We start from the raw sequence: 55,517 nt of genomic DNA on the forward strand, positions 1-55,517 counted from the left end.
GCGAATTTGATGAGAAGGATGCTGTGTGTTTGTGTACCTCTATTGATTTTTGGTCATGATAATTGGAAATAATTACTTCTGCATGATTCAAACCAGAAGTTGTTCTGGAACGTCTGTCCAGTGATTTGACCAATGTTGCTTATTTCCATGATCAGAGCAGAACCCAGCACTTATTGCACCACTGTTGAGATTGTCCTTCCAAGAGGGCAGTGCCCAACTCCAGGACCAAGCAGGCTGACAGAGGTACTAGGTCAAAGCCTACACTCCATCAGGTTCATAAACACAATTTAGTGCTGGTCCAAGGCATTGAACAGCAGAGTTGGAGAGACCAGGAATGTAAAATAGTATACAGGAATTGCAGGAAAATTTGGTACGTGCTTCTCCGTCTGCTCTTTCAGTGCCGTCAGTGATGTGCAGAGCTGTGGATCTCAGCTTGTGGTCCCTTAACTGAGGACTGTAAAAAAAAAAAAAAGGGTTTTGACAAGGTGAGATGTGACTTTGACTTCTCCTTCCTGATGTTTGCCCTCTTGTAGGTCCTGGTCACCATGCTGATTCACACTTGTTTCTTCTTTGCCTGCCTGCCTGTGGCGAGCCATGTCTGGGGACGAGTGGGCCAAGGTAAGGAGCCCGTCTGCCCTTGCCCTGGGCAACTCCCCGTGGATTGACCATCCCCTGGGTTAGCCCAGCCCTTGCCCGAGCCCTTCCTGTTGGCAGTGGCACTGCATGTGAGGGACGTTCCCAGTCACACGCAGGATTTCAGGGGGCTGCTGTGCTCCAGTGTCTGTTGGTGAAGCTCCAAAGAGCCCATTCCCACACACTAAGAGCAATGGGAGCTCGAGGGCCCCTTCAGGGAGAGGATCTCGATCCCTCCCCACCCTGCAAAGCCTGTCCTCATCGCTGGCAGCAGTTCAGCGTGCCTCTCCCTTGCCCTGGGGATGCATTTCCCCTGTATAAGCGATGAAGGGTGCTTATGTGATCTACAAATGAAGCCTGAGAAATAGGAAGAAAAAGGATGTTGCTTCTGTCAGTCACCACACCTGTCCTGTGCTCTGAAACTATTGTGTTGGATGTATACGGTGATGCGTGGTGCAACATCTGGATAAGAAAGCGCACGAGGTGCGTTCCTCCTGTAACATACAGTGCTCCCATAGTACCATAAATGACCAGAAAATACCTATAGCAGCTCACAGTAGCCTTTCTGTTTTGCAAGAATCACCTTTATATTATGTTTGGACCTTCTGTGGAAGTGGTCAGCACGAAGGTTTCTAGAGAGGTGATGGCACTTCAGAGTTTGGACAGACGTGTTTCCATGCTGTTTCAGACCAGTCTCTGCAGTAAAGTCTGGGCTTAAGTCATCATCAGCTGGAGAGCAAGGTTACAGCATCAAATAGCACACGTCCAGCACAGGGCAAGGAAACAGTGGAGCTTTCATGGCACTGGGGTTCATTTGCATTCAGCACATAATGGTGCTTTAGAAGATGCTGTCCTTTCTGATCCGTCTGGGGACATTCTTGCCTTTTTAGCTTCTGGGCTCCTAGAGTGATGGCCGAGGAGTTGGACCACACTTGGCCAAAAGAAGACAGCTCCATGTTCAATCTAACGATGAATTCCCCTCATTGTTCCACAATCTTTTACCATTTCTCTTAGGCATGATTCTGGGATTTGATTTTGCCCCTCACCCCTCTTCCCCATGTTTTCTTCCTTCCCCTTCAGATTTGCTTGGGGTGAGATGTGAATCTGGGCTTTGTTTCTCCAAAACAGTTATCTGTTGTCGGGCAGCCTGCAGGAAGTCTCTGCAAGGAAAGGTTAAGGCACAGATGTTGGGCTGAGACAAGCAAGTCCTGACTGCCAGCTCTCTCTGCTTTCCTGGGCTGTGACTTCATGGCAAAGATGTCAGGAGATGCCTGGATGTCACACAAAACCAGATTAGGGACTTGAGGAGTCCAACACACACAGTTTGCCAGCACTGAGCTGGACACTCCAGGTCACCCTGAGCTTTCCTTATGAGCAATGGTGAGGGAAAGAGACTGGTCACAACTGCAGATGAAGGTGGGTGGTCGAGTGCCAACGCTGATAGTGTGCAGGCAAAGGACACGCTCACCCCTTGCAGATGAGGGCAGCCTGCTGGAAAGGCAGCTGGAGGTGCCTTGTCAGGAAGGAGGGGAGAGAAATCTGCTGAGTTGCCATCCTCTATGCAGTCAAGTGAAAAAGTCTCATATGGTGACATTTTTATGACAGTACAGCTATATTTTACCAAGCAATCGTCTATTTAGAGTGACACATGAGTTCAGACATCTATGTAGGGTTTAAAGGATATCTGTGAAATCTGGCCATGATAAGGGAATGTGCTCTTTCTTCTTTTCATCTCCTTGTCTGATAGTGCTTTTTTTCCTCAGGATTTGTCATTTAGTTTGCTGCTCCCTGCAGCAAACTGATACAAGCTGGTGTCCATGAGTTATGGTCCTGCCAGGAACTGTTATTCACACTTTATCAGGTTTTCTTTCTTTTTTTTTTTCCTCCTTTTTTTTTTTTTTTTTTTTTTTTTCTTTCTTTGTAAACCCAGCTGGTCCTTGGAGCTGCCTCTGAAGTGATCTTTCTGCAAAAGTATGGGATCCATCACCTGTGGAATTTCTGTATTTCTCAGCAGCCCAACCCTATTGAAGAGCCTCCTTAAGCCCTTTTATCTATTTCCTGCCCTCCCATTTCAGATGCTTGCACTAACACACCTGCTGAAACAAAACGTCCTGCATGAAAGCTCCTGGGAGAGTCCTCCAAGATGCAAAGGGTGCAGAGAAAACCTTCACTTCTATGGCAAACTGTTTTCCCTGTTAGCAGCAATACATATTGAGGTCTCACTTGAGCACCTGAGAGACTCCTCTTTGCATAGGGTAGAGATACAGATCTGCTGTGACTTGCAGTAGGTCTCCTGGCAGAGGTCTGGGGGACTGCAGGAGCTGCTGTGCAGCATCAGGGGATGCTGAGGACTTGCACGGGATGGTGAAGGTTTCTTCTGCATTGTAACTGTTCCCGTGTCTGCAGAGGAGATGGGATATCTGGTGGTTTGTGTGTGCATGTGCAGAGGGAGGAATTGCACCCGTAACAGCACAGACACATCTCCTCTTCCCCAGGGTCAGGCCGGCTGAAACTCACTGTCCTTTCAGAAGACAGGCTCCAAATGAAATGGAAGGAGGCTGAAGGGAACATCAATGGCTACAAGGTTCGGGTAAAGCCCATGGCAGGTATGTGCTAACGCGGTGGACATCAGACCCAGCAGAGATCTGTGCATGAGCGAGGGACTGAGCTCCAGCTTTTGACTGGTGGGCAGCCGGACTTAGGAGCATTATTTAGATCTTAAGGTGATAGAGATAAGGCAGAGGGAATTATCTGCTGGTGGTTCTGGTTTCAAGCATTGAGTACCTAGATCAAAACTTTCCGCTGGGCTGTACATGCTGTACGGAGAAGAAGCCTTTCTGGCCACCGTGAGAGCTGCCTGTAGTGCCACATCTGTGCAGGCTCAGTCCCTCTGTCCCTCATTTACAAGAGAACGACAAAATTCATCCCTCTTCATCCTAAGGGAAAGCCTTAGCCAGGAAGCATTGCTCTTTGGGACTGTGTGAGAAAACAGACAAGGAAAGGTTCATTTTCTGGTTCTTCTGTGGGAGCTCCCAGCTCTCCCCACACCTGCAGGGACATGGGATGGGACGTCCTGGACCATGTGTGTGTGGGGCTGAGCTGCTTCCCTTCCCTGACTGAGCTCCCTGACTTTGGACACTGAACTTGGTGGAGTTGGAAGGACACAAGGTCCCTCAGCAGGGAGAAATCATTGGAGGCAACCTTAGTCCTGGCTGGCATCGGGGTTTGAGTCACTGCCGCTCTCCCAGCGAGCCGGAGCAGGGAGCTGCCATGCAGGAGAGCGTGCGGCAGAGCTCTTGTGATCGCCCACCCGCTTTTAGCTCAGCCCCCACCTGTTTCCCAAGCTGGAACAGGAGGTTTCTCATTTCTTCTCTGTGGAGAGCAATGAGCACCCAGGGAATGCAGGGAATCCCCGCCGGCGCTCCGGCACATGCCTGAGGCTTTCCCTCTGCATAGGCTGGGGAGCTCCGTCTCCAGCCCCAGGCATGAGCACCGGGATGGCGGGGTCAGAAGCACATCCAACTCCATAATTTAAAGCTTGTAGACCTTTCTTAATCAGAGGATTTTAGGGGCCTGGTTTGCCCCTCTCCCTTTGTTTTGTGTAGCGCAGAGACCATGGTGCAGCACTGGCTTTGCAGAGCTGCCTTGCTCCACCTGCTCGATGCCCCAGTTCCTGGCTGGTTGAGGCATCACAGCCCCAGGACGGGTCCCAAAGTCCCAGGACAGGTCCCACAGCCCCACGATGCAGCTGGAGGGGTCTGGAGGTAGTGCTGGCCCCAGAAATGAGCTGTCTCCCCGCAGAGAGCAGCTGCTCTCGGGAGAGATGGGGCTTGCGGAGACAGTGCAGTGAGAGTGGCTGGGATAGGTAAGAGGAATCCCAAGTGGCAGTGATGACCTCCAAAACCACCAGGCCACGTCGTCCCTTTGTCACATATGACCTCAAGCACATCAATTGGTTGGATGTCTCCATAAGCAGTATTTACTTGCCCAGTCGCTGCCCACTGAAGAGTGACTTGTCACTCCGCAACAGCTTGAGAAGTTGGTGAGAGTTGGACTAACACTGGTTGGGAACTGGTTTTCCATTTTGGACATGTATGAGGGATTTAAAAAAAAAAAAAACAATAAAACCAAACAAACCCAAATGTTCTCAACTCTGGATTTAGAAAAGAGTGAAAATCAGAGATCCACAGAATTAGAAAAGAAATAGGAGTTGTCTGAGGTCCCTAGGCAGACATTCCCTGCATTTCACTGATGCTTTTGCTACTGTCAGGTTAAATTTAAGTTCTAACAGTCTGAATTGTGGTTTCATCCCACCTCAGGGGACTCAGAGCAAGAAGTCATGCTGAAAACCAAGACTCCCAAAGCCACAGTGGGGGGGCTGAGCCCTACCAAGGAATACACGCTGCAGGTCTACGTGCTCAATGGCTCCCAGGAAGCCCTGTTTGCCAAGAGGAAATTTGTGAGTAAGTAAAGCACGCTATATTTTACCATTCAGAGAGCTCCTGAGGCTCTTGGAGATGTGGCTCCTGAGAGCTCATCCTCCAGAGTATGACCTGCAGACTATGCTGCAAAACCAGAACCTGTTACTATTTTGGTTGCAAGGTTAGAAAGGGAGATGGAGAAGACCCAGGGGGTGAGGGTTGGACTGTGACTCTCAGACCTATCTAGATTGACACTTTCTCTCTGTTTGTGGTCTTCCTACAGTAGAGGAGCTAAAAAATGCATCCCAGGCTAGAAATAACCGAAGAAAATCAGGAGCTGTGTCAGGAAAGAATCTCACCTCTTCGGGCAGCTCAGCAGCTGAGCACAGCGGGGTGGCAGAGGCCACCCCACCACCCCTGAACACTGTCTTGACACAGCCAGGTGAGTGCATGGCTGTCCCTAAAACCACCCCCTGCAACCCCTGCTTCATCAGGGACATTCATTCAGTGAGACATTCTAGCCCAGTTGCATCTCTTGTGTGCCTCTCTGAACTACAAGAACACAGTAAGCAACCTGAAAATTCTTGCCCCTCATGCCAGCCAAACTGTGCAGCCTGACAAAGCACATCCATGTGTTCCTGGGGCTGGCAGGTATTCCAATTAACCAGATACAGTCAAATCCTTCAACTGAGAGCGGATCCTTTGAGAACAAGCTGCTCCCAAAGTGCTGGGGCTAATGATGCCTGATTTCCTAAGCTGCAGGTGGTCTACAAGAAGGTGTGACCTCTTCCCTATGGCTGAGGACTGCATATAACCACACAGATTCTCATTTGTTTAGCAACAAGGTTTGCGTGGGTTCAAAAAAGCATTTACATATGTTGATGGAAGAAAGATCCATCAGAGCCATATTACAAAAAGACTGGCACAACACAGGATGTTTTTGAGTCACAGATTGCTGAGGTCTGGAGAATACACTGGGTATCAGGTGCTGTGGTATATTTTTCCTGGTTTATGTTTTATAAATGTTCATTACTTTTCATTGTCAAAGATAACAGGAGGTGTTGTTCAGCCTGGAGAAGAGAAGAGAAGGCTCCAGGGAGACCTTCTAGCAGCCTTCCAATTCTTAAAGGAGGCCTACAGAAAGCTGGAGAGAGACTTTTGACAAGGGCATGTAGTGACAGGACAAGGGGCAATGACTTTAAACTGAAAGAGGGGAGATTTAGATTAGAGATAAGGAAGAAATTCTTCACTGTGAGGGTGCTGAGGCACTGGCACAGGTTGCCCAGAGAAGTTGTGGCTGCCCTGGAAGTGTTCAAGGCCAGATTGGACAAGGCTTTGAGAAACCTGATTTAATGGAAGGTGTCCCTGCTTGTGGCAGGGGGGTTGGAACTAGATGATCTTGAAGGTCCCTTCCAACCCAAACCATTCTATGATTCTATAACAAACTTTTGATGTGGTCTGTTACTGATGTTATTAACTCATGAGCCCACTTGCTGCCCTCTCCGAGAGGTATGAACGAAGATGGTCTCCTCTGTCTAACTACCTATTTGCAAAAGGTTGTAGGACTTTCATACTCTCTGAGTCCCCTACACCTCTGTCAAAAGTGGCTGAAATCAGCTGATGACTGCAGCAGGGTGCATGGGGATAACACAGCTAGGGACAACGAATTCATTTTCTCTTCGGAGCACAGCAAAGGACAAAGCTGAAAAGAAAAGGCAGAAGGGGACTCAGCCAAAGGGCTCAGGAGAAACCACAAGAAACCAGGTCAGTGTGGAGGTCAGTGTGACAGAAGCAACAGCAACGACCACGAGATCATCCCAGCGAATTCCTGCAAACTCAGAGCAAGAGTCTCCAGGAAAAGAAAAGCCCACGAAGGATTCATTGAGGCGAGGTGAGAGGGGTTTCAAACACGTCTTGCTCCTTCTTCCCCGCTGCTTCCCCTAAAGCTCATTGAATACAAGCCTTCCCTCTCACTCTCTGACACCAAGGTTTTCAAGAGTACAAATGCTGCTGATAGTGGTTTTAATTGCTAGGTCACACTTTGGGGAACTGTCAGGAATCACTGGAGAAATCTGGAGTTCTGCAGAACATCACAGATTTGAAGGCAAACTGGAGCTGGGCCAAAAATTCCTTCCAGATGGTTTAATTTATTGATTTGCTACTATTCTCTCTATTTGGGTTGCCAAATCCCCCTGCTTCTGACAGATCCATGTAAGAGTTTGTGTTCGTCAACAGTCCCTAGCTATGGACCTTCCCAAGCCTTCAGAAGGGGAGGAGCACATCAGTGACGTTTTTTACCAACCTGCTCCACCTCCTGGAATTGTTCTTCATGCTTCACAGATAACTGATCCAGGATGATCCTTGTCATTCCTCAGTTGAGATTATGGCTACAGCACTGTTGAAGTGGTCGGAATGGGATTGGCCAGAGCGTCCTCATTTGGTCCCTTGAAACCAGTAGGAATCCATGGCTGTGAAAAGAGATAGCAGAGTAGCCCCTTTGCAGCCCACTGGATCTTGATGGGATCATCTATTTCCCTCCACAAAAGATGGAAAATCCCCCAACCGAAAAATATTCGGGGAAGATGCATTTGATCAGCAACATGCCCTGTCTTATCCTCTGCTGAGCTGCAGGCCTGGGGTGGGGAGGAAGGCAGGGCTTGAGTATCTGTGATGCCAGCAGGGTTTTACAGAGAGATTTGATTTAATATAAAGCCACGAAACAGTTAGAGCCCACGGGGGATCTCGTGATGGAATGGGATGGAATGGAATTGAACTGCAATCACCTGCAATTCTTGGAGACTCAGGCTAGATAAAAGGGAAGCACTGGGCTGGGGCTGGGATGTAAGGGGGCTGACAGCCTGCAGGGAGCAGTGCTTGGGTTAGGCTCACGCTTCCTGACAGCTTTAACCCATTCGTTGCAGAAACGCAGCTGAGCACCACTCAGTTTCTTGGCTCTGAGATGGGTTACCCTTAGCCACATGGTTTTCCCAAGATACTGCGACGTGTCAGGCTGACAGATGGTCCAATCCACCATCCAGACAAGGCCTGACACTGCAGATTTTCTTTTTATTTTAAAACTGAAGCTTTTTTTCCTCCTTTACAATCGCTTCTCTCAATATCAAACCTTATACCCTGCAGGTTCCCAGTTTCAGTGTGACTCATCTGCAATGACTGATGTTGTCCTGCTTGTGGATGGATCTTGGAGCATTGGACGCAGCAATTTCAAGCTCATCAAGGAGTTTCTGAGCAATTTGATTTCCCCATTCAGTATTGCCCAAGACAAGATAAGAGTAGGTAGGACACTTTCTTGTTTCCTGATCTTGAGAAGTCAATATTTGAAGGAGCCTTGATCTCTCTTCCTGTGGCTATGTGCTCTTCTGTGGAGTTTTTATTCCTTTAGAGTGGGGTCCTGCTTGCTGCTCTTGACAGCTTTTCCCACCTGGGAGCAAGGTCTGGCCTCTAGCAACTGTAAGCGATAGCTGCCCAGTGAGCAGAAGCAACGTCTTCTGGGCAGGACCAGGTTGGGCGTTGGTGCTGAGACACATTTGAGGTTTGCTACCCACCTCTGACAAGGTGCTCAGCCTCCCCAGCACTGCACAGACAGATGTGGTGGCCATGCTGCAGTGGAGCTGCTTTGAGTTCTGCTAAGAACGGTGCTGCTTCCAGTTCTGAGTGTTGCTGACTTCAGCAGACGGCACTGGCCAGGCTGTGCGTGAAATTAGGACGGTGTAAATCCTTCCTACTCCTTGCAGCTGACTAGTTGGACCCTGATTAACACTGAGATCTTATCAAACACTTCAGGGCACCACCGCAGGGGTCAGTACCGCTGTACTCAGTGGGATCTGAAGCATCACCTCGCTGCCTGCATGACAAGGACCATGCAGAGAAGCGGAGCTAGAAACCAAACCTGCTCACCTCCGCTCCCTTTCATTATTTTGTGGCATCCTCCCATGGCAAGCCTGACACTACCTCCCCAAAACGGGCCTCCTCTTGCAGCCTACCTTGGTTTGCATGATGTCGATAGCTCTTTCCCTCCCCAGGACTGTCCCAGTACAGCAGCGATCCCCGCACGGAGTGGGATCTGAGCACTTACTCTACGAGGGACCAGGTGCTGGAGGCCATGAGGAATTTGCGGTACAAGGGTGGCAACACCTTTACAGGTAACTCCATCTTGCAGGTCTCTGCTAGATCACCTGTGCGGCTGCAGTGGGGGAAGCTGTTCCCATGGGATGACCTCCATGGGGACCAAAGCCATTGGGGGGCAGAGAAAAGAGTAAAGGTGGGGGGGTTGTCTGCAAGGCTGTAAACACCATCCACCTCTGCTCTTCCTCAGGTCTAGCGCTGACCCATGTCCTGGAGCAGAATTTGAAGCCAGATGCTGGTGCCCGGCTGGAGGCTGAGAAGCTGGTAATCCTCCTGACTGATGGGAAGTCCCAGGATGATGCCAACCTGGCTGCTCAGACCTTGAAAAACCTGGGTATAGAGATATTTGCCATTGGTAAGATCACAGCCATCAATAAGCTGTAGGACAAAACCAACCTACTTTTTGATCTTCTTCAAATTGAACCTTATGTTCCCTCAACTTTGTTAGGAGCATCCTGATGCTTTAAGACTAAAGTAATGGGTAAGACCTCATTATATTGTGGCTAAGTATTCAGCACAGGCAGTGTCTTCAAAGAGAATTTTGTTTGTTTAGAAATAACACTCATTCACACAAGATATTTCACATCTTCCATCCATAAAGACCTTTGTGAGCCTCAGAAACCTGTGCCATGAGAACAATATCCTCGGCTGTGGAATTAGGCAAAAGAACATTGTATTGGGGAGGGCAGGAAACCTACTTGATAATTACTGCCTCTCACAACTTTCCATTTCTCTGAATAATAACATTACCTGCTCCTTGCTATCCAGCAGCAATAATGAGACATAAAATGGCCTTGAGCAGCTCTGTCCTTGATGACTAAGCAAGTCTGCTAGACTTATACATAAGCAATAAAGTTACATACAAAATTCACCTAAAATTGCAATCTCCAAAACTTTAAATGCAAATTTATGTTGGAAAGACACAAGCAAGGGTTGATTGTGTAGCGTTATGTAGCGAAGAGGCTGGCACTGTGATTGCTTTCCTGGACTCAGTGGAGCTGCTGAGCCTCAGCTGGATGTTGAGCAGCTCAACAGACTAACATCTGTGTACCTGAAATCACCCGGAGATCTGTCCCCAGCTGGGATCTTTGCCTTTCCTCTCCGGTTAGAGGAATATCACGTTGTTTGGTCCTTAGACATCAGGACCTGAGTATTAATCTCAATGGAGCCTTGGTTCTCGCTGCAAGAGCAAGGAGGAAGGAGGCTAGCAAAGTTGTTAAAGTCATGGTCTTGGACTTGAGAAACCAGGTGGGATCTCTGTCAGGTAATGCTACTGCTTGGGCAATGCTAGGGTGACCTCGAGCCTGGCACTGGGAAGCAAAGTAAGTTGTATGCTGTGGGGCTTGGTCTGCAGAGGGTTAATGAGGATGCGGAGCAGAAGGATAGGGATGGAGGATGCTCTGTGATGGTGAAGTTCTGCTAAATAAATGGTCCGCTTTTTGCTCATCCCTGGCACCCTTGAAATGCAATGTGATGTTCTGATGAACAACAGACTCTCTTTTGGGAGTGCTGGCACCCCATAAATATGAAATTGTTGTTTATTCATTCACTCATTCCCTCATTCCCCCGTTTATGCCAACTGCCTCTTAGGGTCAAAAATATCTGCCTTCCTAGTAGGAAAGCCTGCAAGTGATGAGGAGGCAGGAACACAAGAGAAGGATTCAGTAGACGATCTCCAGGCCACAAAAGACCTTCTGAGCCCACAAAGTGGAAACCCCTTCCCAGGCTGGGCTGAGGCTGTTGCTGCAGGAAAGCCAGCACCCTACTGGAATGACTGGGAGGCTCTGCCTGGAGAGCAGGATGAGAGTGGACCCTGTTTGTTGAACAAACAACACAGAAGCAGGAGGCAGAAGGTGCGCCTCTCTGGGGGGCTTTCTCAATCCTGTTCTCTGCTCTGGTTGCAGGGGTGAAGAACGCGGACGAGGCAGAGCTGAAGCAGGTGGCCTCGGAGCCACTGGAGCTCACGGTGTACAACGTGCTGGATTTCCCACTGCTGAGCTCTCTGGTTGGCAGGCTCACCCAGGTCCTGTGCTCCAGGATCAAAGAGAAGAGCAACAAGGAAAACTCAGGTGAAGTGAAACTTCCTTAGTGAGGACTGAGCTTCCTTCTGCTCACCATTGACCTTCCTTGCCATCAGGATTGACCCCTCATACCTTTCCCTCCATCAACCTGCCAGCACCACCTAACTCTTCTCCAGTGCTGATCTCCTTGCTCAACACTCTTGCTGCCCAACAATGCTCCTTGCCACGTCAATGTGTTGGCCAGTTTCTCCTGTGATTGTTGTCTTCTACAAGACCCTCTAGATGCATTTCTTCCACTTTCGCTCCACTGCAAACTCCCTGCTGTCTCTAAGAAGTCACAGAGAGATGTTACCTGTAGATGTTTCCATTTTGATGCCCTTGGTTTAGATACCTGCTTGTGGCCTGTGAGCCAATACAGGTAACAGCCATTTTTACCAACAGTTTGGATAACTCTTGGTAGATACAATCACCTAATGACACTAACTACCATTATAGGGAAGAGGGGACTTCTTTTCCTTCTTCCATTGTCATATGGTGTGATAAATGTGTTGTAATCATCTCCTTTGGTGAGTTTCTCCCAAAGAAGAGGAGGCAGAAAAAACAAAAACGCTATTTTGAGAATATACATATGGAGTGTAAGGAGGAAATGTGGAGGTAGGAAGAAGAAATGGAAAAACATCTAAACACTTTTATTTTTTTTTCCTGACACTTTACTTTCAGTGATGGATCTCCAACGCATTTTCAAGTTAAAAATAAACAGCTTATTTCTTTCCTGTGCTGGAGAGCAGCTTGTGTGATGAACAAGAGAGTGAAGAACCACTCCAGATGTTAGCTTAGGTCCTCAGGAGAGATATCGTGTACATATTTTCATCTCACTCTGCTCTAAGATTGGCCTAAGGAGAATGGGAAAGTCTAACTTTCAAGCATACTTTTATTTTAATGCTCTGGAGATTCATATAAATAAATGGATTCATGCTTATCAATTCATACTTGTTTGATATAATCAGACATTTTTCAAAGGTGCAGATCAGGCTAAAGAAAGATGAGCCACTCAAAAATAAACCAAAATAACTTCTACTTGTTCATTTTGACAAATTTTCATGATTGAGGAAAGCTGGATCATCTTTTGGATACACACAAAAACATGGACTTGTGTTGAAAAAGTATTCCCAGCACCCAGCAAATTACATAACCTGTTCTCTATGGATTATTTATGTTCTCTGTATGCCCAGTTTTAAAATATTTATTTCAGAGCAGTTTGGAACAGTTTCTATACTCTACAGGGAAGGAGACTGTAACTTGATTGGAAAAATGTCACTCATGTTTATGAGCTGGCAAGTACATTTGGCATGAGAAGTCTGAATACGAGAAAATAACTGTGTTTTTAATTTCTAGGCAGCACTGTGAAAGATATCCCAGTGAACACAGGTCCCCAGCTGAGCCCAACTGACCTTAAAATATCATCTGTGACCTCTAAAAGCATGCACTTGACCTGGAGTCCTCCTCTGAGACCACCAAAGAAATATCGGATTGTGTATTATCCATCTAAGGGTGGTATCACCAAAGAGGTGAGAGACCTTCCTCTGGACGTCTGAGATTTCAGCATCTTCCAGAGGGTGGATGGGAATTTAAGTAGACTTGAGTAGAAAAAAAGATGATGGTAGAGGTACAGTTCTTGTGGGCTATCAGCTAAAGCCAGGGATGAAATTAAATGCACAATGAGTGTAAGTGTGATCAGCTGATAGGATGACAAGATAGAAGAGGAAATGAGTTAAATATTAGCTTGCTAGAAGTACTGCAAGCCATGCTGACACCGATGCTGCTCTTATGCAGTGTTATCCCCTTCCTAAAGCATCTGTTTTGGAGGATGCACAGGTACACAGAGCAGCCCAAGGATGCTCCTCGGTGATTGATATGACTTAGAAAGGAAATCCAAATTGTTGATGGATTTCTATGGATTTCAATGAGAGCATGATTCGAGTCTTGTGCTTGATGTTTGCACAGATCCCTGCCTTAGAGGACAGGAATGCTCACTGCCTCTTACCTCTCTATTTTGGGGAGATGCTAACTGGCACAAAATTCAGAGGGCAACTGGACTTCGTGCCTCTGGTCACAGCTCTGCCACAAAGAAGCCACGTTTGCTAGGGGAGGCCAGTTCAGGCATTCCTTTGCTGGCACCTCCCCATCTTGACAGCCCTCCTTTGTGCTTTCAGGTGGTTTTAGATGGAGCAGTCTCCTCTTTGTGGCTTTCCAATTTGACCTCGCACACGGAGTATCTGGTGTCGGTGTTTCCTGTTTATGACACAGTCGTTGGGGATGGGCTGAGAGGTGTCACCTCCACATGTAGGTCGTGAGTAGAGAGAATTGTGCTGATATGATAGGTGAAAAATGCTCTTTCTTTGCAACCATCTCGAACTGGAGCCCGATGTTGTATTTTTCCACTTTCCTCAAGTTCATTCTGCCCACAGCTATCTCCATCTGTGCAGATGTTCAGAACTTGACCAGACAAGACTCTGAGCAACCTGCTTTTTGAGCAACAGGTTGGATTGGAGACCTTCAGAGGTCCTTTTCCACCTACATCATCCTGCAAAGGAGACCACTGACGTGGCAGTGACACACCATACTAGAAACATCTTGCAATCCCTTGTAATTTTTTTTAACCGTGGGCTCCGAGCGAATTAAGCCTATTCTCTGTCAAGTGGCAGCTCTGCTGTGTTAGATGTGGGGTAGATGTCCACCAGCTTGCAGCAGCTGTTGCAAAGCCAGGTCTCCTCTATGGTTTGAGCTGTTGCAGACCTCATATGCTGAAGATATTTTTCTGCCTTGTTTTTCCCTTCAGTGCCTTTGTCTTCCCCTCGCTCCCTGCGCGTCTCTGAGCTGAGCCACAACAGCATGAGGCTGAGCTGGAAGGCAGCCCAGGGAGCCACGCAGTACCTGGTGCTCTGCTCCGCAGCCCCTGATGGAGCAGAGGACTATACAACAGAGGTAGAGTTCATGAGAATAATGAGAATAATGACAGTATCGTTTATTCTCTGTCTGGGTGGAGTTTAGTTCCAGCTCTAACCTTTGTGAATTGCTATCACGTGTTTTAAAAAAAAAAAAAAAAAGAAAAAGTCAGTATTAATGCCAGCAACATCGTTCATGGAAGATTTTGGTTTTTTTGTTGTGTATCTCAAAGCGATTCCTAACTGTGAGGGTTTCAGCTGGGAAATCAAGGCATAGGGAGAGAACTGACTGTCTCATGGGGCCATGGAAACCCAGGCACTGAATCGCATCTCGGCAGCCCCAAGTGTAGTTGCTGTATCCTTAAGGCTGTGAATAAATGTCTTTACTGTGTTTATCTCAAAACATTAATTGAAAATTTGTTAGGGCAGTTTTGGCTGACCTCTACAAAGAGACCTACAACACAAAACAACGCCAGATGAATGCAAAAATCCTTAAAAACCCCTAAGAATCGTTTATCATGTGTGCATTTTAATGAGTTATCTGGAGCACCTGTGGGCTGAGGATATGAATAAAAAAAGTAAAAATAAAAAAAAAGAGGATTGGAGGGGAACATGTATTGCCTCTTTCACTCAGATTCCCCACCCCCCAACCACACAGCTATAAGAGCAATGGCAGGATGGTTTTCGAAACAGAGCAATTAATTCTTGTGCTCTGCTTTCCGTGCGTAATTGTGTTTTCTTTTTTTTTAAGTTCCAGAATATTTGAAGAGAGACCAACGTTTAAAATTGTATTTTAGCATATTGGAACATTTCTGCAGTTACCTGACCTATGCTCTGTAAGAGTGCAATGCTCTAAGGCTATGGGATGTCTGCAAAACCAGCACTAAAATATTCCCAGCCTTTCATAAGACCGTGCTCCATCGCGTGCAGGCTGCTGGAAGTCTCCGGAGCGCGTTTCTGCGGCGAGGAGAGCTGTGGCCGTGCCGTGCTAGCGGCAGATGGCAGCAACCCGGCTGCCAGGGGTCTGCTTGCAGCAGGCAGCACTTCTGCAAGAGCATTCCACATGCCTGAGCAAAGTGGGATCACGTCTCTCGCGTGCCCCCTTATCCAACCCAGAACAACAGCAGCAGCATCTTTGTATGAGACACTTACACCTCTGCAGATTGGGGTAGGAGAAGGTGATAGGACAAGGGGCAAAGGCTTTAAACTGAAAGAGGGAAGATTTTGATTAGATCTAAGGAGGAATTTTTTTACAGTGAAGGTGGTGAAACAATGGAACACGTTGCCCAGAAAAGCTGTGGATGCCCCATCCCTGGAAGTGTTCAAGGCCAGATTGGATGAGGCTTTGAGCAACCTGGTGTAGTGGAGGGTGTCCCTGCCCATGGCAGGGGAGTTGGAACTAGATGATCTTTGAGGTCCCTTCCAACCCAAACCATTCTATGTTTCTATGATTCTATGTGTACCCTCAACACGCTTGGTGTCCCTTGGGAAGAGAGACAGAGCACTGTAGAGCACCTACCCAAGTGGTAAAGTCCCAAAGTGGTGAAGTCCCCTTAGTGTAACCAAAGGGAACTTAACCTGTGTCTCTGTAAGGTCTTGCTCTGTTGAGGACATTAGTGGGTACCCCAGAACCAAAGGGTACCCCAAAACATCTCTCTGTTGACAGGTGAAGGTGGCCCAGCCTGAGGTCGTGCTGGATGGGCTGTCACCCAGCACGGAGTACTCTGTCGCAGTGTACGCCATGTATGGGGAAGATGCGAGTGATCCAGCCAGCATCCAGGAAACCACCCGTAAGTGCTGCTGCTGCCTACTGAGTCGTTATTAAACACTTAAGGCAGGAGAGATGTGTTAAATGAGGTGCTTCCCGTATGGTGCATGTGGCTTGTAAACACGCTGCCTCTTCCCTGCCTGATCTTAAGTGAATATTAGTCCCCAAGGGGATCTCCAATTACATGGTGAACTGTGAAAAAGAGTGATTTTCCCTTGGAAAAAAAAAGTCCTGAAAGAGCTATTCCCTGAGGTCTTTGTTGTTTGGGAAGAAAAAGGGAATTATTTGGCTGTTTCTTCATCTAGAGCCCAGGCAGCTTTTCATGACACCCCAAAGACATGTATGGTAGTGACATAAAGAGAGGATTTTCCCGCACGGTGAATGAGTCTCTTAGTTCAAGGTGGGGTCATTCAGAGCAACAGGAGGTAGCCAGTGGCATTGCTGTTGTGAAGCCCACGAAACCTCGGATTGCTGTCACGAACTGTTGTTGCAGTGGCCTTGAGTCCTCCCAGATACCTGAGCTTCTCCGAGCTCAGCCACGCGTCCGTACGAGTCAGCTGGGAGGCTGCGTCTCCGGCCGTGAAAGCTCACCGTGTCACCTATGTCTCTAGCAGAGGGAGCAACGCTGGGGAGGTGAGTCCTCAAGGGGTTAGTAGAAGGGAAAGAAACTTGGGATGTCAGATACTGCCCTGTTGTCCTTCAGCTGCATGGTTCAGAGAGGGCTTAAGGGCTCTTTGGATGCTGTTGCCACCCTCTCTTAATGTCCCCATGCTCCTCTCCTAATTCTCATACAACTCCCCCACTGCAGGTAGAGGTTCCTGGAACTGCGACATCCACTGTCCTGAGACCTTTGTCTTCCCTCACCCAATATTTCATCAGTGTCCGATCTATGTATGATGAAGGGGACTCCTTTCCAATTACTGGCAATGTTACCACCTGTAAGTAGGGAATGGAAATGGTTTTGGTCCCAATTAACAGGTGACAAAACTGGTTTGTATGTGTCTGAACTGGGATGTTTTAAAGACCGGACCCAACGCTCATGGCCAAAGCCCTTGCACAAACCACAGAGGACTTATTCTTTGTGTGAGGAATGCATCCAACTGTGTTGTGTTTAAAACAAGGTGGAAGGAATAAAGGAAAGGAGCAAACGAAGAAAAAGCACCATGTATTGCTGACCTTTGTGTCCTTGAGAGCCCTCCTAGCCTTCTCCCCTTTACAATACCAGCGTGATGCATGTCCTCTCCACAAATGAAATAATCCTCCTTAATTAGAGTTTTAAAATCATTTACCCCTCTCTGTCCTGATGGTTGTTGTCATATGGGTCTGACGAAGTGAAAGACAGGTTAGTCTCAGACATCTGCCTGGTTGATGTTTTGCTCCCCAACCATCTGCTTCCCACCTTGGCTGTGACAAGGTGCTGTCAGTGCCTGCGCTTCAGCTGGTTTTCCTTCTGCATCCCTCAGTAAAGGTCCCCCCGCCGCGTGCACTGAAGGTTACCGAGCTCTCCGGGAACAGCCTCCGACTGCAGTGGGAAGCTGTGGCTGCCTCCGACGTGGTTGTCTATCAGATCAAATGGAGCACGGTCGGTGGAGAGAAGCCTCAGGAGGTATGGACGCATGCACAGCTCTGGGGATGCTGGGTTGGATTTGTGCCTGCTTGATGGTTCTGAACTCACCTGCAAGCGACACAGGGAGGTGCCAGACTGTTGAGGTTAATGCACTCAAGAAATTAAACAGTTCAGCACCCAGCTGAAGGAGCCTATGGAGTAAGACAGGGTCTGCCCTGGATCTAGCTCTGTTCAATGGAGCTGTCACCTTGAGTGCTGGAAGCAGGAAAAACAGTAGGACAGCAGGGCTGAAGTCCCACAGGCTCTGGGAAGATTGTAGAAGTGTTCTGGAAAATCTCAAGGATGAAATTCAATAGGGACAAGCAGAAAGTATTAAGCTTAGGCAGGAATAATTAAGTACAGGTATACAGGATGTAGAACAAAGAGCTAAGAAGCAATTCAGTAGAAAAAGATCTGGGGTTGCAGAGAATCACCAGCCCACAATGTCAAGTCGTTGTGGAAAAGACAAAGGTAATACTTGAGTATTTATAGCTATAGGTATCACCTCTAAGACAGGTGAAGCAACTTATGCTTTCCCCAGCGCTGGTAAGCACTGGCTACTTTTGGGATACTGCTCTTCAAGAAGGATGAGGTCCTACTGAGGAGCATACAGAGGAGAATGACCACCAGAGCTGGTGCAGGAGGGGCAGGGATGAACCATCTCAAGCCTCTGTTTTCAAGATGAGCACAACCAGCAGTTGAAGTGGGTTAAATACACAAGTCTCTAGTACAACACTTCACGTTTGGGCTGGAACAGGGGGCTGTAGTGGGGCTTCTGTCCTCAACACATCTAAAGCTGGAAAGCAAGCAAAGACATTTCATGCTCCAGGCAGACTGAGTGCCTCGTGCCAGAGCACTGCACTGAGACACTGAAGTAGTTGCTGAATGTAACTGGGGAGCAGTACCTGGGCATCTACTCTGTGTTAATCAGGGATGGAATTTTGCCTTTGCTTAGATGTGTGCAACCCACCACAGTAGACTTCATCCCCAAAGCCCAGTGTTAACTCATTTGTGCCTACGGGCAATCTGTGAGACAGACACTTGGATGGTGTCAACTAGCCTGGGGATGCCTGGGGACCTGACTGACTCATTTCTTCCCCTGCTGCAGCTCTCCATCACTGGAAACGCGGCAACTGCTGTCCTGCCAGGCTTGCAGAAGAACACCGACTATAAAATATCCATCTGGGCCTATTACAAAGACGGTGCTCGAAGTGACACGGTTTCTGTTCAGCACAGGACCAGTAAGTGATCAGTGCTGGGTATCCACAGCCTGGGGATAATAAACAGGACACGGGATGCCTTGAAACCCATCATGGAGCAGCAGCTCATATCTGGTCATCTCCAGCTCTGAAAAACCAAACCTGAATGTCTGAAAGTGGTTGGAGACATTGAACCTTCTGTCTTAAAGCGTTCTGAATTTGTTCTGAGAAATACAGGCTGGGCAAGCACAAGCGGGTTGGTGCATCTTACAGGCATCCGATACCCTTGCAATGTGTTTCACGTAGAATACATTGCTTTTCCCCCTTTCTTCTGTGCACTGTATTGATGCAAACAAGTTGGCTTTCTGTAGAGTGTTCAGCTGAACACGTCACTGTGCTGCCTAATGAGCGTTTCCTGCTCATTGTTCCTCTGTTAAGGAGGGTGAGGATTTCTTCAGCCACGTCATTGCTGAGCTGTGCTTCATCTGAGGGCACTTAAAAAATGAGAGAGAATCCTGCAGGCAGACTCTGCCTGGAAGCATTATCTAAATCTCACTTTGCCCAGGCAGGATATGAGGTTAAAAAGTGGCTCTCCCAGCCGTCCTCTTAATTAATATTGCCTGTATGATGGTTTTGTTGGCAGTGAATGGGACACAATTCATTCACTGCAGCAGTCCTCTCCTCCATCTCTCGGCTCTTGACCTCCTTTGCAGAATGAACTCATTTAGGCTGGTGTTGAGCTGATGAAGCTCAGAGCAAATGGCAATCTTGGAATAAGAAGGTCAGGTTTTATTAATAATGAATAATAATTACGTACGTTTGTATAAAGCTACCTCGGACAAGCACCTAGGAGCTGCATGCTGGCAAGTAAAAAAGATAAATGAAAGCATCCTATAGGTATATAATGATAAAAGGACAGTGAGAGCTGGTTAGAGGCTTTGGAAAATGAGTGGCTACGTTTTAAGCCATGAATTATAAAATGTCAGAGTTGCTCCCTCAGCCCACCGCAAACGGCACGTGATGGTGCCCTTGTAGGCGTGTTTGAACAAGCCAGTCCTTGCTGGTGTTGGCACCCCAGTGAGACGTGGAAGGCAATTTGACTTCTGCCTGTCAGCCCCAGTCCTTGCTCAGGAGCAAGGATGCCTTAGGGGTGCCAGGCTTTGCCTTGCTGCGTGAAGGAAGTGAAGCGCTCAAAGAATTTGGGTGTGCAGCTGGGCAGCCAAACCTGGGGGCTGCTGCTTGGCTTGCATGAGCAGTCGAGAGAGTGCCACAAACTTCTCAGGGCCAATATTTGCATGTGTAATCAATGCTTTTGATGGACATTCTTTCTTTTTAATGTTTAAAGTAAGAAGTGCCCGCATAGGAGAAGTGGCACAGGAGAAGGGGTGGATGATGATTGCCAGGAGGCAGTGCTGGTCTTGGGCAGTTCGGAGGAAACTTGTGGAAGCCAGCAAATAAAATAAGGCTTGTGCAATGGATGTATGGGAAGATGTGGCATTAGGCATAACTCTAGGAAATTCTGGGTTATGGTTATACTTCAAATTTTTACTGTTTCAGGCAAAAGCTACCATCTTGTACTGTGGTTAGGATGTCCAACAAGGTCAATCCACATGTCAGAGCTGGTGAATGGTAACCCATTCAGCTAGAGCATGGTGATATCTTATGTTATCTGAAAAACCTCAAACCCTTGGTTTGATTTTTATGAGTCCTCTCCACCCTAATTTTCATCATAAAATGAAATTCTGGGGGCTGAAACACCAATGAAAGCTACCTAATTCTCCTCAGGATGGCAGACTTCGGGGTGCAGCCTGGTGAATAACTGTCATCAGGCTGTGCTGAGCAAAACCAAAAGCACAAACAAAACTAAAAGCATGTGTTAGAGGATGTTGAGAAACCACTCTTACCTTCATCACCTTACCTTTTCTCTTTTCCTCTCTTGGCAGCATCCCCTTATATAGGAGTAGGTCAAGTCATTAAGTTTCTCTTAAAAATGCTATCTGCTATCACCTTACTTTTACATGAACCTGAAACCCAGCCAAAACCTGGTGCCAAAGGAGTGCTTTAGTTGTTGCAGAATGCATGGAGCAAGTGGAATTTTTTCAATTCTTAGTCTTGAGTAGGGAAAAAAAGGAAAAAGTTTAGGATCATTTTTCAGTTGCCCAGTTAAGCAAACCTTTCTCTGCAGACTTCCCAAGAGGCAGAGCAGCAACAAAAGCAGTCTGATGCATTTCCTACGGATAACGAAATTGTTGCCGTGTGCTTATCCACAGTTCTGATGTTTCTTCTTGTCTTTCTGCTATGTTTAGACTGAAGTCTTGTTTGGGTTAAGAGCTCTCCTTTCAGTACATGACTATAAATTGTCGAGTGTAACAAAGTCCTCATCCTTGACCAAAGGCTCGGTGCAGCCATCACTTGTCATATTAATAAACAGCCTTAGTGGTACTTCAAACATATCTAAACCTTTCATGCAAGCTGGTGGGAGTGCAGGAGATGCTCTTTGGCAGAGGAAGCTGCTGAGACACAGAGGTGTTGCTGAGCAGTGATCCTTGGAAGATGCTGGAAGGGGTGGCTTTTGATCCTGCTGAGAAGCAAACAGGGACCTCTCTTTTGTAGTGAGAGGAAGTTCTTTCATGCAGGCTGAGAAAAAGGAGCTTGAACAAAACAAAACAGTCACCTGTTTGTTCTGAAGGACAAGGATATTAAGGTCTCTCTCTGCCAGAGTTTCAAGATTGAAGCTCCGAGGCAGCGGGTGATGTGAATGAGCATTGGAGGACGTGTTAGCAGTCCGTGGTGGCACAGGGACTCTCCCCACAGCAAAAGGGCTGTGACATGACCCAGCAATCTGGATGCAAGAGCAGCACTTTAAGGTCTGTTGTATATGTAACTGAATTTCAGCAGAATAACAACTTATTCAGCCTGTCAGGTTAATTATGCTGTCACCATAAATGCTCAGGTGCTGCTCACCATCCTGGCCCAGCTTAGCTCAAATCCTACCCAGAAGTTTAAAGTGAGGTTGCGTTGTGTCCCAGGCTCAGTAGAGGAATGGTGACATGTTAAGCCACCATGTCCCAACTGTGTTTCCAAATCTTAGTTGTTTGCTAACATGGGCTTTTCCAGGCAGAGGGACAAATGGACCAGACTGCAATAGGGCAGCCCACGTAGTACGTTGGTCCATCAGATTAAGAACCACAGAGGTGAGGCCGTGAAAGGAGTCCCTCAGGTTAGGCAAGATGGGACAAGAATTAGTAAATGTGGACTCAGGAGGATCTTCTTCACAAATTTGGCAATGTTACCCCTCCCCATCCTTCCCATCTGTTCAGAAAGTGTCTCTTGGAAGCTTCTGCCACTGGGGCAGTGGCAGAAGAAGTGATGAGAAGTGCCTCATCCTCTTCGTGTGAAGAATGAAAGAGCAGTTTGGGTCGGAGCTGCTGCTGAAGCTGGGCTGAGCCACCCTGGCTGGCTTTGCACTGAAGTGGACCACGAAGTGGTTGTGTGCCTCGTTTCTCTAGCTAAGCTGTGCCAGAAGCATCTCCAGCCCGGGGCTCATAAATGTCTTCAAGTTCTTTATCCAGCTCTTCAATGAGCTCTTCCCACCAGAGCATACGTTGCAAACAAAAGGGATTGAAATGTGGGGAAGAAGCTTCAACCCATGGCAGTGAGGGGAAAAACATGGCTTATATAATCATTGCAGATTAATATTGTGATGGAGCAGAATCCAGGGTTTTACTCTTATTTGAAAAAATGCCTGTGATTCTGGTTAGACCCGAGAGCAAGCAGCCTGGGATTCCTCCTGCAGAGGAGCAGAGGTTCCAGAGGTAGTCGAAGGCACAGATGGTGTCCTCTGCGTCAGGGATGCTTCCTTCCTCCCGGACAGCTTCGGGAGGTGACCTTTCCCCTGGCTGTCAGATCCATGCCATCAAATCCTGCCGGGCCTGGGGGCTTTCCACTGTAAACCTGACTCAGAAGACTTTCCCTAACTTTCCCTTTGTTTGCTTAAACAGCATCTCCACTTCCCTCGGCTGAAGGAAATAGCCAATGTAGTCGGCAAATACGCAGACGTACAGCACAGCACTAATAAAGTGCTGTTCAAGTGACTTCACCTCCCACACTTGTTTTCTTCTCCGCTTTACCTGGCGGTGATGCACAGCAACAGCCTCCAGCCTGGTTCAGCTGCCAGCAAACTTGGTTCAGCTTCAGTAAAAGTAAGCTCCTTTTGTACGGAGAAGGGAAGGAGGATCAATGAAGATGCAAATGATCTTCGTTCAACCTGTGCTCTAAGGTCACCCGAGACTTTGCTGGGTGGGCAGAAGAGCCTTACAGGTGAAACTGCAGAATAGAAATCTCACAGCCTGGGTGTGTGTCCTTGACTGTCTCACCCACAATTTTTAGTCTGTTCTGACTAAAATGCATCCTTTTCTCTGTCCAAGACCTCTGTGTTTTCACACCAGCACGGGTTCAAGACCAGACACATGCACTTATGCAGAGCAAGATGCTGGTTGGAAACAAACTCCAGGAGCAGATGACCCCATGCTCTTGAGCCCCTTGTTTGAAGAGCAGATGGATTTATCCCACTCTGCCTTTATCTTGCTGACTCTGAGCCACTGCTCGGAGGAATCACTCCAGCATAACAGCCTCTGTTACCAGGTCCAGTTTGCTGCACAGCAGGACCCCAGGGAAAGAAATGCATTTAAATAATTAAAATTGGTCTCTGGCAAACCCTTTTCTGCCTGACAGCAGCTCAGCCCATCGGCTATTTGGGATACATCCATCCATCACAGTGCAGGGCCAGAAAAGGGAGAGCAGCTCAGGCACCGTACCTGCTCCCCTCCTCGAGGCCGTGGTGTTGGTGTAAGAAGTGCTAGACAAAGCTGTTGTGTGCTGGATGCTCTGGGGATTTTTAGAATAATTTTAAAACAGAAAGAAAAAGCTGGAAAATATTAAAAATGATGATGGATTTGCTTTGAAGTGTGATCCAGATTTGACCAGCAATCAAGATGTTTGTCCAGCCTGACCTCAGATCTTTGATGAAATTCAGTTGCAGTTTGGGTCTTTATGAAGGGTATCCTTTGGTGTTAGTCTGTGATGCATACAAAGGATCTCTTCTCCTTGTGCTTCCAGGACTCTTCCCTCCTTCCAGTATTTTTTTCCAGGTCCTAGGATTTGAATTGTTGAACGTTTGAGTCGTACTGTGCTGTACTTGGGCAATCCTCATCCCTCTGGGGTCTGTTTTCTCTCTTGCCTGGTTCCCAGGGTGACTACTTCTGCTCTGAGCATGGGCTAACAGTACAGCAGAGCACTGAAGCCTTCAGAAACGGGCTTGGAAGCGAGTGCTGCTGGCCCTGTTTGTAGACATCCCTACCTGCCTTTTACGCCGGTCACTTTTCATCCCTGCCGCAGATTCACGGAGCCCACCCACCAACCTCTTCATCGACTCCGAGACCCCCACCAGCCTCCAGGTCCACTGGACCCCCCCCGAGGGCCGCATACAGCACTACAAAATCACCTACAGCCCTGTTTCTGATGCCAGTGCTCAGCAAACAGTAAGTGTCCAGCTCATTTGTAGGTGGCAGACACTGGACCAGAGGGGCGTGGGGACAATTCCGTGCCCAGGGGAACTCTGCTCACTCCAGTATGGCTCACCGTAAGGTGAGCTGGTTTGCAGGAGTACAAAACCAAATCTCTTCCCCTGAGTTGCTGGATGTTGCTTTGTGAAAAGGACCTCCAGGCTTCTTTGTCATTAAGATATTTTTGTCCATCAAAGCCACTAATGATTCATCTTTCTCCCCTCCCTGAACTGGGGTGGGGAATTCTTGGAGGCAGAGAGGTAGAGGATAAACATACGGTCCCTCTGACTTAGGGACATTGAGCATTAACTTTTTAAAATGCAGATTTTCTGCTCAAACCCAGACTGGTTGCTGTGTTATGAGGCACTTTGGCTGCATTTGCATGGGGGATGTTGGGGGTCTTTACACAGAGAAATGCCCTTCCCCATGGCACAGCTAATCCGATGGCAATGCGTAGCCAGGCTTCCTTGGCTTGCTTTCACCGTTGCCTGGACTAAGCAGGGATATACCCTGAGTCCTGCCGTCCCAGGTCTCACCACTAAATCCCCTCTGTGTAGCCCCAGAGTACAAGAGCTGTTAACAGGAAACCTGCCCAAATGTTGGGCTTTTTTTTGCACCCCGCTGTAGATCATGGCTTCTGGCAAAAGCAGCAGCGTCACCCTGCAGTCGCTGCTGCCTGACCGAGCCTACAAGGTGATCCTTTCTGCCGTCCATTACACAGGAGAGAGCGAGAGCACGTCCACGACGGGACGGACGGGTAAGTGTTCCAGTCAGCACGAGCGTGTTCTCCATAACCTTCCATGCAACAGTCTTGAGGTGATCTCCACTGGGGCAGCGATGTCCTTGCTTGCACTGGGCTGTGGCCAAGGTCAGGGTTTTGGTCAGCAGGGTAGGCTACCAGCCTTGAAAAGGGGAAATCCTGCCCCAATTTCTGCACATTTCTGTGCATTATTTCAATTCCAGGATGACCGGGAAGCCAGCTGACCATCCGGGTCTTGAGCAAGGCATCGCTGTCCTGAAAACAGAGCTCATGTGTGCATTGTTTTCTCTTTCAGCTCCTGTGTTGTCTAAATTCCCTTCAATACGAGGATTCATTCCATCTAAAACAGAGGGTAAATCACCTCCTATGAAGTCTTGCTTTGTTTTTCGTTTTCTCTAACAAAGGGCACAGTGTGGGCTCTGCAGGACAGGCAGGAGTGGGTATGTCACGTCTTGACAGATGCCTCTGGGGACTGTCCAAGGAGAGCCAGAAACCACGTAACTTCTTAAAATCAGACTTGATTAGTAAAGAGACTGATAGTATTTTTAGAGGATTTCTGCACAACTCGACCAAAATGGAGCAAAGGGAATGATGACACGTTTTAAATTAAAGCTCCCTGTAAAGTCCCTTATTAAAATTAATGAGCGTATGTTCTCGTAGCTGATATAAAGCAAACTATGAAATGGATTAGTGAGAAATGTTGAATTAACAGGGTTATTAAAAGTTGTTAAGAAGTAAATATTAGAATACGGATACTGTGGCAGTGCTGGCTTTTCCTGTCGGTTTGAAATGATTCTAAACAAAACTTCAGGTTTAAAATTTATTGAGGAAAGCCAAGAAACAGATTAGTTGAGAAAATTTTAGTTTATGCCCAACAAAGAACATACTGGTCTAAGTTTTCAAGTGGCTTATTGAAGAAAACTCCTGGTGTTCAGACCACAGTGGAAAAGTCCTATGAACTTTTAAACAGAAAACAATCCTCCCATAAGGTTGATGAGTCAGCTTGTGGAATTTAATATAGCTGTTTGGCTATGATGTTAGAGAAGACAATAGAAAACTATTAAATTCTTAGTGTTTTATAAAGTAACTTTTGTGAAGAAGTGGAGATGATATGTAGTAATACTGGAAAAACTGTTGGGTGTGCAGTAAAAGACTCCAATATTGATAGTGTGACGGAATTATTGGATGAAATGGTCTGACATTGCAGGAGTGAATGTTTATTGCACAGTGAAGAACTGCATTTGGCTGGGACTTGGGGAGAAAAACAAAAAACAAAGAGAACAAAAAGACAGCAGGAATCCCAGGCTGGAAATTCTAGGAAAAAAATCTTCAAAGTAGAAGTGCAAACTGCCAGTGTCAGGGGTCCTTACCCTGACTCTGATAGGCTTTGACTAAGCTGAGCATTGCCAGATCAAAGAGCTGGGAGCAATCCAAGCACATCCAGCCTGGGAAGGAGGTGAGAACTGCCAGGGATGTCAGCAAGAGGGACACTGGGGTCTGGGCAAGGGTTGGGAAGAGCTCCCTGACTCCCAGGCAAGACAGTCAGATACCTGGTAAATGGGCAAGTTTACAGCCTGCTTACGTGACTTGGGCAGAATTTCTTTTTTTTTTTTTTTTTTTTTCTTCATCGTGCTTCAATTCTGAGCAATGCTTCACCTTTGGAAAGCTGGTTGGTTTCTGGAAGGGGAAGGGAAAGAGCCGTGCAGAGTTTGTAGACATAAGTCAGATCATCCTGGATGCAGAACATTGCTCCGCAACCAGGGGCTGGTCAAGCTCACAGAGATGATTTTGAGGCTCAAGTTTCAGTAACTAATTTCTTAACTGATTTCCATAGGTATAATAGTTTTATACCCAATTCTACAGGAATTATGGTATATACGTATAAAACTGTGCATCAGGTTGAATAATAGAGGTTATGTGAGTCTTTGTGGTTTAACTCCTGCCTTTAGCAGTCCGATGCCCTTCAAAGTCACAGGTTTGGTTGCCCTTTCTTTGATATATGTCTTGATCATGAAGAATGGCATTGAAACTCCTAGAGACTTAGGAATCTCAAGTGCCTTGGGGAGGGTGAGTCACCTCCTTCAGATTTCTTTACACATTTTACAAAAGTTAGGTACGGAAAATTGGAAGCCCTGATTTTCTGATGAGTTATGAAATGGCATTGATGCAAGAACAGCAATAGCAGAGCTTTAACGAAGCCTCGATATAATGATTTGCTGGATTCTATTATACTGATGACCTAGAAAACCATTTATGAAATAGCCCATCTTGTCAAGTGTCCTTGATTTTCAGGGACGTTTCTCATTTTGCGTCAAGCATTCCCTTTGTCCCAGCTCCATCTGGCATCCATGGCCTGGGATTTACATGGCAGCAGATAATTGAAAGTAGCATTCGTGTGCTGTTTTCTAAAACAGCCCCTTACCTGAGCCTTTTAAATGGAGGGTGCTCATAACCATGGTGCCTCGTGTTCCAGCATCACATCCCAGGCTCTTCTCCTTTGGTTTTGCTTTCTGTCCTGTGGCATCTTAGAGGATTCATTGAAGGGAATTTCTGAAAGGCAAACTGCAAAACTTTGCCAAGACTCTCTGTTTTTCCCCAAAGAGTTCAAAAGCCAAAATCTCAGGTTGAGATATATGTTTTTGCTGTGTGTATTTTGAGTTTCAGGTACAAAATTTGGAACTGCAGATATCTGTCTTTATTTTACAAGACCATTAAGACGCATGTTGCAGTAAAAGCACTGTTTTAAAAAAATAGATTAGTGGTTTGATGTCTGTTTTTAAAGAGAAACTTGGAGAACATGATGCTCCCTTGTACTTCATATTGTAAGGTGCCAGGTGAGTTAGTCAAAAGAAAGTGATCATGTTTGATGATGAAAGACAGTATTTTTATTTTTGTGGTGGGCAAGCCAAGAAATAACCTTTATGTCTGCATAAACGTAAATCCTCTCTCTCTTTCCATACATACATAAACAAGGTTAAAGGCCAGGCTCTGAATTAAGCTGTAGAATATTCTAAGTTTTGATGTGTTTTTCCATTGCTCTGCCTAGAGGAACGGTGTTCAATTTGCTTCCATAATCCCCCCCCCTTTTTTTTTTTCCCTAACAGTTTTTCCCTTTTATTCTCTCCCCACAGCCTGCCCCACCATCAGCTCTACCGAAGGCTCCATCCGAGGTACAGTAGCATGTCGAGTCCCAGTGGTGCTGGGCTGTGAATGTGGAAATGCTGCCTGGTCTTGGCTTTTGAGAAATGCACAAGAGCTGAGCAGGGGGGAAATGGTTTCCCTGTCCTGAGGGAAAAGGGGGAAGTCTGAGAACCGAAACAGGAAAATATCCTTTATCAGGCAGAAGAATGTTCTGCACTAGCTGAATTGATATGCCCTTGCTGTTCCACCAACTCGTGTTCTTGGCTGTTAGTGGTTAATGCTGGGATGTTCACTGGCCTTAAGCAAGCTAGGCTTCAAGCAGCTGTTGAATTTCAAGAGGATTTCAACTCCTAACTCATGCAGGCTCCTTAAGAAAAACTCTCAGTCTGTTGCAAGATCGCCTTCGCATCCTTTGGAGGAGGTATAGATACCCAAAGAGCTCTCTGCAGTCAGGCTCCGGACTTTGCCAGGGTAGCAAGTTCCCATTTCTCCTGTCTATGTCATCACCTCTGCTCATGCTGTTGGGGTTGCTGTGTCTATTTGTTACTTAGCAAGCAATTAGTCCTGCTTATAAAGTGATATCACCTCCTTCCCAGAGACCTTTGTGATGCGGGTGAGACTGGGAAACTGACTTCGTTTCTCAGCTCCGTTGCTACCCCGTGGCTGAGTCACTTCATCTTTGCTTCACTCCCACCCTTGACCCTCGAGGCTCTCAGGGATGTGCATCCCCCTCCCCGGGAGGCTTTCAGTGTTGTTGCCCTGGCTATGGATGCAGAAGCCAAAGCAATTGAATGATAAAGCCACAACAAATGTTGGCCTCTCCTTCTCCTTCTTGACAAAGGTGGCAGGATTAGCCCTTTTCTGTAGCAGCTCACTGAAACCATTACATGGCAGATTCCCGGTATGATAATAATATGAGCATATTACAACATGTTTGTAATTGTGACTCAAGCTTGATTTTCAGTCTTTACATTACAATATTTCCTGCGTGTTTTAAAGGAAGTTCCAGCACCAGAAGCTCCATTTCAGAGATAAATGGCTCTCAAATAGGCCATTTCTTTTGGCAAACTCCCTAGTACTGTTGGAAAATGAAAAAGAAAAAGGAAAGAAAAAAGCACCCTGGGCCAACCCCCAGGCGAAATAACAACTCAAGCCAAGAAACTGCAGAAGATTGTGACCGGTGAAAGGGTGAGGGAATCCAGACTGGAGAGACCGCATTGTAATGAAGTTGTAGCTTTTCCATGTGCTGAAGAAAGAATGTTCTCCTTCATCCCAGCCTGCTGCAAACCCAGATAAACTAAAAAAAGAATCCTGACTGCAAGATCTTGTCTTACTGAACAGAAAACTGAAATGAGAAAATGATTTGGAGCTTTAATGATGAGCTGGGAGAGTGAGATGAAGCTGCACGAGCCAGGGAGGGGATGTCAGAGAGGAATCTCTGTAGACCACACAAGGCAGGTCACCCCGTGTGTCTCGTGAGAACAGAGAGAAATGAAATGCTCATATTTCAAAGTTCTTTCCTAATTTTTCTGGCTCTTACATATAAGGCATTTCAGAGCAGAAATAATTCTCTCCTTGCTAGCAATTACTGGACTGATTCCATGTCTTTTGAAGACAAATTTTTTGCATCTAGTTGAAAAGGAGGAATTGTTGGAGTAACTTCTCTCTCCTTTGTTTTTCATTCTGGAGATTTGAAAACAGAGTTGTGAAAGTCTCCATCTTTAGTCTACTCTTCTCCAAGAGGAAGAGATTACGGCAGGTGTGTGCAGAGGGTGCAGATACAAATTGTTTTCCTTGGCTGCCCCTTGGGGAGTACACTCCAGGTTTCCAATGACTTGCACAGCCGTGCTGGTGTCCGTGTTGCTATGGCGTTTTCTCCTGTTGCCTTCTCCATGCTGGCTAGAGGCTCATTCTACCTAATCTACAATCACATTTTTTTTTACACTCATTTCTAACCACTTATTAGTCTGTTTTTCTTTGTCTGTTCCAGGATTTGATATGATGGAAGCTTTTGGCTTAGTAGAGAAGGAATACGCTTCCATTAAAGGCGTAGCCATGGAGCCATTCGTATTCAGCGGTTCCCGTACCTTCACCCTGTTCAGAGACACTCAGCTCACCCTGAGGACCAGGTGGGACCAGAGCTGTGACCGGTGTCATCCTCATCATCGGTCTCATGCATACACATTACCTCTGCTCACAGCAAATTTCATTTTTTCCGCTGATTTGTGGATGAATGATGCAGCCGCGCTGGCAACTTCAAAATTATAAAGATGATGAGCTAAATCGAATCACAGGTAGACTGCAAAGAATGCCAGAGTATTTTTCCTTAATAAACTAAGAAATTAACCTATGACTTTCCTCAAGATGAGCATGGAATATGTCATGCAGAAGTGAAGGGGACACAATAGGGATATTAATTATATTTTTTATGCAGCCAAACACTTTCACAGCGAGGTTTTTCCTTTCTACTAAATCACTTTTTCCAGCAGTACTAGTTGCTGTGGTGGACATAAGGATCATGTCGTGTGTAGACACTGCACCATTCTTTAGGCATTCAGTCCACAATCACGTACTCTTCAGTGACAGAGGTTTGAGGTCACATTTACATCTTCAATCCCTTCTCCCAGCATCTCTGGTTTGGAGACAGATCTTTGCTTTAGAAAATATTTGTCTCAGCTGCTTTCTGCAGCTTGGTCTTTATTGAAGAGAGGGAATAACCATTGACTTTGGGTTGTGACTTGACCCCGTTTTGTTGCATATGAGGTTCCTCTGCGGGGTCCCAAGTGGACCAGGCAGCTCCCATGACCTCATTCGTTTTTATATGATTATAAATCAGGAATGATCTGACTCCTAACATTTAGTGCTACTTTGTTTAAAGCCTAATTACTGAGGCACTGGCTCAGTTTAATCTTAGTTAAAGAAGCAAAGCTTCTTAGAGTAAACAGAGTGGGAGAGATCCAGGGAACTCTTTGGTTTAAATACTCGGAAAAATATGGGCAAATCCTTTTGCTGGGCTGGTACATATGCCTTTCAAGGACATTACTCCCTCAGAAATGGACAGAGAAATAAGAACCTGACATTACTTATGAATCAGTCCTGAAAAGATGCTTGATGAGTTGTGTATATGCCCATGCAAATGTGTCCTGTTTCAGATTACAGATGTATTTCGGGCATAACCAATTTGACCTTCCTCATTGCCTCGTATCCTCCAGCTGCTGCTCCTGCCCCGTGTGCTCTGACGGGTTTGGGAGCTGGGTCATGCCAGCAGCTGCTGACGGGCATCGCTGCCTTGTCAGAAGTCCCAGCCCTGAGCCCAGATTTTGCAGCTGGGACGTGGGGACGTGGAGGGGGCTTTCTGTGGGCTCTGTGCTTATCCCTGAGAGACACTTAAACAATTTCTACCAACGCTTAAAGTTTTACCCCATGCAGGATGTCCACTCCTCCTTCTGAAGAGGAGGCTTGCGGGACTGTTTTGGAGCCTGGCAGGGATGGTTTGTAAGCTACCACTGGGCTCTATTTTGAAAAGTTCTAAGGCTGCACTCGCTGTGTCTTGGCATTCCCTGGGGCAGCTCTGGCAGTGATGGACTGACACTGAGGGCTCCACCTGGGTCTCGCCCGTGGCCCTCAGGGAAGGTCCTCAGGGGCTCATCGCTCAGCACAGACTTCAACAGCCTGAGAGTGATGCACAAAACAAGGGCCAGGCTCTCTCCTGACGTATCGTGTTCAGCTCCCTTGGGTGAAGCTTTTCCAGGCCATCCTGCCCAAGAGACACAGTGGATGAGCCCTGTCTGTGGAATGTTGCCTGCTGGCTTTAGCTGCTTTAAGCCACTGATACTGGGCTTGTCTCATTCCAGTGACCTCCACCTCTTTGCAATCCCACCCGAGCACACCATCAGCATCCTCCTGCGCCTCCTGCCCGAGTCCCCCAAGGAGCCCTTCGCTGTCTGGCAAATAACAGACGAGGACTTCCAGCCCCTCCTTGGTGTTAACCTTGACCGTAAGGTTTCTTGTTGAATACGTTAAATTCAGGTATTTGCATACATTTCTGTGAACAGCAGAATTCATGTTGGCATTCACTTGGAAAGTTTTAACGTCTGTTATACAGCAGCAGTTTTTTGGGAAGCTTTGTTTTTGCTGCCAACCTCACATTTTAAGTACTGCCTAGTGCAATTGAAAGATGTATTTTCATTTTTATTCTGCTTGTAACATATTCTTTAGTTTTATGTATTCTTTTTCTTTTCTACTCTTTAGAAGTATTTCATTATAACCTATAAAGTCTTTCACCACGTTTAAGCTTATTTATTTTGTATTGTTCAGTATATGGGTGAAATCAATTTCTCTTTTAATTCTAAGCTGTTATTTGTCCTGTTTTCCCTGTAGCCAGTAAGAAATCCTTGACCTATTTCAATCATGACTACAAGGCTGATTTACAGGAGGTCTCCTTTGACCAGCAGGAAGTGAAGAAGATATTCTATGGGAGCTTTCATAAGGTCCTTATCAAGAGAAGGAGAAATGTGGCTCATGATCTCACTCCAGTCTGGGAGTATTATGCCATCAATGTGTATTGTTCAAAATGAGGAGTGATTATACAAGTGTTTTGCATCCAAATTGCTAGGGAACTGGCAAACATATTTGATATGCCCAAGTTTATATATTAAGGTTCCTCCAGTGTTCAAAATACAATTTCCACACATTGATTGCTTCCCTTTCCCCTCCCAGAAAATCCAAAACTGAGAGGTTTTTTAGGTCTAAATGACTAGAAAAAATTGGAAAATCAAACTTTTTTTTTTAGAATTTGGGATTTTGGTGATGATTTTGTGCTGGAAGGAGGGGAAAAAATAACCTAGCCTTGTGAGAAAGCCACCTTATTACTCATTACAGAGTTATGTTTGGCCATCTCTGTCCTCAGAGCAAAGGTATTCCACCCAAATGAGCAATGAGCACTTTCTATGAGTATCCGTAGGCAGTTTCATTATTCAGCTAGTTCTGAAACCTGAATTATTTAATACGACAGCTCCAGAAAGGCTTCTTCCAAGGAGAGGTGTGGGGGAACGTCAGGGAAAAGTGCAGTGTTAACACAGCATGTACTGAAACTTATTCCTGAGCCCCCTTGATCCATCTGCTCATTAAAAACCCGCCACCAGTAACAGCAGCAGTCAGGGAATGGGGCAGAAGGCATCATTGTCTTTAAAAGACCCCCTCATCTCCCCATGGAGGTCCAACCCGCCTCTTTCCACCTGCTGCCCAGGTGCACGTGGCCGTGAGCCACTTCAAGATCAAACTCTATCTGGACTGTAAGAAAATAGCAGAGAAACCTATCAACACCGTCGGCCCCGTCTCCACCGCCGGCTTCATCATGCTGGGAAAAGTGACGAGGACCAGAGGACCCCGGAGCGGCTCCGCGTCGGTGAGTCCCCAACGGCACGTGCTGTCGGAGAGTTGGAGGGGCTTAAATTTGGAGCTGGCTGGGGTGGGCAGATGGAGAACAGTGCCTTCTCACACTGTTCTTGCTCTGAATGCCTCCAAACGCTGCTGTGACACGTGGTCGTGTCCTGATCCCACTGATCTCTGCCGTTTTAATGAGCTTTCCCAGCGCAGTGTTTCTCCCCATCACCCTCCCACCTCCGCCTGAGCTCTGTGATCGGAGGCAGCAGAGTGAGCGTGTCCCGAGGTGCCTTCAGCTGGCTGCATCTCCCGGGAACCACCAAAGCACAGACCCTGCACTAACAGGCTGAAGCAGATAGGAAGGTTTGGGAATTGCTTCTGCAATGGAAGACTGTGCACATCAATCCCCTCCCAGTGATACTGGGAAATGCCAGTGACGGAAGGCAGCAGGGCTGGAAGTGCCTCCGTCTCCAGCGTGTTGGGTTTGCCTATCTGCATGCAGATGCTAGGAAAATACTCTTCAGTATAGAGGCTCTTTGTCAGCAGTTACTTGAAAAAAAAAAAAAAAAACAACGCAAACGTTCGGTGCCAGCCTGCGGGTATGTCCTCGCTGCATGGCACGGCACTGCGGAGAGCCCACTCCCCACGAGAGGAAAGAATAAGGGAAAGTGTGGACTTGGTGCAGTGCCCTGTGACAGCCCAGCACATGGTCCTAAGGGCAAAACCACCCACGTATGCCATCACCTGGCAGTCTGCTGCTGTACTCACTCCATGAAACTCAAGTGTTAAACGTGCAGAACAAGGGGCGAGTTCATCACTCACGATGTGCTAGCAGGACTTGGGTGAAGCTTTTACTCCTTGGCTCTGCTTCTAGATCTAGAAGTCCAGGGGAAAACAGTGAATCAGTTAATTTACAACTTGCCTTGCCTCAAAGCAGCACAATAAAACCTTTTTGTTCCGTGTGCCTCCCCAGCTGCAAACAGAGAAGCAGAATCTGGGATATTCCAGGGAAAAAGCAGACATTGGAATTGCCTGTAAGATGTGGGGTCAGCTGTATAACAAACCAGGGGACAATAGTATTCAAGCAGTATTTACTTATTTCCTGAATAAATTCCGTGTCAATTTGGTCACAAACCTGTGGGCAACAAGGCAGGAATCTGTGCTCTCCTTATCCCTCCCAAATTCTCCCTGCCAGCAGCGCAGTGAGACAGCCCTAGCCAAGTAACGACCCGCTTTGTGCCATCCCTGCTCCCATTGCCTTTCCAGCAAAGCTTCACGTCTTCCACAGCTCTGCTGCCCTTGAGAACACAGAGCATCTCATTACTGGTTATCGTGGAACCTCATTTAATTTAAGATGTCTTTAAATGCCACTTGGTCTACGGGGCTCATCTATATCTGTATGCTGCGTGTCGCGCTCCCTGGGCTGTACAACTTGCTTGTTGTTAAATGCATGGAGTGGAAGGAAAAAAAAAAAAAAAAGATGAGAAATGGTATCAGGGAAAGAAAAAAAAAATATCTCTGCCTCATTATTTTGGTTTGGCTTTGTGCAGTGTGTGTTCCTGTGTTAATCAGAACAGGAAGATGTGGCAGTTGCGAAGGATGTGGAGAGAGAGACAGGTTGGAGTTTCTTGGGAGGGGATCACATCTGTCCTGGGAAAGGCTGCTGCCACGTTTGCTCTTATCTCCATGCCCCTAAGGGGGAGCAAAGCAAAGTTTTCTTTTCATCTTTTGGTGATGCTGAAGCCCAATTGCTTGAGAACCTGCCTGCTGTTGCAGGGTTGCGAGTAAATTAGAGATTTGGCTTTTGCTGATGTGAAGCTGCTTGTTGACTTGCATAGCAAGACACAGAGACCTGTGGGCTGGTGAAACACCAAATGGCTGGGGGAACTTTTCATCTTATGTCTTTTTTTGGCACAATTATAGTCAGGACCACATGCAGGAGTCCTGTCAAATCATCACTGATGATTATTTTTAGCACTTGAACGTCGTGAGGTTTGGTGATGGACGGTGTGTGCCAATGCTACTTTCTTGTCAAACTCTTTTTTCCGCAGTTCCAGCTGCAATCTCTGCAGATCCTGTGCAGCAGTGTGGGGGCAGAGGGAGACCGATGCTGTGACCTCCCTGCACTGGTAAGACAAGAGGGACCACTCTGCTAATTGAGCAGGGGATGAGCTAATGAAGCTGGAGATTATGGAACAAGTCCATGGCACAGAAGTGACACTGCAAATGATTTTGGTAGACTCAAGAGGGAAACCATTATTTATTTTTTTTCCTTTTCTCCTGGGAATAATGTCTATATGTTTCTTGGCGAAGTGAACAAAACTGTGTTTGCTTCAAAAGGAAAGAAAATTCCAAATCCTGCTGCAGTGTATATCCCTCCTGTCATGACGTCATCTGTGGCAGCAGCCCTGAGAGTCCTACGGCTTTGCTGCCACCTCAGCCCTGAGTCACAACACCCCCCTGCTCCTCCTTTCAAGTTTTCTTCTCAACACAGAAAGTTGTTTTGTGGGGTGTATAAATAATTAGCAAGGAGAAAATTATCTTCCAGTATGTGTTATGCAAATTTCAGGCAGGGCTGGTTCACATTTTTTTGTCTAAACTTGTTATTTGACAGAAAAATAAAGCACTCAATTGCTCACAAAACGTCTCAGTGGAGTAGAGGAAACTTCTACTTTTCTCCAACTAAAAGACTGAATTTTGAAACACTGAAAATGTTGCCTGTGATCCATCTCACTCCTGCTACGCATCTGCTCATGCCACTTTGGCTTGCTTTTGTTTCAGAGGGACGAGGAGACCTGCCCTACCTTAGCTCCTGCCTGCTCTTGTACTTCTGGCCGCCCGGGCTTGCCAGGACCTCCGGGGCCTCCTGTAAGTTCACCCTTCGACACAGTATAATGCATAAACTGGTGTTGCTTCGTGTTGTTTGGGCACACCAGGCATGAGGATAACGCTCCTGGGGCTCCATGAGAGTTTAGAATCATGGAAACACTTCAGTTGGAAAAGTCTCTTAAGTTCATCAAGTCCAACCATTAACCTAACACTACTAAGCCCACCACTAACCATGTCCCCAAGCACCACGTCTACATGCCTCCAGGGATGGTGACTCCACCACTTCCCTGGGCAGCCTGTTCCAATGCTTGACGACCCTTTTGGTGAAGAAATTTTTCCTAATATCCAATCTAAACCTCCGCTGGTGCAACTTGAGGCTGTTTCCACTTGTCCTACCTCAGGAAACTTTGCTGTCCTCCTCATGCCAATGCAAGGCTGAGAGGTGCCCTTCAGATTTGAGATGCTGATGAAACGGGGAGACAGGGAGTTGGCAATGCAACAGCTGCAGCTGGGAACAGGCTGAGCAGTTCCTGGTGCCACGTTAATCCTCTTAGGAGAGGAGGACAGATCACCCTGGTGCCTGCAGAGGTTTTGTGGATTGGAGGCTCTGAAACTCTTTGCGGGTGAAAACACCACCACAAAACCTTCCTACCTGGTTTCGGTGTTAAGTGGGAGCCTTGTAAGTGTCTGTGTGGGTGGGCAGTGTAAAGAGGAAGGGGAGATGTTGCAGTCCTGCCCAAAGCAGACCCCAGAGCATGCTGTCTTTACCGTGAATGGGAGCTGCAAGAAAACCCTGAGGAAAATGGTGGGGAAGGGGTAACAGTCATTAAATACGTAACACGGTCAGGGACAAAGGGCAGATGAAATGTTTTGCCTTATCCATGACAGACACAGGAGAGTCACCATGGGCAGTCCCTATTCCAGGAGAAAATATTCCAGTTAAACACTAGGAAGAAGTTATTAAAAAAGTTTGCTTTTTGGAAGTCTGGGGGAAAACATTTTATTTGCACAATGCAACCGAAACCTGACAACCTGTCCAGAGCACCCCGTTTCAACCACTCTGGGTGCTTTTTTCCTGGAAAATAACCATTAAAAAAAAACATTGGCCCCCTTTCAGATCACCTCTTGCATTACAGTGGTTGAACTGTGAATTCAGTTCCACGCTTTGCAAGGAACAGCGCCTCGTTGCAGAGTAATTACTTGCTCATTCTGGTGGAAGTTTAATTACACAGCACGCTCCACTCTCAGACTTTGCTTCAATATTCTAAGTGCATAATTACCAGGTTGCATTGCCCTGTGGTTTAAACATCTCTGCAGCACGACCCTTTAAAGAGCAGGACTCTTTTAAGCATTATAGAAAACACAGTTTTGACACATAACCTTATCTTCACACCACTAAACCTTTGGTAATTTGCTGCAGTTACAAGAGCACTCGGTTGCTATTTTTAAAACTCCAGTTAGCAAGATCGTGTCCCACCCACTGTCCTTAATGAGTGTTTTTGACCAGGTCCATTCTGAAATGAGCTTCTGGGTGCTTCTGAAAGCACCTTTCCCAAAGCTCCCTGTCCGTGCTTCTTAATTCAGATCCATTAGTTTATTTTAGAGTCAAGAATAGAAACTTTCAGATTAAGATGTCAAAAGTTCACATGACACTGGTTCATGCCAGAAGATTGGTTTCTTCTCTCCATCCAGCAGTTATGCAGATGCAGAGCTAAGCCAGGTCTCTCCAGAGCTGGTTGCTGTCCCTGATCTCAGTGTATATCTATTCTCTTGACATGATGCTATAAAAACCAACATAGTCCCAAAGGGTTATAGATGAGAGCACCTCTTCTTTCTCCAGTGTGTTCCCATGTTCCTATGGATTTGCTGGGGGAGTTGGAGGGAGAAGGTTGAGAAGGTTGGAACTTCATCCCTCTGTGCTGGTGATGAGTCCAGCGTACCCACCGCCTGGCACAGAGGGGCTGTGCTGTTCCTCTCTTCTCCTCTTTTCCACATTTGCCAGATGACTTGATTCATTTTCTTCTTGTCTCCATATGCCATGAGGTCTCCAGGACAGGAAACATCTTTCATTGTGTGCACAGCAAAGTGCACCAACTTCTGTCCCCAGGCTTCTGGTTACATAACAATAAAGATTATGATGTTATCATAGAATCAGAGAATGGTTTGAGTTGGAAGGGACCTTAAAGATCTAGTTCTGACCCCCCTGCCATGGGCAAGGACACCTTCCACTAGACCCTGTTGCTCAAGTTATATATATAATAATAATTATATATACTATATAAATAGTGACATTGTATATAATAAGTACAGATATAATATATATCATAACAGCAGCTTTGTGTCCTACTGGCAGGGCAGCCCTGGGAGGAGAGGACCGCAAGGGGAGCAGGGGGAGCCAGGGCCCAAGGTGAGTCCTGACACTCAGCACCCCGCTGGCTTTGTTTGCTCCAGGCTGCGTCGGAGGCGTGATGCCGGAGCGGGGGCTCCTCTGTTAGAGCAGCTGGATGTGTTCATTCCCAGTCTGAGATGGACTCCTTAGGCTGGGGACTGTCTCACTGCACCGAGCAGAGCCCAACAGAGCCTTAAGAACTGACATATTGAGGAGGATAGGAACGTTTATTATTAATTAAATGCTCAGTTGGATTTTGGAAATTGAGCTGGTGGACCTGAGCGTGCTGGATAAATGCAACGTACGTGGTCAGCACTGTTCTCTGAAAGCAGCCTTGCTGGAAATGGTCAGTCTTTGCACTGTGCTTGTTCTGGCTGCCAAGCCTCTGAACCAGACAGGCTGGTGGTGCTCTGGGGCAGAGCAGCGTGAGGAGTGAAGCAGAACAAGAACCACACAAAGCCTTCAGGAGCAATCCCAAGGTGAGCACAGGGAATGGCTGGAGTTTACTGCTCCACTGATCAACACAGCCCGTTGGTCCCTTCTTCGGAGTAACGTCTGGGAAAGCAGCATGGTTACAGGGGAAAGATTTTGGGAAAAGAATGAGAATTAATGGATATCTCAGCCACGGGTTAAGGAATGTTTCCCTTTGCTCTCTGGCCACCTTAAATAACAAGAGCAAGCCGCTGCTCGGATGGTGAATTGTACTTTGCTATGCACCATCAGCAGCTTTGGTGTTTTCTCCCATGAAAGATGCACAAAAACCTTGGACTAAAAAGGCAAAGGCAGCTGAGGTTACTAGAGATCCCCTCAATATGTCCTGACTTTGTCTTGAATCCTGCAGATGGTTCATGCTGGCCGAGGTCATTCAGTGCAGCCCATGTGGAGCTCAGGCACTAATTGCTTTCTTTCCTTACATTTGATTTCATGTCTTTGGCTTTAGGGTGAACCAGGCCCACCTGGACAAGTAGGACCAGAGGGTCCCAGTGGCCAACAAGGCTCTCCAGGTTCCCAAGGAATCACGGTTCAGGGTCCTGTGGTACGTGATCTATTTCACTGCCTTTTTCTGCCACTTGCTCTTTGCAGTTAGAACACGTCTTAGGAATCAGTGTCTCAATAAAGCCCTCAAAACGTGATCTACGTACTTACATCATCCTTACTAACAGCTGGACAGCTGTGCTAGGGAGCAATGATGATCATTTTTTCATGCTGATGAGGCCCTGCCCTTGGTCATTCTGGCAAAAGGCTGCGTTTGTCCAGACTCTCCCTGACGTGTCTTCAATGAAAACAGCCCAGAGGAGTGTTCAGGAATTTTTCTTTGCAATGATCATCTTTGCTTGGCAAGGGGTGGAGGTGGAGGCTGCTGTGTGCGTGTCTGGGATGCCAGAAACTCCATGCACATGGTGTGGCTGCAAAGTTCCTGTAGGACAACCAAAAGCAGGAGCAACTTGGGACGTGGATTTGGAGCAGCAGGATGGTGTTTGCCTTAAAGGATGCTGCAGTGTGCCTAACTGTGCTTCTATTTTAATCCAAGGGACCACCAGGAATTAAAGGAGAGAAAGGAGACACTGGAAGTCCTGGCATGCAGGTAACAGTAGACACCATTCCTTCCAACTATCTCAAAAGTTTGTCCATTTTTCCCAGTAACAACTTTAAGCAAGATTGAAAAGCCATAGAGTTGTTACTGTTGTCTGCTTGGAAACTGTCTTTCATTTCCCAAGGGAAACTGAGTTAGTTGGTGCAAGAAAGACAGACCTATCTGGAAGCTAGATATAGTGGAATCAAAGGTGGGATAACAGTGATTGCTCTGTTTAATGAATAACTGTTTTTCTTGCATCTTTTTCCTTATGTCCCCTGTTAAAAGATGAAGTAGGGCACTGACAATCAGACGCCAACTTTACCCAACAATTCTGATTTACAGGGCATTCCTGGTGTGCAGGGAGCTCCAGGCAGGGATGGTCTTCAAGGTGCAAAGGTAAAACATCTCACCTCCGATTTCTTTTTTTTTGTAATGCATGGGTGCTGTGAGTGTACCAGCAGAGACCCGAAGCATCCAGCTCTCCTAACGCACTCAGTGTACAAGTGAATGGTCTTTTCACAAAACCAGAGGGATTGGGGGAAAAAAAATAGGGAGTAATCTCAAGTGTGGCCAAATTTGGCCAGGTGCCGCCCTTCTTGCCTGCTTGGCAGATGCATTTTTTACCAGTTCCTACTAAGCTTCTGTTAAAAGCAGCACATGGGAAAAACCACCTCACTACTTACTGGGTCTCTTTGAATCCTCTCGTTAATAAATGGCTGGATTTGGTTTTGCAGGGGGTGAGGGGATTAGAAGGCACAGCTGGGCCTCCAGGACCTCCTGGACCAAGGGTGAGTACTCACTGTGGGTGATGCATACTGAAAACTCTTCCTCATCAGGAGCTCGTGGGAAGCTTTGCCCCAGCAAGGAGATGCTTGTTCTGCTATTTTTGCTTCCCTGGTGCTACTGTTTCTCAACTGTTGGTTGAGTTTGAGGTACCTGGGCTTGTTAGACTGAAATCTGTAGGAGCTGGAGGATGCAAACAGGTGTGAAAGGTTTCCCCCCACACCATATCCAATATCTGCTGCCAGGGCTGTATGTAGGTGGGTATATTTGCACTCTGTTGTGCTCGGGATAGCAGAACCTTAAGATCTGTTGATTTACATCTATCTGCTAATTTGTAGGCACCACAGCCCTTCCAAGTTCTGTGAAACAGGTGCACGTCACTTTACATGGGAAACTGAACCAAATTTGGTTTTAGGTGGTGGGTGGTGGGCCTGATGGTTGCTGTTTCTCACTGCTGAGTTATAAGGAATTTGGCAATCTTGAATAGTGTGAGAGGGGGATTGCTCACTGCTGTCTTTGCGTTAGACCCCACAGTAGTTGTGGTGAAGTCAGGTGTTTGTGGGAGCTGAGGTGGAATTCAGCTCATTACTTTGAGTCGCTCATCCTGGGAAGATGTGGAGGCAGCCTGGTTGAACCTCAGCTCTTTAAAAACAAGGAGAACACTGCAGCCTCCAGAGCAGGCTCTGCAAGATGTTCTGGTGCTGCCTTGAAGACTTCTTTCATTTTCACTGATCAGAAGTGCTGCTAATCTCTATTGAGCTTAAACGTAACAGCTGGAAAATTATAGAAGAAAGTATTTCTACTGGCTGCTTTCGGCTTGGTTTTTTCTTCCCTTTATGGCTCCAAAGGCCACAGAAACTTCACAAAGAGGAGATGACCAAAGAAGGCACTTCCCACTCTCTAAGCTGCTGTTACTGTTGTAATGTATTAGAGGCAAACGCAGGTCTCAAAGGAAAAAGGAAACATCAGCATGGTATTAGGAAGCTGAAGAAAAGGGTTATGTTCTAGGCTGTGCCTAAATCTGAATATATAATGAAGGATCTAAAGCCTGTAGGGTAAAAAACACTTTGCAGTTTGTTGGCACCACTCAGCTTTGCTGGCTTGGCCATAATTGAGACAGTAATAGGAAATGATGTGAACATGACTCATACACGATACGCTCTTCACTCTGGACTCATGGCTGGACGAGGTACTGACATAAAGCTTAAGGCTACAATGCCCTTGCTAGAGTCCTCTAAACTCAAACTGCTGGTGCCCCTGGAACTGTAGGGAGATGTCAGCCTTGAAGAGAAAAAGAAGAAAGTTAGGAAGTAACTGGACTTTTATCTGTGTCTTGTGATTAATGTCTGCAGGGTTTCCAAGGAGCGACAGGCTCCCGAGGCAGCAGTGGTGAGAAGGGACCTCCGGGTGATGTTGGGCCAACAGTAAGTTGCTGCTTTTGGGTCTCAAAGGAGGCCAAGACATGAAATAATTGAGTGGAAACAAGCTGCTCCCACAGCAGCTCTCCCTCAGAGTCTAAACAATATTTTTAATTCACACTCATCCTTGTTAAGTAGACGTCTGGATGTGCAAAGCCCTGGCTACTTAACTGTTGATAAAGCATTTAACAAATCCCACCTCCCTTTGCTCTCTGTGGATTCTCAAGCTACACAAAACCCAACATCCAAACAAATTTCTGGTGTAAGATTCTAGAATAAAGTCAGAGCAAGTCCTGAGCTGGAGTAGCCAGCGTTGGGCTTGTAGGGGAAACCATAGGTCTAGATGTCACAGTTATTTCTTCTTCTCAGATGTTAAAAACCACCTGCTATGTTGGGAAATCCATTCTAAGATTGTATCTGAGGAATTTCTGCATCCCTGTTCATGGTGCTTTATGGCACTGCTCCAGCTGCTTTTTTACTATTCTTTTTCTTAAAAAATAAACAAAATATTCCTAAGAGCTTGAAGCTATTCTAGTCGCTGTTGTGAGGTCAAGGAATCAACTCTTGTTTTCCCAAGAGTGTGGGAAACAAACTTTGTGCTCCGTGTCCCGCTAACATAACCCACATCCTCATTGATTTTTTTTTTTTGTTTTCTTCTGCTCTTCCTTTCCCTAGACTTTCTTTTTTTTTTTCTTTTCCTTCCTTGTAGGGGCTGCCGGGTCCAAAAGGAGAAAGAGGAGAGAAAGTGAGTTTTTGTGTTGCTAGGCAGCAACGCTGCCCCTGTATCCTACACTCAGAAAAGTGGATGTGGTGACCTGCTTTGCAAACTGTGCTTCCAAATACACCCCAGAGCTTTCTAGTGTTGGATAACTTCGTGTACCTATAGCGTGTTGCCTTTCCATTCACCTGCACTGGCTGTGCTGGTGGGACAGAAATAATCCTGCAGCAGTCAAGAGCTCCTTAGTATCAATTGTAGTAATGAAGAAGAAATGCCAACTGCAAATCCATTTTTTTGCTGAGAAGGAAAAACCAAACCCACTTGGCTTCACTGAGTTGTTCTTTTTTTGACGTATTGCAGAAGAGGGGACTCATTTGTCATAACCCTCTGGCACATCCCAGCACAGAGCCTCTGAGGTCGGGAGACCTGAGCTGCCTTCAGAGGTGATTTTATTGTGAGAGGAAGTTTTTCTCATCCTGTCTGTTGGTTAAAAAGAAACCCTGCATCTTTCTAGGAGTCTCAGTCTCATTGCCAAGACTGACTGATGTGAATCAGGCTTCCAACAGGAGTGAGCTGCCTTTGTCTTAAATTAATGCTTCAATATTAAAATTTTTAACACCATTCTCCTTCCATTCCCACCAGTTTTTCCTTTTCTATACATTTTTTTTTTTTGCAGTGGGACTTTCCTTTTTCCCCTCCCTTGGCTGCTGTGCTAAGATTTGTTTTTTCAGCCTGGGTAATCTGCACAGTGATCTAACCAGACATGTATATTTTATAGACATTTTTGGAAGCATGCAGTGTGTTTCGTTATGAATTTTCACAGATAGAGTCAGTGTTTAATTTTAAGCAGCTTTTTGCATTTTTATCACTTTTCCCTGCTTTTCTAAAACTTTCTAAAGAACCTCTCAGATATGATTTATTTATAATACAGCAACAGTAAGAATCAATATTCATAAAAGATTTAGGCAAAGATAGGACGTTGTAATATCTGATCATATTAAATGTTTTACATATCACAGAACACTGAGTTACAGACATAACATCTTTTTTGATAAAATTTGAGGGTGAAATTTACTCTCCCTTTTTTGGTAGCTTCGGTAATTATTGAGATTCAGTCTGGGCTTTTTGATGTGTAGGAGAAAAGCAATTATTGATGTTTCCCAATTTCAATTCTATGGCTTCAGAGCTTTGTAATGAATAAATAAAGCTGAATTTCACAGTAATTAATGTCTCTGAAACTCAAGCTGACAGAAAGAACAGGCAGAAAGCTATCATGCATTATGATATCGATCCTTTAAAAAAGATACTAATACTTTCTATTTTTTTTTTTTTTAAATATAAAAAAAAAAATGTTTCACTTTAGGGGGAACCACAGTCCTTGGCCACAATTTACCAGCTCGTTAGCCAGGCCTGTGAGCGGATGATTCAGAGTGAGTATAACCAGCCCAGCTCCCGAGTGTCTTCACAACTCTCCAGCAGTGGTGAACAGAACCAGAGGGGAGACAGCATGAAGCTGCAGTGACCCAGGGAGCTCCTCCTCCTCTGCTGAGCACCACGCATAGCAAATGTCCCATCACAGGCTCCCAGTGCTACATCGGTTTTATTGGGTGGTATTAGCACAGAGACCTGTCAAACATTTCTTTGGAAACCCCTTTGGCACTTTGCAAAGACTCCTTTTTTTTTTTTTTTTCTCAAGCTTGAAACTAATTTGAAAGAAATTGTTCTTTCGGTGATTTTTTTCTGATTCCTCTTGAGATGAGACATTTTTGGTAAAGCTCCTGTGCTGTGATGCGTGAAGAGAAGCAGCGGTTTGCCCAAGGTCGGGCAGCAAAGTCATGACTCATCTGGCCCATCTTCCTCTTCAGTTTCTGGCTTTCTCAGTTTGGACTGACAGCTTTGTAGCACTAGCTGATATTTTTAAGTACCTTTTTAGATGACATCCCCTGGTTTTATCTCTTTTCTGAATTTCTCAGCCAAAGAAATACTCATTTTCTGTCTTCCCTTCTCAGCTCACGTGTTGAAATTTGACTCATTCATTCATGAACATGCAAGGAAGCCAGTTCCCATTTGGGAAGAAAGGTTAAAACCAGGAGAACCAGGACCACCAGGTCCTCCAGGTCCCCCTGGAAGCAACGGAGAAAGAGGAGAAAATGGCATCCCTGGACAGCGAGGCAAAGATGGGTATCCTGGAGAAAGAGGTATGGACAGAAGTGTTTGTAAGCATTTTTTACTATAACTTTGATACTTTAACTAAATATTTCAGTGCCTCAAGCAGTACTGTAAAGGTAACTCATGATATTATCTCATCTGATTACTATTTTCCTCTTGGGCTTTTCTCTTCTAGGAAGAGAAACACAAGCTAGATAGCTCAGAGCAGGGAGAAGACAGATGCAGCCCACTCTTTTTGCAAGCTCTGCTTTGAGACGAAGGCCAGTTTGTAGATTTTGGGGGATGGAGAGGATGATTTTAGAGGGCAGGAGGCTTTCCCTACAGAAAGGCAGAAGAAACAGCCATTTGGATGAACGTGTGGCAGTGGAACAGATCACCTCTGGGCAGAAATGATAAGTCTTGGAAAACACTGAGGGAAGGCATGAGGCAACTGAAGTAATATTCAAAGTGGAAGTAGGTTTCTGGAGCAGTAGTTCCAACAACAAAAGCCTCACACGTGGCTAAAGAAACAGATTAATGTCATCTCAAACAGTGGCACCAGCATTTGCACATGGATGAGGGAATAGTGGGGATACGTTTTGTATGGATTTGCAGATGTTTGTCGGTGGCTCGAGTAGTTGTCTGTCAAAATAAAATTAAAAACATTGGTTTCAGTGGTGTTCTAACACCTCCAAGTAATTAGGGACCTTCTGTTTAGCTCCTGCTCTGGCACTATTCTGTTTTAGCTGGTATCTGCACAGCTTATAAAAATGTCACTTAAGAGAAAAGGAAAGTAACAACCTGCCGTCGAGTGAGGAGATAGGAGAAGACAGATCTCAGTGGAAAACAATCTAAAGGACACAGCTGTTCAAAATATTTACATCTTCAATATATGAAAACCAGTATTTTGTCAAAATGCACCTGTTTCACTGAGATGTTCTGGTTTCGTGAGCAATTTCCTGTGAAAACAGCAATCCTGACTTACCAGCACGTGGCCAAAGAGATGGTTCAGCTTTGTGACTTGTCTGGGCCATGCGAAGAGCATGGGAGTGGACCTCATGCTCAGATCAGTGCACCAACACCAGCGCTGTGAATTTCTCTGTGAAAATCTCGATTTTCACCCATATTAACTGCAACTCAGCGCTGGCTGGAGCCCTATCAGTCATGGGCAACTGGCCACTCTTGAAAAGAGAGTAGGTCCCCAGACAGAATTAAGGGAAATGAATATTTCTCTGTGTTGCCAAAGGCTATGACTTTACTGCTCTTCAACATCTAAGAAGAGCCTGGTGGGAGCATTAATTCAGGGTGAAATGCAAAGTGCAGTGAAGTGACATTTATCTCTTCTCTCTGATTAGGTGCCCCAGGGCCCAAAGGAGAAAAAGGGATGCCTGGAGCCAGTGAGGAAGGGATCCAAGGACCCAGAGGTAGAACAGGTAGAGTGAATATGAATACGACCTCTTTGTATTGACCCAGTGGGACCATCCAAAGCTCACCAGCTGCCAGATTCAAAGCGTTGTTCAGCCTTAGGACCACTGTGGTGGGGCAGATTGACCTTCCCACCCCAGGACTGTCAGCAGCATTCTGGAGGGCTCCTCTCTGCTGGGACTCAAGAGATGATTGCTCCAAGCAGTCCCTTCCCTCTGGTACCCATTCCCAGGTAATGATGTATTTTAAGGACCTGAGACACATCCAAGGAGTTTTAGTTTTGCTGCCTTTTTACATGCAAGACCAGATGCTCAGGGAATAGAAACTTTGAAAATTCAGCTCGTGAAGCACAAGGGTTTTAGACTAATCTGTCAGGATTTGGCGTACTCCTCCATCCTGATCCCTGTTGCTTAAAATCCGTGGGAGGTTTGCCACTGACGTAACAAATCAGGCACTATTGAGGGAATATGGTCAAACATGTTCTTCTGTATTTTAATTTTTATAGCAAAGGTTTAAATACACAAAAATACAATGACTCTGAGATGGATCCTGGGGTTAAGGTGATTTTCTGCATTGACACATAAGTGGACTTTGGATTCTTATAACCAGGCTCCATTTTTAGCCAAACTGGGTACCCTTAAGGTCAAAAATAAGCTCTGGTTACTGGGATTCAGAAGACGTTTTCCCACTGGCAGGTCCAATTCTTCCACCAAAATGAGGAAACAATACTCAGAAAATTAACCACCATGTAGGATGGAGAAAATACAGTAGAGGTATTACACTGAAGCAGTTAAAGTAGACATGCAATAACTTACAGTGCTTCTCCTTCTTCAGGCCCACCAGGAGAAGTTGTGCTGGGAAAACCAGGCCCGAAGGGTTACCCTGGAAATGCTGGTCCTCAAGGTTTTCCTGGTGTCAGAGGGCAGCCTGGGCAGTCTGGATATCCAGGGGGTTGTGATATCTCTGGATGTTATGGGGCAGGTAGAAGAGGTAAGTATAGACTATCTCAGTGCCGAAGTTTTAGAACTTTCTCTTCAGCCAGGCAGAGACCTCTGTGCATCCTTCAGGCACTGTCAGTCCTGCAGGAGCCTCCTTTGCAAAGCAATCAGGATGATTCACGTGCAATTCATGTAGATGAAAGGCAGTTCAATTGACTGCTCCTCAGCCATTCTTCATAGATTAACGCATAATTGCAGCAGTAGCAGAGTGATCATGGAGGTATCTGCGGTTCTTAATGTCCCCAGAAATGTTTCCACAGTGGATGGGGAGGAACGATATCTCCGTTCCTACGAATACCTTTCACGGAGGCTCAGTTGTACAAAGTCCTGGGAAATGAGGAAAATCACTGGCACCGAACAAAAGATTTACAAGGGAAAATAATTAATTCTACGTCATTCCTTCTCAGTACTTGACACCGATTTATTTGTTTGCTCAGGGGCCTCATCTCCTTTCCACACAGATTTCATCCCCTGACGGCTGATGGGGAGGCAGCCGAAGATGTTGTTTTGCCCTGGGAATCTCTGGGTGAAAGCTCCATGTGCTCCAAAAGAAGCAGCAACCTGAACACCGATTTTATTTTATTTTTTTGTAATGTCCCATCGTCTCTATACGGACAAGTCAATCAAACACTGAATTCACCCAACCAGCCTGTGTTCAGGTGACCCATCCGTCTGCGTTTCGGCATTGGGCAGCTGCAGTGCTCAAACTCGCATCGCCTGTCCCACAGCACGACAGAGACACAGTCAGAGGTGCAGGCTGACGGACTTGTAAGAAAAAGAAATAATGTATTGCAATGCTCAGAAATAACAGATAATTTTTGCCCATTTGTCTGCTCGTGGTTTTTTTTGTTTTTTTTTTTTTTTTTTTTGTCACTCCTATTTATGATGACCAGATGGTCGTTAACAGTTCCACTTACCTTATTTGCTCCTTCTCGGGTTGTTCCTCACGGACAATAGGGTTCCAGTTAACAGTTCTCGTTATCTTTATGGCTCTAGATGGCTACTTAGCTGCTGCTTCTCAGGTCAAGCCGCCCAATGTCATCATTCAGGAGCCTCTTACCTATATCGGTATTTTGCTAAACTATTTGCTGTGTTGCAATGCCTGACTGCTATTTTCCATATCATCCCCAGCACAGAGAAAAACAGCACCTCCAGATGCAAATCCACTGGAGCAAAACTGTCTTTTCTGTTGGTCGACCAGGTGACATAGTCCAGCATCATTTTGATTGTTTCTGCTTTTGGCAAAAGCTGATGGCTTCTTGGCAGGGGTGTTACGTGCACAAGCGTCGCAGCCAGCTCACCGTGATACCCCAAATCCCGCCGTTCAGCCTCGTTCTCTGGGGTTTGGTAAGTGCCAAGCAAAGCCTTAGCTCAGAGCGAGCCCAGCTGTGTACCGAGAGGAGCTGGAGATGATTAACCAACTGGCCTTTTGCATCTCAGCCTCCTGCAGCATCAGTAGCTACTATATATTTCATCAAGTAGAATATTGAATAGCTCCGAGTCTGACTTTTATATTTCTGACATGGAGGTAATTGTCATGTTACACCCTTTTCCTTGAGTGACCCATAGTCTAATATGTACCTGCAAGAAACCCTACAGATACTGGTAAAAACCTCCTCCTTTACAATCACTACTTTAGGTAGTGCTCAGTTACACTGCTTGTAAACTGCCCCTGCTTCAGAAACAGTTGTGAACTGATTTAAACCTGGAGCAACAAAATTTTTTTTTTTTTGCAAAAGCAGAATGAAGCTGGAAGTATCAGCACAGATTTTTCAAAGATGTTAAGAGGCAAAAAACAGAGCATCATGCATATTCCTATGCACTGAGTTTGAATGTGCAATTTCTGCACCTACATGCAGCCTGGTAGCTGGATACTCATATGGCTATAGCCAACCTTTGGAAACTTAACAGTGAATACATCCATATTTAGAAACTAGATTGTCACATAAATACCAAAGAGAAAGAGGTCTGCCTTCAGAAAACTAGGTTGTTTAGACATGGCATGCAAATATTGTTTCTTCTTGCCATTATGGAAAAAATCCTATAGAATTAAGAAATTTTGCTAAAGGAATATTTGAATGCATCAGTCTTGTAGGGGATTTATCCTACAAAAGAAGTCACATAAAAATGTGATTGGTGCATCCTGTAAGTATTTAACATAGTTCTTGGCTTAATGTATGTTCATTCTCTAGAAACTCCCAAGAATTAATGTTTTCAGTATGACATGCATTCCCTTTGGAAAACGTAGGAAAATGCATAGAAATACCACTCTGATAGAAGTAACATTTCTCTTCACTTTAGAGCTTTCCAGACTTGCCTTGACATATGAAATAACAATCTTTCTAGCTTAGATGAAGTGTTGCTGCAGACAAAGCTCCAGCCAGAAGAGAAACGAGAGGTCAGAGGAGCTGAAGTATGCAGCACATTGGGAATACGGGGTTTGGAAAGAGATGTGTTCATTGGGATAGACACCCTGCACAGGTGTTGTGGAGTTGTAGATATTTCCCGTTATGCAGGTCAAAGAGCTTTTGATTTGTGTTTTCCCTATCTCTGAAAAATGAAGATATTGTGAAAATACCCGCCCCCGAACCTGCATTAATCTGCATTCAGCTGGTTCTGGTTTGGCACTGGGTATCAAACCCAAGGCTTGCGGCAGCCGGCGGCGGGCAGGGAGGGCAAGGAGGTAAAAGGGGGACCCTGCACAGCAGAACCTGCAATCATTGCCCTGAAACACTCACAAACTGGGGAAGGTAAGCAGCTCAATGTGGAACATCTGCATTTCGCAGGTAGTTCTGCTTCCTTTCCGATTTAAATTAGTGCAGCCAAATTCCTGGTTCTGAACTCACTGTTCTGCCCGTCCAGATCTGGCAACTGCAGGTGATTTGACACAGAGCTCCTTTATTTTTCTTTATCGACTGTTTTTGAAAGTTGCTAACATCCTTTTACTGCCTGCCTTGGGATTTAATCTATTTGGTAGAATTTCGAGTGACATTTGCTTTTGTCTGATTATTTCAGATAAAACACAAAAGGATCAGACTTGAACAAAATCGGGTCCCGGAAAGGCTATTGATTAGGAGGCAGACAACTTGCACAAACAACTTGTCCATTTACGTTCCTAAACTTTGTCCCATGAGTGGTTTTATTAACTTGAAATGATGGAGATATTCAGTCCACCTGGTATCACGGAGCATATGTGCAAGTGCTTTGTAACCTAATGCCTTGAAGCCAAGGAGCGTTTCTGCTGGGAGATTTTAGGTACTGAGGGTGTCCTAATCCAGCAACGAACATTGCATGCTATGAAACAGCAAAAAGAAAAGATTTCAGTGGTTGGAGAAACACAGCAGCCCTGAAGGCAGAGGTGCAGGGAGGCTCAGAAGACCCTGCCCAGCCCACATTGCAGTTCCCTCCCCGCTCAGCCAGTACAGAAACCAGCCATTTGAGAATATCAATATCCCACACTCTTTGCTGAGCACAACCTGTTGTTTTCCCTCTTGTGCTGTTCTTCAGCACACTTTGTACTTTTCTGGCCCAATTTACCACTTTTAATGCAAGCTGTAGTTAAGTGGTGTCGTTCACTAGCAACGCAGTTTAAAACATTCTCCTGCAGATCTTTCCTTAGTAGGGACTTTGTTCTCAAAGCTTTAATTGCTACAAAGAAAAGTTTGGATATTAATTTTTCCGGATTTAAACCCGTTTTCTGGATAAACCTTGAATTAACCTCAGTGCATGAATTTACCATTTCCTTGTGAAATCCCACGAGTTCTCACCATTGCTTCACCTTTGCAGACTGATGCCTGTTTGCCTCCCCTTCTGTTCGGTCCTTATTAAAACCTTTTGTCCTGATTTGCCCATTCTTATTGTTGCCCTTCAGTAATCTCTGTCATAGTGCCTTTCTTTTCCACACAGCGTGTAGTGTGACATCATAACTTTAGTTTCTTTAAAGCTTCTATCCTCCCATCTCTAAATTGCAATAAATTTGGATTTTTAGTTCTGCTGCAGAGCTTGACCCAGCTTGCGCTGCGAGATTCTGGCAGAGGCTGAGGACCTTTCAGAGGCAGATTTTTTTTTGCTACAAGCATCATGTTAAGGTATTAAATCAGTCTCAGGAGTAAGATACAATAAGCACAGAGGACTAACCAGCAATGCTGCTAACAAGCAGCTCTGAAAAGGCTTTCTCTAGAGCTCAACAGCTTGTCTTGACCAGATTTAAAGGGCCAGAAACCAAGAAGACATCCTGGGTGTGGATGAAAGGTCTCATAAAAGGACATCACTGCAGTGGGGGAGAGCCCATGGGGGGCTATCAAGGCAGGAGGGGCTGTTACAGGGGGATTTGCCGTAGTGCTGCATGTGGATCTGACATCTCACACGTCTGCACAAGTGGATTTCCTCCAGTCCAGTTTCCCGATAAATATCTGGAGATAAACTTATCCAAAAGGGAGGAGATACAAGCTGTGTGGATTAGCTCACCAGAGAATGAGATGATACAGTGGAAAACAGTCCTGAAAAGGCTGGGGAAATGGAGATTGCATAGATCATCCTACCAGGCAGCTGCAGATACTATACGCTGCGTGCCCTACAGCTGCCAAGGTGAGCCAGACAAAGTGAGCAGTGGGGAACCAGAAGAAAGAGGAGGTAGGGAAAAACAGAAAAATGATAACTGAGGTTATTACAGTCAGATTTCTGTGTCTTCTTGGTCTTCTTCCAGTCACGGCCAATGGAGCTGTACTGGTGGGAACACATGAAACACTATGGTGAGGATATGATCTCTCCTTCACAAGTAAAACAGAAAAGATCAGCATCTACGTCTGCTTTCTGTGATGCCTTTGGTTTTGCACTCCCAGATCCTGAAAACCAGTTACTTTGCTCTGGGTCTCTTCCAAGTCAGTTTTAGAGCTCCTGCTGTATCCCAGTCTTGCTTCCTCTCTCTCCTTCTGATGTCAGCTTGTTCAGTCGAGTCCTGGGAATCAGTTGGGAGCTGGGAACATTGCGAATTTTAATAGCCTGACTGCATACATTTTCCTGGAGTCTTTCATATGCTAAAAAACTCTCATTTTGTGTTTCATGGATTTGGAATAGCAGAATTATTCATTATGCTACACTTATGGTCTGGTTCATGTCCCAGTTTTATTCCAGTTTCTGATCATTAAATCCCATGGAGGGATAGCATCTTTCTTAGCAACCTCCGAGATGGAATAACCTGTCTAAGCAAGAGCAGTAGGTTTTGATTCCCATTTTCTCCCCTCAGACTGTACAAGGAGGCACATCAGGAGCAGAAGACAAAGCTTTATTTGAAGTTTAAACTGGGGAACTATTAATGCCACGCGAGAAGAAATGGAGTTCCCACTGTATGAAAAATGTTACGATGTGAGCAGAACAGAGGATGCCAGTGACCTGCATTATCCAAGCTTCTCCCCAAATGCCAGCACAACTTTGCGACCGGTTTCAGCTGTCACTTCTCATCTCATCCTGCCAAACGCGGTGATCCCGCAGTGGCACTGACATCAGGGACAAAACTGCGCCCTTAGCACTCTTAATCACACCTGGGATTTTTGATGTGCTAACGGAGCAGATGAGTGACTCTTTCCTCCTTCTCCTCCCTGGCAGGGCAGTTCTGCCCGGGGCTGAACTGCAGTTTCTGCCCTTGCCCGCGGTCCTGCTCTGCTCCTGTCGCCGTGCCATGCTCCCCTTGAGACGCTGCAGTTCACGCAGTGTGTGCTGACAATGGCTTTTTGCAGAAAAGGTGAAGATTTGAGATGAGCCCTTTGCTGTGAGCAAAGTACAGCCCGTGCCTGCCCCTGCTGAGTTTCCCAATATGCCACCTTAAACATTTGGCTCTTAAATCTGTCCTTAAACCTTTATCAGTTCTCCTGCTGTCCCCAGATCTTTCCCTTTTGCTTGGCCAGGGTCTGACTGCAGCTCTTGCTGTGCAGCCACCCTCACCTCTGCAGCTCCCCCACGTTCCCCAGCAGCTCCACTGCTGCCCGAGCCCACGTTCACTGGGAGCCGCGAGCAGAGACTGGAGCTGCTGCTGACTCTCCAGCCTCGCTTGGGAAGTGCATGTGGTTTTGTTGCTAAAAACGTGCACGCACAGCCAAGCCTCCCACCTGCTCCTTTGCTATGGGTGCTCACGTGTTCGGGAGAAGGAGGAAGAGGAGGAGGCTGCAGCAGGAGCTCTGAACAGCCATGGCTGCAGTCTGGTGATATGATGCCCCTGACCCAGCAATGCCCAGGGGGTCATCCCACCTCCGTGATTATTTTATCGGTGCACCAGAAATGTGAAAAGGTGCTGGCGAGTGTTGGGGCCATGCTGGTGAGCCCAGCGTGTCTGCAGCACAGACCACAGCCCGTGCCCTACAGCTGCACTAGACCTTGAAGATGTTTGACTGTTTGTTTTCCTTCCGTTGCCATAAGCAAACTCACAGACTGTGAAAAGGGATGAATTAGCATCTCCAAAGACTGAGCCTCTCTGTATTCTGAAAACAAGCAAAGAGGCGGCAGCAGCAGCAGCTCAGGCTCCCTCCTCCTCCCTCCTCCAGCTGTGCCAGCACAGCTCCTCGTGGAACTGGCCCAAACCTCGGCTGCTCTACATTTTTATGAACTGTGCAGATTTTAAGCACTTGGCTGAGTCTGTGAACATGGAGGTCAGTTGTAGCTTCTTAGATGGGGCCAAACAGGCTGATCACTGCATGGATTTTTACCCTGCATTACTCGGAGGGAGTGTGGTTAACATGTATCATAGAATCATAGAACGGTTTGGGTTGGAAGGGAACTTAAAGATCATCCAGTTCCAACCCCTCTGCCATGGGCAGGGACACCCTCCACTACACCAGGTTGCTCCAAGCCTCATCCAACCTGACCTTGAACACTTCTGGGGATGGGGCAGCCACAACTTCTCTGGGCAACCTATTCCAGTGCCTCACCACCCTCAATGTAAAAAAATTCTTCCTTAGATCTAATCATAATCTACCCTCTTTCAGTTTAAAGCCATGTATTTCAAAGAATTCTCTTTAAATGATATTGTTTCAGTTCCAGCATTACTGTCACAAGCATATGCAGGTCTCTGCTGCTCACTGAGCCATGTGGCATGAGCAAGCAAGCCCTACGTGCCCGGCTACCACACTTGAGTGCCACACACCTCATCTGGCTTCTACCACATCCTTCTGTGCTGCCCTCCAGGCTCCTGCCCGCTTCTCCACTTGGGGTTCTCCAAAGCTCTGGGCTACCCAGAGCTGCCCAGCAGTAAAATTCACAGTGGCCAGTCAGTCTTGTGTGTGCTGATCCTAGCTGCTGGGCATGGAGGAGATGCCAGGTGAAGGCCAGAGCCCCTCAGTTGCCAGTCTGGGCTTTGAGTCATGCGGTCACAGCAGTTCCTGGAGGAAGCCTGTATTTTTAGGCTATGTCTGCCTTTTCTTGCACACTGTGGTGCATTTTATAAACCCTTCTGCCTCTCAGACCCGGAGGTACTTACTTCAGAAGGTAGGCAGCGAGGCACTGGGCTGGGTGCTGCTGTGCTGATCGCACTCGGCAACCAGCAACAAGGATGGGAATGGTGGGTTTGGAAGGACCAAGGAGACAGGATGCTGAGCTCGATGGATTTATGGTCTGTCCCGGTGCGGTCACTCCCCTGCGGTTGCAAATGCATACTGA

The 55,517-nt window shown here is 46.3% G+C and overlaps 1 protein-coding gene across 1 annotated transcript; it reads left to right on the plus strand.

Annotated features, from left to right (window-relative positions):
• The first annotated feature begins 545 nt into the window (after positions 1 to 545).
• Positions 546 to 48,431, plus strand: COL20A1 (collagen type XX alpha 1 chain). Its single transcript, XM_086622874.1, has 39 exons — positions 546 to 618; positions 3,129 to 3,239; positions 4,953 to 5,096; positions 5,338 to 5,496; positions 6,745 to 6,945; positions 8,193 to 8,348; positions 9,095 to 9,214; positions 9,388 to 9,552; positions 11,102 to 11,266; positions 12,614 to 12,786; positions 13,432 to 13,561; positions 14,058 to 14,203; positions 15,830 to 15,953; positions 16,425 to 16,564; positions 16,740 to 16,869; positions 17,395 to 17,537; positions 18,646 to 18,778; positions 24,134 to 24,276; positions 24,928 to 25,057; positions 25,356 to 25,412; positions 28,192 to 28,230; positions 30,192 to 30,330; positions 32,056 to 32,198; positions 32,582 to 32,691; positions 33,450 to 33,608; positions 35,638 to 35,715; positions 36,368 to 36,454; positions 38,769 to 38,822; positions 39,745 to 39,840; positions 40,336 to 40,389; positions 40,723 to 40,776; positions 41,115 to 41,168; positions 42,516 to 42,587; positions 43,291 to 43,326; positions 44,663 to 44,729; positions 45,309 to 45,497; positions 46,803 to 46,880; positions 47,707 to 47,862; positions 48,332 to 48,431. The coding sequence occupies exons 1-39, from the start codon at positions 546 to 548 to the stop codon at positions 48,343 to 48,345; spliced, it is 4,422 nt and encodes a 1,473-aa protein (XP_086479000.1). The 3' UTR covers positions 48,346 to 48,431.
• Positions 48,432 to 55,517: the final 7,086 nt, after the last annotated feature.

This window comes from Tauraco erythrolophus, chromosome 18, assembly GCF_009769465.1.
Source record: "Tauraco erythrolophus isolate bTauEry1 chromosome 18, bTauEry1.pri, whole genome shotgun sequence".
NCBI classification, from domain to species: domain Eukaryota; kingdom Metazoa; phylum Chordata; class Aves; order Musophagiformes; family Musophagidae; genus Tauraco; species Tauraco erythrolophus.

Bases quoted from the DNA above. Each gene is read 5' to 3' on its own strand.
- COL20A1 (XM_086622874.1), top strand. From the start codon at position 546: ATGCTGATTCACACTTGTTTCTTCTTTGCCTGCCTGCCTGTGGCGAGC. The intron at 15,954-16,424 runs GTAAGTGCTGCT...CTGTTGTTGCAG, and splicing joins CAGCATCCAGGAAACCACCC to TGGCCTTGAGTCCTCCCAGA. The intron at 35,716-36,367 runs GTAAGACAAGAG...CTTTTGTTTCAG, and splicing joins GCTGTGACCTCCCTGCACTG to AGGGACGAGGAGACCTGCCC.